General features: G+C 45.6%; 1 long non-coding RNA gene and 1 pseudogene across 1 annotated transcript; both read left to right on the top strand.

Annotated features, from left to right (window-relative positions):
- The first annotated feature begins 20,870 nt into the window (after nt 1–20,870).
- Nucleotides 20,871–37,678, top strand: LOC100723722 (indolethylamine N-methyltransferase-like; annotated as a pseudogene).
- A 3,893-nt stretch (nt 37,679–41,571) lies between these two features.
- Nucleotides 41,572–49,109, top strand: LOC134474028 (uncharacterized). The gene is made up of 2 exons (XR_010044578.1): nt 41,572–41,840; nt 42,339–49,109. It is a non-coding gene; the product is annotated as an uncharacterized LOC134474028 (long non-coding RNA).
- The last annotated feature ends 11,147 nt before the right edge of the window (nt 49,110–60,256 follow it).

The following is a 60,256-nucleotide window of genomic DNA, read 5'->3' as shown; positions in this document are numbered from 1 at the left end:
CACTCAGTATCAGCAGCCATTTTCATCCACTATAATTGATGTTTATTGAACCCCAACATGAAATTCATTTTTAATAAATTGAGCAGAGGTCAACCAGATAGGCAGCTATGCTGTCACCACTTAACCGAGAATTGACACTTTCTTCATGGAATAGAAATACTCCTGGTCCAAGTTGTGTGAATTTCAGAAATGGGAGAAACATGGATTTAACACAATAAAAGAATAATTATGGTAAATTTGGTTAGAGTGTATATTCTGTGGTAATGTTTCCCCAGACGTGAAACCCTGAACCCAAGTGCTGGGTATCTGTTTCTGGGTATCGGGGAGCAGGTCTTCCTGCTTAAAGTGGCCTTTTGGTATCCCAGAGGCAGAACCAGAGGCCATCGATGCCATCACCAAGTTCTTGGGGATGCCTGAACCCATAGACATTTAAGCAGCACCCCTGGGGACACAAAGAGAGCCAGGTGGGAGGTCATTGGGTTTAGTTGGGCAGAGGCTGAGACTTGGGCTTATCTGTATACCTGCTTCAGGCAGACTCTTGCATTTGACTCTGGATCCCCCTGGAGAATTCATAGGGCCCTCTGTGGAAGTCACATCCCTTTTCACTATTAGGGGCTTGTGTCAGTATCTGCTTTGCAGATCCTTGAAGATGGCAGAAGGTTCACTATACACTGGATTTCCTTTCTTTCAGCTTTCCTGACCAAATCCTCTATAATGCCAGTGTCATTAAGGACAATATCTGATCATTCCCAGTTTAGTCTTATCTTAGGAGTGATTGCTTCATAGGTCACCTGATCCCTCCCAGTGGGCAAAGTGCTGAGATTCTGGGACAGAACCAAAACCAACTTCCCTACAGTCTTTTTCCTTTCTTTTTTCTCAAGCCTGATTATACTGGTTAATAATGGGTTGGGTCTGGGTGTCCCCACAAGTCTTAATGTGGTCATGGGTTGCAGGCCTTTCAGAAGAGGCTAAATCTACAGCTTGTTTTTGGTTCATTGTCTCATGCTGGCATTGGGGATGTGAGTGCTGCACTTGCTGTGAGTGGGTAACCAGCATACAATCTAAGGGAAAGGGAGATTGACACTTCACCTTTTTGCCCTTTTGCTCTGTGGCTTTTGATATCTGCTGCAGCTCCCAAGGCTTTTGGTATCAGCCACACCACCTTTTTTTGGAGCCAGCTGAGTATGGACTGAAACCTCCACAAAAGGTAAGCTAAATAAACATTTCCTTCCATAATATTGGAGGTCAGGTATTTTGTCTCAGGCCAAGGCCAAAACCCATTCAGTTCAGAGTGACAGAAATCCCCAAACAAGAATGACATGGTAAGGAAGCGCTCAGAAATAATGGGAAAAGCAACACACTATGAGGTTAAAATGGTTCCTACTGGTCAAATTCATGCATCAAAGTAAATAAGAACAAAATAGAACAGAATAGAATAATAGAATAGAGTTCACTGCTGAATAAAATAGTTTATATAATTAAATAAATAAAGAAGAATAAAAAGCACCATTTGAGTGTCACTAATAAATGGGGAATGATGGAATTAGTAAATTACCAAATCACCACCAGAGTAATAATAACGATTCATTCAAGCAAGCATCATCAGTGAACATTAAAATTAATAGATACACTGTTTATAGACAGACTCAAAGGAGCTCTGTGTAAGTTACTTATAAAGGACAAAGGAGGAAATGTTAAATTCACAGTGAAGAAGGTCAGCCAACACTTCATTAACTAAACGGTCAAACTGACCTTGACCAAGCAAAAAGGGATCATCCACTGTGGACCTCTGATGAGCTGAAAGAGTCACAACATCCCTCTGTGGTACTCCGGTGAAAAACAACAGTAATAACAAAGACAACACCACCATCAGTGACTGTCACAAGACAGAAGTATATTTGCCTCCTGTGGTCCCTATTCTACATGCTTAGGGGTCCAGTTTCTATCTCACTTCTCCTCCACAGGTGAACTTGCTTTCCTAGCCCAAGATGGTAGGGGTGGCAGCATGGACAAAGGGTAAAGAATAAATACTAGAGTCCCTGTGCTCACCATCCTAGGGAGGGTTTCCAGAAGCTATCATAGGATGTCCACATCCCTGCAGTCAGAACTCACTCACTTGGCTGGCACTTAGCTGCAAAGGAGCCTGGGAACTGTAGTCTTTGTTTAGGACACCTATGTGCCAGTTAAAAATCCTATTGCTTTGAAAGACTTGTGGATTTTAAGAGGCAAGGCACTCTCTCTTTTTTTTTTTTTTCCTTGTCTTTTTCCTTTTTATTGGTACCGGGGGATTGAACTCACAACTGCCTGCTTGCAAGGCAGGCACTTATGCCGCTGAGCTAAATCCCCAGCCCCAAGGCAAGACACTCTTACCACTAGGTAACTAACACGCGAACAATCTCTGGGGTGCTGGTGTTGTTTTATTTCAATTCCACATGTCTCCCCATCACCAGTTCTGTTCATTAGGATTACAAGTCACGTCACCCAGTTCCTTACCATGCAGCACTCCCACAAGCACCAGAGCTCAGAGCCCACAGCTTCAGACTTTGATCCCTGAGGGGGCCCAGGCCTGACTCTTTTTGTGCTCGTGCACAACTATAAGTCTTAATACCAGTTCCTGTGAGGAGCCAGTTGCCATTGAAAGATCTCCACAGCCTACTTTAACCTGAACTGATTGAATCTGACTTAGCAGAAGGATCACCTCTTGTGCCTTTCCTTTCTGATAATCAAGTTAAAATGCCTCCAGTGATCTACCACAGTGCATGACCATTTTCAGAGCTTAAGAGAAGGGATAAATGCAGATGGGGGAGCTGAGTGGAGATGCAGGATGGACTATCTTCCCAGGAAGGAGTCTGAGGAGCATTTGCCAAGAATGTGCCTGAACAAAAGGCTGCCAGCACAAGCAAAGGCCAACAGCCAAGCATCCCCAGACCTTCTGCTCTCCTCTGTTCTGCTGCCATCCCAGATTCTATTTTCAGGGCTGTGGAATGTTACAATTTATGCTGAGAGAAGGTCAGGAATTTCATTTGTTTTTGGAATTTTAATTTGATTTTTATTTTTAAGTACGTCTTTGCAGTATATAAAATTACATTCAAATAAAGAACAAAATAAAAATTAGATAAGAAGAATTCCATGACAATTTAGGCCCACAGAACATCATGAAAGTTGGCTCTCTGAGTCTTAGCCCACCCACTTGTGACTTGATACCCTCCATGTGACACAGTGGAGGAACAAGGGGATCACCTAGAAAATACATCATTCCAGGACTCTGTAATCAACAGCCTATGTGTTTGTTTTAAGTCTTTTTCTACAGGTCACTTTAGGTGCCCAATGTAAACAATGCTGTTCACATAAAGGTGCTATGAAATTAAATGAATTCTACATGTGTCTAAACATGGCTGAACATTTGGAAATGGGCAATGGTGGAAACAACCAAACGTGCTGCCAAGTGAATGGGTAAACAAAACGTTGAACAGTGTATCCATGCAAAGCAATATTATGCAGCCTTTCAAAAGATGCCATCCTGACACACAGTGGAACATAGGCATAGCCTGAGGCAACAATGCTAAGTAAAATAAGCCAGGCACAGTGGGACAAGTTACAATTCCACTTATGTGAAGTATCTATAAAAGTCTAATTCACAAAGGGAAAAAAAGAGAATGCAGGCTTCCAGGGGCCAGGGAGAATGGCCAAACTGGAGTTAGTGTGTAAGGATGCGGAGGGTCAGTCTGTGAGAGGAAAGTGATTTTGTGGCTGTTGGGGTGATGGATGAATAGCAGTATGAGTGCACTTAACATCACTGAGCTATACACTCAAAAGTGACGAAGATGAAAAATTTTGTGTTATGAGTATCCGGTCAAAACTTGAAGCATAAATATTTTATAAGTGACTGGCATTTAATAATGCCATGAGTGCACAGCTATGAATAGCAGCACAAGGTATATGACCGAGTCATGCATCTTCCATCTCTGACAGACAGGCTGGGAAATGAGCCCCCAAAAAGGGCAAAAGGAGAGTGACCCTGAAGGTACAGGTAGAGGTAAAAAGGGTGGGAGGAGCAAGCAGTGAGAAGTGCCCACAAGGAAAGGTAGAGGGAGGTTAACCTGCCCCATGAGCCAGGAGACAGTTCCTTCATGGGACAGATAGAGAGCAGGCAGCACAGGAAGGCTGGCCAGTGTCTCCCTCCTCAGGCCATAGTGTGAGCCCTGATCAACCACTGCAGCCTCCACACATCTTCCCACCCTAGTGTCCTGGAGGCTGCTGTCCACAGGGATGGTGCATACTGGAGCTTCAGGTGAGGAAACCAAGCTGCAAGCTCGGAGAACAGGGTCTCATCCAGCTCTGCAGGTTCCAAAAATCACTTAGAGGAGTCCTGAAGCATGCAAGTGAATACAGAATGGTCCCTGATGTCCAACTTCGTCCCATTCAGACCATCTAGGCCATCCGCCATCAGGGACAGTTCCGTCTGTCCATCTGCAGAGGAAGACACCGCCTCTATTCTTGGGCACTCAGGCCGGGGGAAAGAACACCCACCAGGAAGCTGATGACCATGATGCAGACAGTCATGATTTCTTTTCTTGTTCCTGTCACAACTATGGTTTGCTGAGTAGTATGGGAATGGCATGGACGAGGCAATGGGCTCTAGACAAGCAGACCTGGAGAGAAGGAACAAAGCCAGGGCTGCTCACACATAACGCAAAAAGAACATGACTGAGGCTAGCAGCTAACTTACTTTATGGTTTATACCTAGACATCACCCATGAGCTTCATGCACTCAGAGACAGTGCTTCTGGAATTAGGCTATAGTGTGGGCTGACGTAGGTGACTTCTTGTTAGGAGATGAGGTCCAGTCACAAGGGTCCAGCCACTGGGAAGTGATGCTGAAGGGTGGATCTTGCTTGCAACTCCTCCCTTCTCTGTCTACATCCTGACTGCCTTGGATTTCCTCTACCAGGGCCCTGGGCCAGGCTGCATCTCTCCCTGGAGCCATCAAACTATGGACTAAACATGTGTGCCAAAGTGAGTATCTCCTCTTTTAAGGTCTGGGTATCAAGTATTGTGTCCCAGTAGTGGGAAAATGACTAAGACAGATTTTGGTTCCTGAGAAGTAGAATTATTGCTTTGACTTGATCTGGCATGTGGTTCAGAAGCCTTTGTAAGTGGTTCACTGGAGGAGTTTGGAAAAGTTTGGAGATGCTGGGAAAAGAAGTATTCCTAAGGCCATGGGTATGAAATTCAGTGTTAGAGGTCTTGTATAGCTCTTGTTGAGATTCTGTGTTCAATTCCTAGCTCCAAAAGAGAAGCAGAAGGAGAAAGAGGAGAAGAAAAAGGAGTAATATATGGAGAAGGACAAGCATAAGGAGAAGGAAAAGGAAAAAAATGGGAAACAACCCTAAACTGATATGTAGCAAACCTCACAGCCTTTAGCAAGGTTTATACTGAGAGATGAAAAATTACTCATTATAAAACTTTTTGGCTGCATCACAAAAGAAACAGTGTATAAATCTAGAGCAAAGGAGTGCTTGACTAGATTAGCATTTAAAGACTTCCAGTCCTTCTCCTCAGTACAGTAGGGCTTGAGAGCATGTGAAGAATCAGTAAGACCCCACACTTGAAGGCTAATAACTGCAAAAGTAAAAGACTTTGTTTAAGAACACTGTTCCAGGACACCCTACCCAAGAAAACCTAAGGAAGTCACTTAGGCAATTGGTTCTCCAGGATTCAGTTTACAATTCTCAGTCATCCATGCACTAAGAGCTCAATGGGGCCATGAGGGCCTGGCAACTACTAGAGTTGACATCAGATTTTGGTGTCTTCCACATCATGCTGCTTTTACAACATGCAAAATGCAAGAGTCATGGGTGATGTATAGGGTCATGAAGTCTTCCACCCAAATTTCAGAAGAAGGCCTAGGAAGTAAGACAGTGTGCCCTGAAAGGGCAGTGTGTGAAGTTGTGAGACTGAAGCCAAACATGTTGGTAGACACCAGGAAGTTGGAGTTGCCAGGAACATGAGATATCAGCTGAGGAAAGCAGCAGGCAGTGAACAAAGCCACTGTGAGAGAGAGTCCTTGAGGTTTCCAAAGGAGGTGCCATAGGACTTCAGTGGATGATGTGATGGGAGCAGGGCCACACAAGACTTTTGGAGTTCCAGTGTCACAATACTCACACCAGGTCCTGGATAGTACATCGGACGTACTTCCTTTCCAATATCAAAATGCACCCTGGGGAGGGCAGGGGACATGGCACATGACAAAACTGATGTCTGCTAGGTTTCTGGAGTAGCTACTGCTTTCCTCGTAAGGACAAAAATCAAGAATTAAGTCTGTTTCCTCCATTTCACTACCATAAAAGTGTACATACCACCTGGAGTTAGAATAGCCATTTTGTGACTGAGAGGAAAGCCTACATTAATCACCAAGATGCAAGCTCTGCTGTCACTGAGTCACTAAACTGATACTTGATTATTATAAAAGAAGTTAATAGGGGAAAACCAGTGAGGTAATTAGGACATAAACTATTTACTACACTCCTGTAGCAGAAAACCTACTCAATATCTTAGGCAGGATAAAAACTCAGTGAATTAATAGACACAAGGAACCATGACAAACAAATGTGCCTTGCCTCACTCCAAACAGAAATCACAATGGGTCTCTCTCTTCTAAAGATTCCTGCCCCCTCACTCCTACCCCTATCCCATAATATCAGTTGCATATTATAGGAGCTGCTAGTACAAAAGGTGAATCAACATACTTTATTAATGCATGTAGAGAGTACAGTTTATATTCATATGGACACAGGCAGATTCACTGCTCATTCCTCATCCAGCCTGTCCCAAATGAGCACGCTAGAAACTTCCAGCAGCCCTGGCAAATTTCCTCACAGCCTTATACCCAAAGTAGCCAACCTCTGCACATTCAGCTGCCATTCTTTTGGGCTGTTTCTTGCCTAAGTGTAGATCTGCTTTCCCTTCTCAGGAGGCCTCCACCTGGAAGAAGGGACACACTTGCCACTTCTTTTCCTTGACAGACCCTCCCCTGGGTAGTACGTGTATGCAACCTTGTGGAATCCAGGCATGTTTGCTCACATCTGCAACAACATCATTGTAGGAAACCACCTGGTTGACTTCTTGAACAAAGAGCAAGTACTTCCACTTTAGCTAAACCTGGCCCTAGCTCCATGTACAGATATGTACAGAGCTGGCTAAGCCATTTCCTTCTCCCTGCAATTGATTCTAAGCAATATAAAGAGGGTAACTGAGGTGCTGATGCATGATCTTTGAGTCTAGGTGATAGTCACTGTTTCCCAACCCCAGGACTCAAATCCAAATGTTTGAACAGAACAGGATGTAGAACCGCTGCTCAAGGATTATCAACTGGGTCCAAGCCTCAAGAGGAGAGGACATGACTTCTCAGGTTGGAAAAGTTTGCATAACAGAGCTGAAGCAACCACCCGCTAAACATTAAATGATACCTTAATTGTGTTATATAGATTTGTCTTTTGGCATATCCTTCTCTTTGCATATTGTGGAGGTGCTTTCAGGCTTTCCACATAGCTCAACTCACAATATTCACAGAGCTCCTGCCATTCTCACAATCCCTCATCCTCAAACCACTCTCTTCATCATGAATTAATAAATTCCAGGCTATACCTTGGGTCAAGGCCTTTGTTCCAATGAACTTTCATCCTATTTGGACATAGGGCCCCTCAGTCCCCCCCATAATTATAAATAATTCTTAGTGTCTTTAATTCTCATTATGAGTTGCACTAGTTTGGAATTTATTCACTAGAATTCCAATAGCTTTCCATTGGAATACAAACATAAACATCTCAGACCATGATGCGGATAAAAAAGGGATCACTATACTTCTTGTGTCCTTAAAATTTGCTTCCATGCTTCATTTCTATCCCTTCCTCTTCCTGTTCCTGGGCATGGGTCACCCAGGGTCACCATGTCTGCTGCCCCTATTCTGTTAACTGTTTTCCATAGGCTTTCTGGAACCACCATGCCCTATGCCTCTCCAGACAAGTTCAGAGGGGTCTTCTGGGACCAGTGCAGAGCTGAGGTCTTCATGGTGCCATGAGTGAAGTGGGAGGTTGGACCTCAACTTGAGAGGGTGGAAGGTGAGTGTTAAAAGCAGGGGCCATGAGACATTACCCATTTTCCATCCCTCTCATCATGGCTCAGGACATTTAGCTGATCCTCTGGCTCATGGTCCAGGTCACTTTCAGGCCACAATGAAGCACATTCCCTGGTTCAGAGCACTAGTGGCAGAGTAGCCCCAGGTACTGTGCAGGAACTGCTCCATGTCAAAGCCAGCATTCAGGATAGCCTGCTCCACCTCCTCCTTTGCCATGGCCAGACAAGAGAACAATGTAGGAGGAGATGTGCAATATGACAGTGGTCACCAGATGGCCACCAGGCTTAAGTAGAGCAGCAAGGTAGCACAGCACAGCTAGGTAGGTAGCCAGATTACAGCTTGGTGAGCACACAGTCAGCGGGCGGCATCTCCACCAGGGTCAGTGGGTGGTTGCTCATGTGCTCATCACACTTGAGTACCCTCTTCACTGTGGCCTGGAGCTTGTTAGCCTTCTGCCAGTGGCTGTTTGGGGAGACAAAAGAGTTCAGAGGCTCCATATGGAAGATGCCAGGAAGCCTCACCTGAGTGACTAGCAGATGAGAAACCTCTGCATTCCACAGGGTTACTGTCACTGGGTACCTCTGTGACCTGAGAGGAGGCTCTTCATCAGCCTCTATTTCCCCAGCAGGAAAAGGTCAGGGAGAGCAGACCACAACAAGGAACCTCCTCCTTTCTAATTCTATTTGAGCCCCTTTCTCTTGTTCTCCTTGAAGAACAAACAGCACCAAGTGTGCTCAGAACATCACCATCATTGGATTGAAAGACAAGTGAAAGAATTTGCTACTGATAATACATACAAATGGCTATATTAAAAATATAATACTATGTGGTGAAGAGCAAGACCTAGAAAATAACAAAGCAAATTACTCTTGGGAAGTTCAAACGTGTTGCTTAGACACACACAGACACCTAATAAAAATTATTTTAAGAAAGGAAAGGAATGAAAAATATACAATTCATGTTAGTGATTTTATCAGATAAGGGAGGCAGGGAGCAGAAACACAAAAGAAGCATACGTAAGTCTTGGATCTGAGTGTCACTTTGAGTGATAGGCACATGTGTCATTCTCTCAATAGGCAGAGATGATAAGAAAGAAGGAAAAGAAGAAGGGATGGAAGGAAGGAAGGAGGAAATACAGGGAGGGAGGGAAGAAAGGAGGGAGGAAAGAAGTAAGGGCAGCAGGGAAAGGAGGGGAGGGGAAGAAAATGAAGGAGTCACTTGCCTGACTTCAAGCAGGCAGGAATCCACAGTGTTCACTAACAAAATTCAAGTAGTTTCCCGTCTCCCTTCCTCCTACCTTCCTTCCTTTTTTGTGCTTTCCTTCCTTCCTTCCTCCCTCCCTCCTCTTCCTCCCTTCTCTTTCTGTCTCTGTCTGTTTCTCTCTCTCTCTCTCTCTCTCTCTCTCTCTCTCTCTCTCTCTCTCTCTTTCTCTCTCCCTCTTTCTTCTCTCCATCTCTCCCTCTCTCCCTCTCTCCCTCTTTCTCTCTCTCCTTTTTTGGAAGTGTCCTCCAACATAGCACAAGATGGCCTCAAAACCAACTTTCTCCTTAGCCCTCCTCTCTGCCTTAGCCCTCCTGAGTACTGGAACTACAGGTAGGCACCCGCCCAGTACAAGGAGTATTTAATAAAGAAGTGGTATAACAAAGGTGCTGGTGAACAACCAAAGAAGTCACAAAGTACCTGCATCAGTCAGATTTTTCCTGGGAAACAAAACCATAAAAGGAGGTTTCTTTTAAGAAGTCAGCACACATGATTATGAAGGCTGTCAAACATACATGATGGCTTTCACACTAGAGGCCCAGAGCAGAGCCAATGGTAAGGTTCGGGCCAATGACCGTCTGTGCAGAATTCCCTTCTGTGTGGGAAGACTCGCTTTAGGCAGGCTATCCTAGGACTGTGAGGAGCATTCTTTAGCTCTGCTCAGAACTTCACCTAATAGTATGAAGTCCACATACATTAGGGAAGGCATCTGCTTTGTTCGAAGTCTACTCATTCAAATGAAATCTCTTCACAAGCAGCTGGAGGAAGATAGAGAGAGGTGAAGCATCCGATTTGCATATAGAATTTAACTGTGCACGTGACTGCACCACACCAGGGACACCCAGAGCCCATACAAACCCCACCCTAAGGGTCTGTGTAGGTGTGGAGGAGATCAGGACAATGCACTCTGCTGAGGCAACACCCTTGGAAAACAGGGGACATTTGCCCCAACTCAAAGCCTGCAGCAGCTCTGGCTTCCCAGAGTAATAAACCCATGTTTCTCCTCTGAACTCCAGCCTCCAGCTGTACCCAGCTTTCTTCACCCACCTTCATCTCCCTTCCCCATCCAAGTCCACGCCTGAGTCTGCAGGCCCCTCACAGTATAGGATAATCTGCCCAAAGCAAGTATCTTGAAGATAAATTCTAAGAAAAATGAAAAAAAGTAAAAGCTTCAGGATCACTGATGCACTGAACCACATCATTCTTTGTTGGGATGTGAATACTGAAGGCTTCATTGTAGGATTTTTAGCAACCCTGGCATCTATCCATTAACTGCCATTGGATCCCAGTTCACACTTGGGACAACCCAAAATATCCCTGGGCATTGCCAGATGTCTCTGGGTGGCAAAGTTTTTTTTATTTAAAGAGAAAGAAACAAAAAAACCAAGGAGAAAAAATAAAGGTAGAAATAATACAGAATTACAGAAAAATAACAGTAAGAATTCACCAGTTGATAAGTTACATATTGTCATCTTAGAAATATTTGTTCAGGTTACAAAATTAAAGTATGTAAAGTGGCATTCAAATAGTGACACTGCCAACAGTTCTGCTCAATGATCTAACAAAAACTTAGTAATATGGTTATCAGTCCTACATGCTTGTTTTTTATCTTAAAGAGGGTAAGATTAAACATATCAAAATAGAACAAAACAGTTCAAAAAGAAACAATTTAAAGAAATACAGATTTCAAAGCAAGTCCACTGGAGATCTTCACTGTCTATCCTATTGTCTCTAGTTTTCTTCCAAATAGTTGTCCCCATCTTCACACACATTGAATACATACTGCATATTATAGAAATAATCAAATCATTACAGGATGGTGAAGGCTTTTTAGGTCTTCAAGATCTGACATTGGGGAAGACAATAATGACTATCATAGTGTCTCTCATTCTCTTCATAGTAGCTGTCCTTATCTTTACATATGCTGAAATTGAACTTAAGAGACTAGGCTAATATCACTCTGATCAGTGAATAATAATATTGCTAGATTTTATATCATAATGCTACAGAATTGGCACTGGGTTTCTTAGTGTCTCTTTTTTTCATAGTATCTGTTCATTACATCTTGCATTAATAATCTGTTCCCATAAATAGTTTAAAAAATTCTTCCCATGTGTCAATTTCTACATGTATATCTATCCTCTCTGTATTATAGGGAAAAACAAATCATAACAAGACAGCAAAACAAATTCCTAGAAAAACATGCAATGAAAAAGACACATAAGACCACAATATTAGGTGATCTACCATAGTTACTATGCTTTCTCTTGTTATTTTCAGTAGACTTGTCCACATCATCAGGCTTAATACAGTTAAGCATAGTATTACGTAGCTATTTTTATAAAAACACAACTTGAAAACAATGTAGGACTGAGAACTGTTAATAATCAAAACCAGTATGGATATCTTTTACATCTTGTCATCTTCAGAGTAGCTGCCTCTACTTTTAGACTCAATACTATCAAGCATACCAAAATCAAATAAAATCATCCAGCAAAACCGCAGTCTAACAAACCAGACTCAAATAAGATCAGTCATAGTAAGACAATGTAAGTAATACAGGGTTTCAGTTTAAGTTAATAGGAAATAAAGGATAGTTACCATGGTATAACCTGATATTTTTGGTTACGTATCTGTGCCCACAAATCTGATATGAGTGCACAGACCAGAACAAAATAAATTCAAACTAAACAGAGCGATAAGACTACTGTGACTTTTAAACCCTGATACACTATTAACCATGACCTCTGCCTTCCCTTTTTAGGTTATTTTTCACCTTTCCCCTTCTCAAGATGCTTTGTATGTTTTGGGTCTCACTAGCCCCTTTAGTTTTTAGATTAGGGCGCCAGCCCAATGTCTATCTGAGTGCTGCTGAACTTTTCTATCCCTGAGCTTGATCTTGAGCTGTACTCCTTTACTCACTAAAGTCATTGGGTTTTCCTTCCTTCCAGCTGTGTAGTTCTGTACTGCCCAAAAGTGTCATAGCTTTCCAATCTATCTGTGGTTGCTGAATGAGTTATCCCTATTTCTCTCTGATTTCCTGTCGCATATAGCTTTGCTTTCTCATCTTTGACTTTCAGTTTATTAACCCTCCTTCAGACTGAGTGATTTCCCATTCAGAGCATCTCGATGGAGCCTGTCTCCTAATCTACTCTGCCTGTTTTTTTTATTTTAGTGTATCAAGGCTATCTATATTAAAGATTATAGCTTATTGTCTCTGCCTCATGTCTGCTACTCCATTTTACTGCTATAAGTTGTCCACCTTACTCCCTCCTTCCACTGTCTGCCCCATTCATTGAGGCCTCTCTGCCACTGTTGCTGGAATCCTGATGTCCCTTCCTCTCTCTCTTTCTGGAATGTCCTTCAGCACTCTCTGTAGGGTTGGGTTGGTGGCCATGAACTCTTACAGTTCTTGCTTGTCTTGGAAACATCTTATTTCTCCATTAATTTTGAGAGAGAGTTTTTCTGGGTATATCAATCTTGGTTGCAAATTATTTTCTTTCAGGGCTTGGATAATTTCTCCCCAGGCTCTTCTCAATTTGAGAGTTTGTGTTAATAAGTCTGCTGTTATTTTGATAATTTTCCCATTGTAGGTAATCTGCTTCTTTTCCTTGGCTGCTTTTAGTATTCTGTTCTTTTGGTGGATTTCTGGAATCTTGATTATTATATGTCTGGGTGTAGATCTGTTTTGATTGTAGGTGATAGAGTTCTGTACACCTCATTTATCTGGATATCATTTCTTTTTCCTATGCTTGGGAAGTTTTCCTTTAATATATCTGTGAATATTCTTTGTAGTTCATTTTTGATTACTCCTTCCTCGCTCATGTGCTTTATTCTTAATTTGTGCATCCTTTTGTCGTCTTCTAGCCTTTGAATTGTTTCTTTCTGATTCCTCATTATTTTTAAGAGGTCTTTTCTTTCATGATCATATATCATAAATCTCTCTTCAAGTTTCAAAAGGCTAACTTCAGTTTCCGTCAAGGCATTTTGCCAGTGTTCAATGGAGTTTTTAGTTTCCTGGTAATCTCTTTAGATCTGTTTCATGTATTCTAGGTTATGTTTAAATTCTTAATCAGAGGTTTCTCTTTTTTTTCTGATTTCCTCCATTCTTCCATCTGTGTTCTCTTGGGTGGAGCTTGTCATTTCTTTAATTAATCTCTTTATATCTTGCCTCACTTGGATTAGAAGTACAGTTTTAAATTCGTCTATGAGGTCATGAAGGTATTTCTTAATATCCACTGATGCTGTGTCTAGTATTGGATGGTTACTGTGCTGGTTCTCTTCTGTATTTAATTCTCTTGGACTTATTTTCCCAGGTTCAGCAGCTGGAGATTTTTTTTTAATTTCTATCTCTTGTCATGTTTCTGGTTTCTTTCAGATTGGTGTGTCCTGGGGGTCTCTGGCCCTCTTTGTATTGCTTAGAGTCTTTCTGAAGCATGCTGACTGGAATTTTTGCTGCCTTCCCCAGTTTGCTGTTATCTGAGGTAGGCAAGGATGCAGGGATAGTACAGGCTAGCCTCCAGCTTAGTGCCAGTCAATCCGCAAATTAGGCTATACCTTGTGGACATCACAGAATTGTGAAAATTTTGTATCTGCTTCTTGGGTCCCAACCAGAGGCATAGTTCAGCACAGCCCCAGCAGATCCTGCCAGTTCTCTCTGTGCGAGGGGTGGCTGACTGATGTCACTGCAGTGCAAGGCTCTGCCCAAATCCAAGATGTCCTCCCCCAGACCTCTCTGTGCCAGGGGCGACTATCTGATGTCACTGTGGTGCCAGGTTCTGCCCAATTCCAAGATGTCCTTCACCAGTCGTCTCTGTGTCACTGATGCCACCGTGGTTCTGGGCTCTGCCCAATTTCAAGATGTCCTCCAGCTAGTGATAGCAGCCACGGGATCCAGTCCCTAGTACTCACTGGGACTCAGTACAGATCTTCCTCTTGGGTCCACTGCACACTGTGCCACATGTCTTCACTGCATTCCCTACACAGCGCAGATCAGTCATAAAACTGCACGGTGTCCAGCTTTCGAGCCCAGGAGCTTCTTGCAGTCTCCTCCAGTGCAGCCAGGTGGGTTTGGCTGCTTCACCAGGCCCCAGGTCTCAATTTCAGCAGTTTCTGAGAGCCAATATAGCTTTTCCCCTTGGATCCACTGCTCACTGTGCCGCATTCTCCCATTAAGGGTCCAGGATTTTCCCACTCCTGTTATCTGCAGCCACTTTCTCAGCACGACCTTGGATGTCCTTGTGTGCCTAGTACATACAGTGTGGAACAGGGCTCAATGAGCACGTCAGGCTTCAGCTCTCCACCTGAACTTTTCCTTCCTCTTCCTAGTTTTATTTTTCTCTTCAGTTACCACCTTGGTTAATAAGAATCGTTATCCATTCATCTGGCCCTCTCCATGTTGTCATCTCCATGAGATGCCTCTCATCAACATGAGATGCCTTTCCATGTTGGCATCTCATCTGATTTCTCCGTAGAGACTCTGCATCCAGCCACCTAGCAAGCCGCCATTTTTCCCTCCCTCCCTGGGTGGCAAAATTGCCAACAAGCTAGAAGCACTGTCCTATTGTTTGCCTTCATCAAATTGGCAACATTCTGTTCACACCAGGGTAGCATCTGTCCATTTGAAGAGTGTGTGCATCATTTGAGGCATCTTTCTATAATGGGATTGCTTAATATTTCAGAGAAATTTCTATATGAAGGGACTTCTTCCATAATTTTCAACAAATGAGCAAATATCAAGCTACCTATCAAGAAAAGGTGGCACTTGAAAAGTCTACCAGATATGAAAAAAAATTAGTATCCCATGCTAAGAAAACAACCATCTCAGCACACCACACTCTGTGTGACTGGTGTTATTTATCTTCTTATTGACTTGGTGGGATGATGAAACCAACCTGCAAGAGGGAATTTGGATATATAAACAACACAATATGAACCCTGGCAAGTTTTCCATCTCATCTCACAACATAACCTCCATGTCTTTTATAAGTCAACACAGATCAATTACCACTGCCAAATTTCCAAGGCTCTGGGAGGAATTTTCTAAACTTAGCAAAATGTGAAAGAAGAAAATAACAAATTTATCGTACCACATCATAATGTTACACAGACATGACTCCCAGTCTATCAGATGTCAGATGTCCTGAGTGTCTCTGGATAACTCAAGAATGAATACAAATGCAAACAAGACAAAGATTAGGAAAAGTTTGTTGAGAAAAAGCTCCAGAAAGGCAAAAGGAGTCCTAAAAGTGAACTGCTGCCCAGGCTCTTTTTGAGGACATTTTTATACACAGAAATGATCATATATCAGGCCCCTCAGCTAAGCAGAGACCAACCTAACAGGTTACAAGTATAGTAGCTTAGCTAATATTGATCCTATTAGATAAGTGAGGCATGTAGCAAGGGGTATGTTGGGCATCACTTACTCCAGCTAATCTATGTCTTCTAATGTAGAAATATCATTCTAATGTAGAAGGACATTTCTGGGAAGGAGTAAGAATCTAGGTCAGTGTGTTCTGGTCCCTCACCTATGCATTGGATGCCCTATCTGGGTTCACTGGACCAAGTGGTGCTGATTTCAATGCAATCTGAGAATCCTGTCTATATTTGGCAGATCTGCAAGCCTGGCTCTCTTCCAACTTATCTCCAACTTATCTCCAGCCACAGTGTGTCTTGTGTTTTTTACCAACTCCTTTGAAGACCTGTACTCTCTCTGGCTGCCTGTTAATTTCTGTCTAACTTAGCTTTCTATTATAATCATATATAGCACTTCATTAGCAAAAAGTTAAGCAAATATTTGTACTAAAAAGTTAAATGGTTAAAAAAAAAGTTTTCTTTTGGAAAAATAATTCAGCAATTATTTCTCTAAATGACTGGCACAAATTAGTTAAGGAGAAAGTATTCATACTTAGGCCCAGTAATCCCATGTACTAGATGAGTATCCAATCTAAGTCAAATTCCAAAATACAGCACAAATTTCATGCACTACAACACTGATTACATTATCTGCAGAAATGGAAACCTGTGAGCCTTTTACTGCTAATACTAGGGGGGAAATTAAGTCAACCTTGCTCCAACAGCCATACAGAATTGCCATTTGCAGAGCCTGTACACACTATGGAGAGGTGATGCTGACTCAGCAGGCAGATGTGGACATGCATGGTGAGATGCAATGTGCAAATACAGTTCCCAGGTGCAAGTGCCCAGCAGTGGATGCAACGTAAGAAACCCCCAAAAAGTGCCACACAATCAATGTCAACCGCCATTTTCATCCACTATAATTGATGTTTATTGAATCCCAACATGAAATTCATTTTTAATAAATTGCACAGAGGTCTACCAGATAGGCAGCTATGCTATCACCACTTAGCAGAGAATTGACACTTTCTTCATGAAATAGAAATACTCCTGGTCCAAGATGTATGAATTTCAGAAATGGGAGAAATATATATTTAACCCAATAAAAGAAGAATTATGGTAAAGGTGAATTAAAGTGTGTGTTCTGTGGTAATGTTTTCACACAGACTTGAAAACCTGAACCCAAATGCTGAGTGTCTTTGTTTCTGGATATTGGGGACCAAGTCCTCCTGCTTAAAGTGGCCTTTTGGTATCCCAGAAGGCAGAACTGGAGGCCATCTGTGCCATCACCAAGTCCTTGGGGATCCCTGAACCCATAGACATTTAAGCAGAACCACAGGGGCACAAAGACAGCCAGGTGGGAGGTTCTCAGTGGGTTTAGATGGACAGAGTATGAGGCTTGGATTCATCTGCATTCTAGGTTTGGACATGGGTTTTGTTTGAATCTGGTCCCCATTATTGCTACCAGAGCCACCTGAACAAGGCACAGCTCTTTCTCATTGCTAAAGGGCCTTGTCAGTACCTACTTTGCAAATTGTCATGAAGATGGTAGGAAGTCCCTGGTACACAGAGGTCCTCAGTAAATTTAAGGATTCTGATCCAAGGTATCTTCATTGACACTACTTTTGCATGTGAGGGGAGCTTTTCACCAGCTCAGGCCCAGATCTGCCCATGAAAAACACTAATTAGCAAGCTGGTATCTCTTTAAGGTGACTTTTAGAAGGAGAATTTGGCAACACATTTTGGGGGGACATTTTATTTAGAGACTATTATAGATTCCCATGCAGTTGTAAGAGGTGTTATGGTTTGTATCTAGATGTTCTCCAAAAGCCTTATGCAGCTATGGGGGCATTCTTCTAGAGTTTGTGATTGATTCATGGTCCAATGCTGGGATTATGGGTATGAATGCAACACCTACCCTAGGGTGTGCAGCCTACATAAAATGTAAGAGACACAAAGAATGTTCTCTTACATTCCTTCCTTTTTGCTCTTGATTTTGCTGCCATGAACACTTGTCTCTCAGTCACACCACTCTGCCTCAAACCAGCTGAGTATGGACTGAAACTTCCACAAACTGTGAGCTAAATAAACCTTTCCTTCTTTAATTTTGGGCATCAGGTATTTTGGCCCAGCAATAAGAGAAAAGTAACACAACACAGAATTTGGTACCAGAGAAATGAGGTTATTACTGTGACTATACTTGACCATGTGGTTCAAGAGCCTTTGGGAATGGCTTGTGGGAAAAGTTTGGAAAGGTTCAGAGATATTACCTGAAAGAGTAATGCTAAAACACCTTAGGCTGGGCTCAGAAGCTTAGAAGGCTGATAGAAATTAGTAAAGACCACGGTTGGGAAATTTCTGTGGGGAAGAAGGTTAGTTGTTAGATTTCAGATGATGTATATTATAGCTCAGCAGAAAGTTTGTCTGCATTTAGCTCATGTCCAGAGACTTTGCCTAAGTCTGAGATTAAGGGTGGTGAACTTGGGGCCAGGGGTTTAGCTCAGCAGTATTAAGTGCCTGCTTGGCAAAAGTGAGGTTACATGTTCAATCCTCGGTACAAAATAAAATAAAAGATGGTGAACTAATTAACATGGCAAAAGAAATTTCAAAGCAGTCTAATGTTGAGGCAGTGGCATGGCTACTGTTGGGGGCTTTTAGCCAGATTTGTCTTGAGAATCAAGAGCAAAGAAACAAGCAGAATGATTTAAAATGTTGTGAGTTTGGCCAGAAAGGAAACTCCAGTACAGCTATGGACTGCAAAGATAGAACACAAGAGATTGCAATTGCTGAGAAAGAATAGAATAATACAAAAGATAGCCTAAGGATATCACAAGAAGCAACAAGTCTCCACCCTTTGCAGCTCCTAAACTGCAAAAGTGAAAGACTATGCTTTGAGGCTTTCTCCTCAAAGCATCATTCTACCGAATGATGGTGGCCACATCATGTTCCAGAATGGTGGCAACACAGAAAATTTGTTCCTTGGAGTTGGATTCAGAACACCCAGGGATCTAGGCTCTCAACACCAATATCCAAGAGAGAAAAAAGACTACCTACCACTTCAGGTGGAAGTGGACCTTGGAATCAGCCATGTGGCACTGATTTTAGGCACATGCAGAATACAAGAGTTCTGAGGTTAAAAAAGCTTCCACCCAGGTTTTAGAAGGAGATCTGAGAGGTCAGGCAGTATGCTTCTAAGAGGGAAATATGTGAGGATGACACCTAAAGGTGCAGTAAAGACCCCAGAAGTTTGGAGAAGCCAGGAATGTGGATCATATGAGGAAACCTGCAAGGAGGAAGAAAAGTGGGCCCAAGGGAGATGCCATTGGAGCCACAACCACCAGCAGTGCCTTAGGGATGGAACTATCTAAGCCCTTTGGAGATCACAAGCTACTGCAGATTGCCTCAAATGACACACATGGAACTACAGGACCTAATGCTTGCCCTCCTGGATTTTGGACTTGCTTTGATCTCATTTCTTTGTATTTCCCTGTTTATATCTTTTGGAATAGTAATGTTTATCTTGTGTCATTGAATGAGGGAAATGTTTAACTTTTTTTTCATTTGTACAGGGGCTCAGAGATAAGAGTTTTCCTTTGACCTCAGAGGAGATGGGACTTGGACTTTTCAGTAATGCTGAAACTGTTACAACTTTGGCGACTGTTAGAGAGGGACTAAAATGTCTTTTGCTTAAAGGGATGTCCAGGGGTGGAATGTTATGGTTTGTGTTTGGATGTCCCCCCAAACTCTTATGCAGTCATGGGGGCAGGCTTCTAGAGTTTGTGATTTATTCATGGTCCAATGCTGCGATTACGGATGTGAGTGCTCTACCCTCCCTAGATTGAGTATCCTATATGCTATACCCTAAAGGACAGAAAGAGACTTCTTTCATTTTCCTCCCTTTTTGCTCTTGTTGCTTTTGCTGTCTTCTGCTACCATGAATTGTTCCTTTCAGCCAAGCCACTCTGCCTTGGAGCCAGATGATTATGGATTGAAACTTCCACAAACTCTGAGGTAAACAAACCTTTCCTCCCTTAATTTTGAGTGTTGTGTATTTTGTCTTGGCAGTGAGAGAAGAGTAACCAATACAAGAGGTATAATCAAAATACATGGTGAATGCATGTACTTTAAAAATGCATCACAGTACAAGACACATTGTCACTGATCCTCTTCAGAATACTCCTCCTCACTTTGAATGCAGTTATTCCATTTTTGACACTTAGCTTCTGAAGTAGTTGTGGAAATCTTCACTGAGTGCTTTTATGAGATGTGACAAAAAGAAAGAAAGAAATTCACAGTGAAGGATACCACCAAGTGTAATCTAAGAGAAAGACAGGCTTGTAAAAATATTATGATGTTTCCTCAACCACTTTACTTACTTATCTAACACTACACAACTTCTGGCTCCTCCTTACAGCCAAAATGTTCATGAGAGATAAACATTTTAAATTAATTTATGACATCAAGGCACCATGGCAGTGCAACTGAAGACACAAAAAGAGAAGTTCCAGAACTGCTCCAGAAAGTTGCAAGAACTATGGGATAAATGTGTTTGAAGAAAAGGGGAGTATTTTGAGGATGATCAATGACAGTGTGTCTTTTATTGTAATAAATTTTTAAAATTTAAACAGTATATTTTTCTACCACAACACATACTCTGTTAGGAAGTTAAAAGGTCCCTTGTAAGTTGTGAGAAGATGCTTCCTTCATTGGAGACATCTTCTAAAGCAATAGGGAATGATAAAAACCAAATATTAATGTTGGTACCAGTTACTGACCTTATTTCAATTTACTCCAGTTGTACATGTACATGTGTGTATGTTAACTTCAGTGTGGCGTCCTTGTCATGTATATGTACAGCCACACTTTTTAAATAGCTTGTCCAAACATGACATTTCCCATGATTTTTAGGGGCCTTCCCTACATTTACTCCTGCACTAATCAAAAAGAAAATGTTGATAAATACACCAAGTTTAAATATTGTATTGTTTCTCTTGTGTGAGAAACCCAAAGGGTAGATAAGGATAGATAATCATAGATAATCATAATGGAGGATAGATGTTGGGAAGTAGGAAAAATGTGTTCACATGGGAAGGGGAACAATGAAGGGGAAGGGAGTGAAAGTAAGAGAAAAGAATCAAGATATATTATGTACAAGTACAAAATCCTTATGATGAATTTGATCAATATGTATGATGAATATGTACAAATAAGAAATAAAGTTAAAAGTAAATTATCTAAGCAAAACAACAAAGAACAAAAAAAGTTGTTTAATCGAGTGGATAAAGTGAACAACATTAAACTCAGTGATAGACAATCTGTTTTTAAGGACAAACTCACTGACCCCTGGTTAGTAAAATCTCAACCATGTCTGGATCCTGTTTCCTCCCCCCTAGGGGCCTTTCTGCGCTGATTCTTGTTTTCCTGACCAAACTCCAAGAGGGAAGCATCTTTGAACTATTGGAGTTGTCTGTCTCTATCATTTTGCTCCTCTGTCCCCTTATGTGTCTGTCTTTCTATTTCTGTACCCTCTCTATCCTGAGCAGCAGCTACACTCAAAATTCCACTTTCCGGGAACCAGGAACACCAAAGGGTTCCTGCACTGAAGACCTGCTGCATTCCCATGTTCTTGACAATTTATCAAGTAGATAAATTTCACCCAGAAAATTCAGCCCCGCAGCACTGGCTTCCTGTGTTCAGATCTAAGGACACCCCAGAGAGGAGGTGGGACAAGAAAGTTACAAAACTCCCATTGGGAAGAGGCTAGGAGGAAGGTGCAGGCAGACACACCAGGATGGAGGGTAGACTGTACGCAGAAGGAGAGAACTACAAGAAAGAGTTCAATCCCAAAGACTACCAGGTCACTTACTATGCTTTTGACTCAGGCGCCACAGCAGAAAATGAAATCCTGAAATTTAACTTGGAAAATCTCTTCCAGATGTTCACTGCAGGTGAGTGGCTAGGATGTCTGTGAAGTTCACAGTGCAGGCAGGGAGGGTCCAATGCACAGGAACACCTGCAAGTCTGTGCACCAAGAATACTGTGGAGGCAGCTCAGCCCATCCTGGCCACCAGCCTGCCAACCACAGGGCCTCCGCCCCATGGCAGCAGGAGAGTCCAGAGCCCTAGTCTTGGAGATCAAATTGCCGGCTTGGGTCTGAGCCCATAGTTTCTTCACCTGTGAGATGGAGAAACTGACCCCAGAACTGGCACATGCTAGGATAAGATGAAAGAACAGGCCTGCCTGCATCTTCTGCTAAGAGGCATGAAAGGGAGATTTTGCGACCTCTTGAATCCCTCTGGAAATCTGATGAAAATTCTTATACTCACACAGAGAAACAGACATACACACTCACACATACTTTTTTTTTCAGCAGAAAATAGACTCACCCAAGCATGTTGAGGCCAAGTTTGAGTCTCAGCATTACCCATGCAGAGGGGCAGGAGGAGAAAGTCCATAGGTACCTGAAGCCAAACCACAGTGTTCAGTTTACAAATCCTTCCGCTGGGGCATTAGAACTGGGTGAACCAGGAGAGTTTAATTCTCAAATTGCTCAGTGCACTCAGAGGAGACTGAGACTCAGCATGGGAGGGAGGAAGAAGAGTGTCCAGCCCAGATCAGAGGCAGTAACAACAGCATGAGGGAGCTGTGGAGCACAGCTCAGGGGGGTATGCACTGCATAACTCTAGGGGGGTTTTGGTACTCCAAAATCCTCATCTAATGATGTAACTAGTACCAAGAAAGGTGCATCCAGGAGCACTCACAGGAACACAGAGGACAGGAAGTTTAGTGCTCCCTGAGAAATCTAAGACATCTAGAGTGGGGAGGCTGGCACTGAGCCTTGGCAGATGGACAGGTGGGTATTAAGAGAAAAGGCAAGAGGCAGGATGCAAGGATTAGAGAGCATTAACTTAGTGTTGCCTTTTCTTTAACCCATCCTTCACCTTCTAGATGGGCTGAACTGGGCACGAGCCCCCTGGCTCAGTTCTCAGCTTTCATCCAGCTCCATCCCCAGGGTGCTTCCCCACAATGTAGACCCAGAGTCAAAATCCCACAGGAAATAAACCATCTTCATCTAAAAAGCTGTCCTAGCCTGTCCAGAAGGCCAGGACTCATACTATCAGGTCCCCATTAGTACTCTGGGTGTGCCAGGGGGGATCGGGTATGTATACCAGGCTACACCCATCCCCAGCCTCACTGTCCCAGCCCTAGGTGTGAATCTGCCCTCCCTACCCCCCAGAGGTGAGGCCAATGCAGGCACAGTCCTCCTCTGCACACCCTCCTAAACCTGTAAGTCCTGGGGGAGGCAAGGTTGGAGTCTCCTTTGTCCACTTCCTCAGGCCTCCCAGCGCTATCCCCAACAGGAGGAGTGGGCAGCAATGTGTTGACTGACATCAGCATTGGCCCCACCATCTACCAGCTGCTCTCAGCCTGTGAGGTCTTCATGAGATCATCACCTCGGACCACGGTGAGCAGAACCTGCGGGAGTTGGGAAAGTGGCTGAGAAAGGAGCCGGCAGTTATGACTGGTGTCCCACCATGCAATATGTATGTGAGCTGGAGGGAAATAGGTACCACAGGTCCCACCCCACCACCATGGCCAGTCAGCATCCTTCTCAGCCTCCCCAAGCCTACCTCCTGCCTCGCTGGTGTCTCTCACCACCCTCCTTCTAGCTTCCCCCTCTCAGCTCCACCTCTGGCTGCACAGTTGACTGTGGCTACCATTGCCCCATCCCTGGCCTGCCAGCTCCCCTCCTCCTGGGAGAATCCAAGATTGCTCCAGCCCACATTCTCCTCACTTTCCTTTGAAAACTCATGGTTCAGCTTCTCCTTTAATCTAATGTTGGGATGGGGGACAGACTTGTCACAGAATGACACCAGCTGCTGGGAATCCCCTACTCCCTGCCAAATTCTTGCAGACCAACAGCATCGGCTGCCCACAGCACTGTCCCCATTCCAGCTCACAGAGAGCAACTGCAGAGGGATGAGGAGGAAATGAGTCTGCCCCATTCTACAGTGGAGGTAATTGAGGCTCAGGGATGGAGGGAGGTCTCTGGTCTATATAGAGCAGGACCAAGATGGAAATTGAAGATTTCTGTCTGGACCTTGGGCAATAGGGCCTGACAGCTTCACGGCAGGGCACTGTGGAACAGGCCAGGTCTGAGCATTGCTCAGCACCCTTTCTGCATTTACTCCTGCATCATTCACTGAGCACCTACTGGGCATCAGCCCCTCCTCTGGGCTCCGGAGGGCTCACACTGAAGGAGTCTTATCCCCTGGAGCTCACACTTCAATAGAGAAGTCAACCACACCCAACTAGATAGAAGATTCAGGTAAACATAAGGTGACAGGGAAGACTTCAACTGGCTGGGAACCAGAGACACAGTGAGTGCTGGGATGGGTAAGACGCTATGTTTAGTCTCCTTTCCTTGCTGTGACAGAATACCTGACACGTACAATTTAAAGGAGGAAACATTTGATTTGGCTCATGATTTCAGAAGTCTTAGTCCACGGCTAGCTGGCTCTTGGGGATAAGCAGCACGGGAGAAGGGTGTGGTGGAGGGTAACTACTCACCTCATGGAGACCAAGAAATGAAGAGCATATAAAGAGTTTGAGAGGACGGGGCCAGGGACCAGACATATCTGATGTTTAATATATATATATATATATATATATATATATATATATATGTAATATATATATATATATATGTAATATATATATATATATGTAATATATATATATATATATGTAATATATATAATGAATGTTTAAATTTTTAAAGTTATTACAGTGAAATCACACTGTCATTAACCTCCCTAAAACTACTCCCCCACCACTCCACACATCCATCCCATCATTCTTGCCGCTTTCCGAAGCAGTTCTGGAGCTCCTCTTTCATGTCTTTCGCTGTGAGATCCTGGCCAGCTCAATGTCCTGAGCTGAAGGAAGATGCTAACTTTCATAGTCATTTTGACTTTGGGAAAGAGCCAGAATTTACGCACCGGTGAATTAGGTGTCTAGGGACACTGTAATTTTTTTTTCATTTTTTTTATTTAAAGAGAAAGAAACAAAAAAAAATACATGGATATTAAAAAGGGTAGAAAAAATACAGAATTACAGAAAAACAAATGGTAAGAAATCACCAGTTGATAAGTTACATATTGTCATCTTAGAAATATTTGTTCAGGTTACAAAATTAAAGTATGTAAACTGACATTCAAATAGTGACACTGCCAACAGTTCTGCTCAATAATCTAACAAAAACTTAGTAATATGGTTATCAGTCCTACACGCTTGTTTTTTATCTTAAAGAGGGTAAGATTAAACACATCAAAACAGAACAAAACAGTTCAAAAAAAAACAATTTAAAGAAATACAGATTTCAAAGCAAGTCCACTGGAGATCTTCACTGTTTATCTAATTGTCTCTAGTTTCTTCCAAATAGTTGTCCTCATCTTCATGCACATTAAATACATATTGCATATTACAGAACTAATCAACTCATTACAGGATGATGAAGGCTTTTTAGGTCTTCAGATCTGACATTGGGGAAGACAATAATAACTACTATAGTCTCTCTCATTCTCTTCGTAGTAGCTGTCCTCATCTTTACATATGCTGAAATTGAACTTAAGAGACTAGACTAATATCACTTTGGTCAGTGAATAATAGTATTGCTAGATTGTTATCATAATGCTACAGAATTAGCATTGGGTTTCTTAGTGTCTCTTCTTCTTCAGAGTATCTATTCATTACATCTTGCATTATATAAATCTGTTCCCGTAAATAGTTTTTAAAAAATCTTCTCATGTGTGAATTTCTACATGTATATTTATCCTCTCTGTATTATAGAGAAAAACAAATCATAACAAGACAGCAAAACAAATTCCTAGAAAAACATGCAATGAAAAAGACACATAAGACCACAATATTAGGTGATCTACCATCATTACTATGCTTTCTCTTGTTATTTTCAGTAGACTTGTCCACATCATCAGGCTTAATATAGTTAAGCATAATATTACGTATTTATTTTTATAAAAACACAACTTTGAAAACATTGTAGGACTTGAGAGCTGTTAATAATCAATACCAGTATGGCTATCTTTTACATCTTGTCATCTTCAGAGCAGTTGCCTCTACTTTTAGGGTTGATACTATCAAGCATACCAAATTCAAATAAAATCAGCCAAGGCAAAACCACAGTCTAATGAATCGGATTCAAATAAGATCAGTCATAGTAAGACAATGTAAGTAATACAGGGTTTCAGTTTAAGTTAATAGGAAATTAAGGATAGTTACCATGGTATAATGTGCTATTTTGGGGTCAGATGTCTGTGCCCTCAAATCTGATATGAGTGGACAGATTAGAACAAATTAAATTCAAACTAGACAGAACGATAAGACTACTGTGACTTTTAAATCCTGATACACTATTAACAATGACCTCTCCCTTTTTTTATAGTGTATCAAAGCTATCTATACTAAAGATTATAGCTTATTGTCTCTGCCTCATGTCTGCTACTCCACTTTACTGCCATAATTTGTCCACCTTACTCCCTCATTCCACTGGCTTCCCTGTTCATTGAGGCCTCTCTGTCACTGTTGCTGGAATCCTGGTATCCCTTCATCTCTTTCTCTGTAATGTCCTTCAGCACTCTCTGTAGGATTGGGTTGGTGGCCATGAACTCCCACAGTTCCTCCTTGTCTTGGAATCATCTTATTTCTCCATTAATTTTGAGAGAGAGTTTTGACGGGTATATGAGTCTTGATTGCAAATTATTTTCTTTCAGTACTTGGAATATTTCTGCCCCTTCCCTTCTTGATTTAGGAGTTTGTGTTGATAAGTCTGTTGTTATTTTGATAATTTTCCCATTGTAGATAATCTGCTTCTTTTCCCTGACTGCTTTTATATTCTGTTCTTTTGGTGGATTTCTGGAATCGTGATTATTATATGCCTGGATGTAGATCTGTTTTGGTTGTAGGTGGCTGGAGTTCTGTATACCTCGTTTATCTGGATATCATTTCTTTTTGCTATACATGGGAAATTTTCCTTTAATGTATCTATGAATATTCTTTATAGTTCATTTTTGTTTGCTCCTGCTTCCTCACTCACATGCTTTATTCTTAAGTTATGTATCCTTTTGTCATCTTCTAGCCTTTGAATTGTTTCTTTCTGGTTCCTCATTATTTTTAAGAGGTCTTTTCTTTCATGATCATATATCATAAATCTCTCTTCAAGTTTCAAAAGGCTAACTTTAGTTTCTGTCAAGGCATTTTGCCAGTGTTCAATGGAGTTTTTAGTTTCCTGGTAATCTCTTTGGATCTGTTTCATGTATTCTAAGTTATGTTTAAATTCTTCTTCAGAATTTTCTCTTTCTTTTCTGATTTCCTCAGTTCTTCTATCTGTGTTCTCTTGGGTGGGGCTTGTCATTTCTTTAATTAATCTCTTCATATCTTGCCTCACTTGGATCAGGAGTACAGCTTTAAATTCATCCATGAGGTTATGGAGGTATTTTTTTTTTATTTTGGCTGATGTTGTGTCCACTATTGGATGGTTACTGCGCTTGTTCTCTTCTGTGTTTACTTCTCCTGGGCTTATTTTCTCATGTTGGGCAGCTGGAGATTTTTTTTATTTCTATCTCTTGTCATGTTTCTGGTTTCTTTCAGACTGGAATGTCCTGGGGGTCTCTGGCCCTCTCTGTATTGCTTAGGGCCTTTCAGAAGCATGCTAACTTGAGTTTTTGCTGCCCTCCCCAATTTGCTATTATCTGAGGTAGGCAGGGATGCAGGGACGGTGCAGGCTAGCCTCTGTGCCAGTCAGTCCACAAGTTAGGCTGTACTTTGTGGATGTCACAGAGTCACGACTATTTTGTATCTGCTTATTGGGTCCCAATCAGTGGCTTGGTTCAGCCCCAGCAGATCCTGCCAGTTCTCTGTGCCAGAAGCAGCTGACTTATGTTACTGTGGCACAGGCCTCTTCCCAAATCCCATCTGTCCTCTACCAGACCTCTCTGTGTCAGGAGCAACTATCTAATGTCACCCACCACAGCACTGGGTCTGCCCAATTCCAAGATGTCCTCCACTAGTTCTCTCTGTATCACTGACGCTGTCACGGCACCCGGGTCTGCCCAATTCCAAGATGTCCTCCACTAGTTCTCTCTGTATCACTGACGCTGTCACGGCACCCGGCTCTGCCCAATTTCAAGATGTCCTCCACCAGGTCTCTCTATGCCAGGGGCAACTGTCTGATGTCACCGAGCTGTGGGCTCTGCCCAACTCCAAGATGTCCTCCACCAGACTCTCTGTGTTACTGATGCCACCGTGGTGGCTGGCTCTGCCCAATTCCAAGATGTCCTCCAGCCAGCCACAACAGCCTCAGGACCCAGTCCCTAGTACTCACCAAGACTCAATGCAGGTCTTCCTCTTGGGTCTCCTGCACACTGCGCCGCTTGCCTTCACTGCATTCCTGACACAGCACAGAATGATCAGAAAACTACATGTGTTGGGAGCCGCGTCTGTGATAGCTCGCCTTGCGCGGCGGACGTGCGGCCTGTGGTAAAGAGCAAAGCCTGAGGTAGATTACCCCTCCCATCGAATATGTTAGTTTCCTGCTTACCGCGTAAACAACCCGCTCAACAATATAGTCTGCCTGGCAACTGATGATGTTAGCCAATCAGCTTGCCTTGCTTACTTTAACATGATTGGACACTGTACCCGTATATATACCGGTGCCACCCCTGGGCGGAAGAAGAAGCCAGGTAGAAGCCCAGAAGTAAAAGCCCAAAAGGAGCCGCGGAGAGCGGACCGGTAGAGGCTTTGGGGCAGACTGAAGCACAAAAGGAGCCGCGGGGAGCGGACCAGAGGAGGCTTCAGCTGGGAGAACCCAGGGCAGGCTGTACGGAGAAGGAAAATAAAAAGAAAAGGTTGTCCACTACCAGACTTTGTCGTGTGTCCTTCCTGCCGGCCGGGAGCGGACATCGACATTTGGAGGCCCGCACGGGGACTGATCACCCCCGAGACGTGGAAGTGGACAATGCTCCAGTACAGAGCTGCGAGACAGGTGAGTTGGGGATAAGCCTGGGCTCTGGGTGGCGCGCACCTACAGGGCTTTTAGACTCCCCTCAGGCTCACACGTAAGTGGCGGATTCCTTGGGCCTCACGCGGTGAGTAACATATTAAAAGATGGGAAACATGTTAGGTAGCAACACTAAGAGCGAGGGTGGTTGTGGAGAAAGCTCTCAAGAGCTTACAAAAGTACGCAGGGTATCTGAGCAGGCCCAGTCAGGGAGCTCCCGAGAGGGGTCCGTCAAGGGGAACAAGGATGCTAAGGAGGAGGACGGGGCTCTAGCCTCGGAGTCGTCTGACTCCGAGGATGAGGGAAAGTTGAATGGCAAGGAGGCCAAAGAGACCAGCTGTCAGGAGCCTAAGTCGCTCAATAAGGAGTCGCAGGGTTCTTTTCCAGCGTTGCCCCGCGAATTGCGCTCTGCTCAACCTGGTCTGCGGAGGAGTAGAGAGCTCCTGAGCGCTCCCCGGCGCGAGAGGGAGGCGAAGCCTTCCGCCCCACCTTGGGGGCCGTTTCCGGAGGCGATTCCTCGCCACGAGGCGGCCGCCTGGGAGCTCTCTCCCCTTTCGCCAGAACAGGAAGTGATGCACGGGCCCCCATTTTCCGCCCAATCACGGCCGCTGTCTTATGCTCCGCCGCCGGCGGGTCGGTATTTTTACAGGCGGCTTTGGCAGGGGGGACGCTTGTCTCATGAGGTACATCCACCTGGGATAGATAGTGGCCCCTACGGGATATTTCCTGTACAAGTAGCTATGGGCCAGGGACGCAATGTATGGGAGCCTTTTGAGATAAAGCAGATTAGAGAACTTAAAAATGCAGTTACAACCTTTGGGCCGACTGCGCCTTACACCATTGCCATGCTGGAGAATCTGTCTTCTGGGCCCCTCACCCCCGCGGACTGGATTCAGCTGGCAAAGGTGTGTCTGCCCTCGGGCAGTTACCTGGATTGGTGAGCCTGGTACGCAGAGTTCTCTGCAGAGCAGGCTGAGAGAAACGCCAATCGGGGAAACCGGGGGTGGAACAAGGAAATGCTTATGGGAGAAGGTCGGCACGCTGATGACCAGACCCAGTTCCCCGGCGCTGTCTATGAACAAATCAATGCCATAGGGCTCCGCGCCTGGAAACAGGTAAGTGGTGCCGGAACAGCCTCCTTGTGTCTTTCAAAAATAATTCAGGGTACCACAGAGCCATTTGTTGACTTTGTGGCCCGAATGCAAGATGCTGCCGATAAGATATTTTCTGATCCGGGAGTGGCTCAACCGCTGGTAAGACAGCTGATTTTTGAGCAATGTACAAAGGAGTGCAAGGCAGCGATAGCTCCTCATAAGAACAAGGACCTCAACGCCTGGATTAGGATATGCAGAGAGATAGGGGGGCCGCTCTCCAACTCGGGAGTGGCTGCTCTCCTGGCCGCGGCTGTACAGCAGAGGGGACCTCGCGGGTTAGAAGGGGAATGTAAGGCTAAAGGGTGTTTTGCCTGCGGGGAGCCAGGACACATTAAACGTCATTGCCCAAACAATGCAGATGCTAGGCCTCGCCCTAGGAATGAAGAACCATATGTTTGTGGGCGATGCAAAAAGGGATCACACAAAGCTGAGGAGTGTAGGTCAGTCTTTGATGCTCAGGGCAACCGTATTTGTGGACAAGATGCTAGAGGGCCAAAAAACGGCCAGAGGGGGCCCCCTTCACAGGCGGGCCCCCGCCCCAGAGACAGGACAGCTCAGGGTGGCAGCCTTCAACAAGGGCCACCCCTGGGTCAGCAGGTGTGGACCTCAGTGTCGCCTCAGGACTTATATTAGTGCCTGATATGGGTGTTCAAGTGGTTGAAACCACCTTTAAGGGACCGTTACCCGAAAATTCCGTGGGTCTGGTGATCGGGAGATCCTCCACGGCCCTTCGGGGTCTCACAGTAGTCCCAGGGGTCATAGACTCAGACTACACAGGACATATTAAAATTATGGTTCAATCTCTTGTGGGTACTATGGTAATCAATAAAGGAGACAAGATAGCGCAGCTCTTGCTGCTCCCCAGTCTCCACAAGAGATTTCCCTCAAAGCAGAAAATTAGAGAAAGTCAAGGTTTCGGTTCCTCAGGGGAAGTCTTTGAGGGACTCCATATGACACTTGGTAAAAGGCCCATGCTCTCACTTAAGGTCAATGGCAAGAATATAACAGGGCTCCTAGACACAGGAGCTGACCGTTCCATTATCTCCAGAAAGGATTGGCCTTCCAACTGGCCCACCAACACTGCAGATAACACGCTGCAGGGCCTGGGGATGGTGTCAGCTCCTCAGGTTAGTGCTTCAACCCTGCTCTGGTGCGATGAGGAGGGTCATCAGGGCCATTTCCAACCGTTTGTGTTGCAGTTGCCAGTGTCTCTATGGGGAAGGGACATCCTCACTCAGATGGATGTCACGCTTACGTCAAACTGCTCCCCCCAGGCTAAGGATATACTCAGGAACCAGGGATATACCCCCGGCAAAGGCTTGGGCAATGCCCTGCAGGGTCGGACATCCCCAATACCAGTAGAAAACAAAAAAGGTAGGCAAGGATTGGGTTTTTCTTAGGGGCCGCTGAAGAAGCTCTCCTACCCACTTCGATCAAAATCACCTGGAAATCAAATGATCCGGTTTGGGTACCTCAGTGGCCCCTGCCTAAGGAGAAGCTATTAGCCTTGTCAGAAATAGTCAGTACACAACTTAGATTAGGACATATTAAGCCGTCAACCTCCCCATGGAACACCCCCATTTTTATAATTAAGAAAAAGTCTGGCAAGTGGAGGCTGCTCCATGATCTAAGGGCAGTCAACGCGCAGATGCAGCCCCTGGGGGCGGTCCAGAGGGGGCTGCCAGCTCTCTCAGCCATCCCTCAGTCCTGGCCAGTTTATGTTATAGACCTTAGAGACTGTTTCTTCTCAATTCCCCTGCACCCAGAGGACACTCATAGGTTCGCCTTTACTTTGCCCACCATTAACCAAGAAAGCCCTGATCTCAGATACGAGTGGGTAACGTTGCCCCAAGGTATGGCCAACAGTCCCACTATGTGTCAGATTTACCTTGATTCCCTACTGGCCCCCCTACGAAAATCCTTTCCCAAGATAAGATGTATGCATTACATGGACGACCTTTTGCTCAGCGGCAGGGACCCAGACATGCTAAATAATATGCTCAGCCAGTTGGTCGAGGCCCTGAGACAAGCTAATCTGCATGTTGCCCCCGACAAGATTCAGGGAGGAGAAATGGTGACCTACTTAGGCGCGAGAATCTCCCCTATGCTAGTCTCTCCGCAGAAGGTCACCATTAGGATGGATGGCGTTAGGACCCTAAATGACATGCAAAAGCTATTGGGAGACATTAATTGGATTAGGCCATATTTACATATACCAAATTCAGATCTCAAACCCCTGTTCGACCTTCTGAAGGGAGACCCAGATATAGCCTCCCACAGGAGGCTCACTCCTGAGGCAAGAGCTGCCTTACAGAGAGTGGAAAAAGCCTTAGGTGGGGCTACCTTACACAGAATTGAACCAGGGCGACCCTTTGATGTCTGTTTGCTACAGACTAGTCTACAGCCTACAGCGGTGATTTGGCAGAAAGGACCACTACTGTGGATACACCCTAAGGTCTCACCTGCAAAAGTCATAGAGCATTACCCGGAGGCAGTCGCTTCATTGGCCCTTGAAGCGCATGATAGAGCTGTCCAACATTTTGGCTCAGGACCACAAGCCATCCGAGTACCCTATACCGCCAGCCAGATCAAGACCCTGGCTGCCTGCATAGATACCTGGGCCATTCTGAGATGTGTTTTCCATGGGGATATAAACAATCAATACCCTAAAGACCCTATCTTGTCATTTGTCACTCAGCACCCTATAATTTTTCCAAAGGTTACTGCCTCTGAGCCATTAGTCCTAGCAACTACAATATACACAGATGGCTCCAAGACGGGGATAGGCGCCTATGTGATCCTAGGCAAGCCCCCGGTTACCATACAATTTAAACCAGATCAGCCTCAGGTGGTAGAACTGCAGATCGTTAAAATGATTCTTGAACGGTTCTCAGAAGCCATTAACATTGTCTCCGATTCTAGGTATGTGGTCAATGCTATGCAAGTGCTTGAGACTGCCAGTTTAATTAGATCCACTTCCACAGTGGCTGGACTGTTCCTGTCTATCCAGACATTGCTTCAGAACAGACACCATAAGGTCTTCACCACCCACATAAGAGCACATACATCCCTGCCGGGGCCCATGGCACAGGGGAATGCGGCTGCTGACACTGCCACTCGCCCGTTATGGATTTTTACCTTACTAACACCAATCGAGCGAGCCCGTGCCTTCCATGATAAGTTTCATGTTAATGCCAGGACACTAGCAAACCATTTCCATGTTTCTAGAGCAGATGCACGAGATATCGTGCGACTATGTGACTCCTGTGCCACATACAAACCTGCCATACCGATGGGAGTAAACCCTCGAGGTTTGATCCCTGGTGATGTTTGGCAGATGGACATCACACATATACAGGAGTTTGGGACTCTTAAATATGTTCATGTTTCCACAGACACCTGTTCTCACGTCATATTCGCAACAGCAGAAACAGGTGAAAAAGTGTCTAATGTGATCAATCATTGCCTGGCAGCTTGGGCCGCATGGGGCAAACCAAAAATATTAAAAACTGATAATGGACCAGCCTATATAGGCAAAGCCTTCAATGAGTTCTGCAAAATGATGGAGGTTCAATTAAAACATGGTATCCCATACAATCCCCAAGGTCAAGGAATCATTGAGAGGGCTCATAGAAGCCTCAAAGAAATTTTACAAAAACAAAAAGGGGGAGTAGGCCAAGGCCTGGCCCCAAAGGCACGATTATCCATGGCACTATTCACACACAATTTTTTAAATTTAAATAATGATAATCGCTCCCCAGCTGTGGAGCACTGCAACCCTTCCCCCAACCATAAAGGGTGGGTGAAGTGGAAAGATGTCCTGACAGGACAATGGATGGGCCCGGATCCAGTGGTCAGCTGGAACCGAGGCGCGGTTTGTGTTTTCCCACAGGAACCGGGACGAGAACCACTGTGGATACCGGAGAGACTGACACGGGCAACAAAGCCCTCGACTGAAGATCAGACCTGCCCTACTGGAGATCCATCACAGACCAACCAATAAGATGAATAGAAATAGCGGTAGCCCGAAATGGACAAGAAGATCCTCAGGCATATGCATGGCTTGCTCAATTGGCCCACGACCGAGTCTAGATATGGCGGGCATCCCTCATTCTCCTCCATAAGGTGACAATACACAGCAGGGTAGGTGAGTCAATGACGGGTAAGAGCGTGCCTCCCCAGCACGACTCGACCTAAGCCAGGCCCTACCCCATCCTGCACGTAAGCCGCTGGACTGTTAGATGCTGCCCAGGTCTAAATTTCTCTCCGAGGGGATTTCTTTACGGAGAGGAAATGAGTGCAAGCTTGTGTGCATCCAGGTTCCGTCCAGTTTGTGCCTGGCCCTAGAAAAAGGACGAGGGCCTCAGGGCCTTGGCAGACCATGGCATGGCCAACCAGGGTCTAAGCCAAGGACCTACGGTGGGCCTACACATAGGGCATAAGCCTCTGCACCCAGTCCAGGAAGGGCTACGATGCGCACATTCATAAAAAATAAAATAGGGGGAGATGTTGGGAGCCGCGTCTGTGATAGCTCGCCTTGCGCGGCGGACGTGCGGCCTGTGGTAAAGAGCAAAGCCTGAGGTAGATTACCCCTCCCATCGAATATGTTAGTTTCCTGCTTACCGCGTAAACAACCCGCTCAACAATATAGTCTGCCTGGCAACTGATGATGTTAGCCAATCAGCTTGCCTTGCTTACTTTAACATGATTGGACACTGTACCCGTATATATACCGGTGCCACCCCTGGGCGGAAGAAGAAGCCAGGTAGAAGCCCAGAAGTAAAAGCCCAAAAGGAGCCGCGGAGAGCGGACCGGTAGAGGCTTTGGGGCAGACTGAAGCACAAAAGGAGCCGCGGGGAGCGGACCAGAGGAGGCTTCAGCTGGGAGAACCCAGGGCAGGCTGTACGGAGAAGGAAAATAAAAAGAAAAGGTTGTCCACTACCAGACTTTGTCGTGTGTCCTTCCTGCCGGCCGGGAGCGGACATCGACATACATGGTGTCTGGCTTCTGAGCTCCAGAGCTTCTCACTATCTCCTCCGGCACAGCCGGGTGGCCTGGCTGCTTCGCGGGGTCCCAGGTCTCAATTTCCAGCAGTCACCAAGAGTCAATACAGCTTTTCCTCTTGGATCCACTGGTCAGCGTGCCACGTTAAAGGTGCGGGATTTGCAGACTCCCGTTATCAGCAACTGCAGTCTCGGCACGACTTTAAATCCTCTCGCCGCTCTGTCTTGGTTAATAAGAATCGTTATCCATTTGTCTGGCCCTCTCCATGTTGTCATATTTTAGCATCTAATATGATTTCTCTGCAGAGACTCTCCGCCCAATCCCCTAGCAAGCCGCCATTTTTGAAACTCCACCACCCTTCTACACTGTAATGTTTTGACAAGGCTGCTTCTCCCTCGGATGGCACTTGGCAGCACTATTCACCGAATGTGCTACCACACCTTGTAGAGGTACCCAAAGATTTCCAGAACTGCTTCAGAAAGTGGCAGAGCCACGAGATAAGACTGTTTAAAGAGGGGATCCGAGTCTTTCGAGAGAGATTAATGGAAATGTGTCTTTTAGTGTAACACTTTTTAAAAATTATTCACTGTGTATTTTGATTCCACCTGGTAGTCCCCAAAGTCATAACCCTTGACCTTGCCAGACACACCCTGAAGTATGCTGTACTAATACAGGCATCTCGCCTGCCAACCAAGTTGACATTTAAGATTGACTGGTGCCTTTTAGGAGCAGCCAGAGTGAGCGACTTCTGAGGTACCAAAGGATCTGCAGGAGTCAAATCAAGCTGTAGAAACAGCAAAAGGAGAGGCTGGCATTGAGTATGAGCTGTTTGGGGACCAGAAAGAAAGTGACTGTCAAGTAAAAAGAATACAACCAGGTGTCAAAAAAGGCAGTGGAGACCAAGCCCTGTGGAGGGGATAGCTTCAACCTCAAGTACATGAGGGGAATGGAGTGGTGGGATCTATGTGTTATAGGGAGCTGCTCATCACGCAGACAGCTGAGCACGACTCAGGAGACAGGCTGGGCAAACTAGCACAGCAGGGTGTGCTGGGGTATCCAGGCAGCTAGCATGGTGCTCACCAGGTGGGAGCCTTGGAGGCCTCGGAGGTGGCTACATGGGGTCACCTGCGGATATGGGGGCAGTGAGGAGTCAAGGGCAACTTCCAGGCTGTCTGTGCATGTCGGGACTCAGAGGAGCCTTTGGAGGAAACGGACTCTAGGAGCTGGCAATGGGTGGCTGAGAACACCACAGGGCCAAGTATAATGCTAACATCAGACCAGGAGGAGGCTGTGGTGGGAGACTGGGAGAAAGCAAGGGCCATGAGTGTGCAGCTCCAGGAAGCTGAAGAAAGAGGAGATAACAAGAGCATGGAGACCATTATGATACAAATAAGCCCCGCCCAGAAGGGACACACCTCCCAGTTCCACAGATGTGAAATCTCTACGATAGGCAAATTCACAGCAACAGAAAGCAGATAAGTGGCTCTCCTCTCAGGGGTTGCAGGGAAGTGACTTAGGGACAGGGGCGTCATTGCTTACTGGGAACAAGAGAGCAAGGAAAAAGTATTGGGAAACAATATGATGGTTCCATAACATTGCAAGCACAATAAATACCACTAAATAGTACGATTTAAACTTATCAAAGTGGCAAATTTTATTATATATAATTTCCATAGAGAGCAAGGAAAAAGTATTGGGAAACAATATGATGGTTCCATAACATTGCAAGCACAATAAATACCACTAAATAGTACGATTTAAACTTATCAAAGTGGAAAATTTTATTATATATAATTTACAGCTTAAAAATCAATAATGAAATATTCCAAACAATTATTTGTTAAGAAGGAGGTAGAAATGAAGGAGAGGATAGTAAAATACATAATCTACCATCACGAGAGCTGGATAAACTTGAGTAGTTCTGTTCCTTCATTTCCTCATCTTCATAATACAAGAAACAACATCTCTCTCAAACATTTATTTTCTGAACAAGTTAAGTTATGGGCTTTGCCCAAGGATGACTGGCTAGGGCCAGGGATGATCATAATGAAGATATTTATTATAATTATCACTTTCATTACTTGCTATACTGTTACATGTCATAATATTGTCAATTGGTCATTATACCTAACACCTCACCTCTGTGATTGTCGCCTGCAGGAACAGATGGCAGGAGAAGGAGGCCTGGCTCCAAAAATCAGTCAAGAGATTGCTGAAGTGTGATGTGACCCAGCCGCACCCACTACGGTCAACCAGGTGCCACCAGCCAACTGCGTGCTGACGCTGCTGACCCTGGAGGGTGCCTGTCCCAGTATAGATGCCTACCGGGTGGCCATGCGGGGCCTAGTCAGCCTGCTGAAGCCAGGCAGACACCTGGCCACCATGGCAGCCCTGCATGTGAAGCACTACTTGGTGGGCCTGCAGTTTTTTGGGATCTACCTAAAGAAGAAGATGGTGGAGGCAGCCTTGCAGGAGGCTGGCTGCCAGATGCTGGGTGTAACCACCACCCCTTTAGCTGCTCTGAAACTTGCTGCCCTGATGAGGGCATCTGCCTTATAGTTAGTTGCCTGCAAGGGCTCCAGTGTCTAAGGTCAGCGTGGCCCAGAGGACCCGCCTGGCAGGGAAGTCATGGCTACTCTGACCACCATCTCATTCACTGCCCCTCTGAAGCAAGTAGGATCTGCTCCCAACACCTGGTCCAGAAGTCAGAGGGGAAAATCTGAGCATCTGCCCTCCATAACACTTTCTCATTACCCTGCACCAAAGACAATGAAAATAAAGTGATTTAGCTGGATACTCTTCATTTGGCTTCTCCTAAAAGCAGACCTTCAGACAAGAATTTGAGTCCAACTCACTAATTTGAGAACAAATTGTTTATTTGAGAAAGGACCCCGGAAATACTAATAAGGCTGTGGACAGGCAAGCAGAGAAGAAAGGAGTCCACAAGTGAAGTGTGTGTCCCTGCACCTGACCAAGCCCCAGAGAGAACTCAAAGGCTAAGATTCACAGATGCTGGTTCTCCACAGGAAAAAGAGGAACAGGAACTAAAGTTCTCAAAGCCAGAAACCATCCCAACCCCCCCCCCAAGTGGGCGACTTCTAGGCCCAGCTCCTGTCACTCAGTGCAGGGACACTGGGGTTGAAAGAGGAGGAGATTGGCCCCATGGGAGGGTTCAGGGTGTCACAGGAGTCCCCCAGATCTACATAATGAGGAAGCTGATGGCAATGGAGCTTCAGAGAGTGGCCGGCTGAAGCTGAGCAGTGGGGCAGAGTAGGAAGCCAGAATACAGCCTCTGACCTTAGGAAGGCCTGAGGTCATGTCTCTAGAAGGACATTAGTGACAAATTGGATTTAGGGCCCTGTTGCTGTGATGTGCAATGTGAGGCAGCAGTGACCTCCTACGGCCACCAGAGGGCAGTGCAGGACAGGCAGCACAGGCAGGAAGGCGGCTCAGGATAAAGATGTTGGCTCCAGCACCTTTTGACCTTCCACTGTTCTTTCAATCCCTACCAGATGAAAAAGTCATAAACTAGACCACCCAAAGGATCCTGGAAACCCCTAGACAGGCAGGACCTCTCTGTGGTCACATCCCAGGAGATAAGGGCTTTCCAGACCAATGTGCCCTGGGATCCCCCAGGATCTTAAACCCAGGACCTTGAGCCTGTGGGTCTGATTCAGCAAGGCTGAGATTCTGCATTCCCAGCCAGTTCCCAAGGTTGCTGGTGCTGCTAGTCATGAACCACATGCTGAGCGGCCAGGCAGTAAGCAGTGCATCCTGAATCCTATTTTCTGTCTCTGGCCCCAAACCCTCACTGGAACAGAAACTGAGCTGAACTATCTCTCGGAGCCACACCTGCAACTGTAGCATCTAGTACATAACAGCACTCAATAAATGTTTGTGGGATAAATAATATGTGAAACATACCTTTACAGGCTTCCTGCAGCAATAAGCTGCACATATTTTATTTATTTCTTGGCCATTTGGCTAAGAAGTTTCTGAAGTCACCTAATCCTGTGGCCTTTTTCATTCTTTACAATCAAATGACTTGATACTTTCTGCCAAACATCAAGAATTCACAAAACATGCACCAAAGTGAAGCCCACTGCAAATGTGATCATCAACTCTACTCTTCCCAGTGGACCTTTGCAGTGTGACCTTGCTGATCATCTCATCCAGAGGTAAAACTTCTTCTCTTCCCCACATCTGCCCTCAGGACTTGTTTGGGCCATGGTAACATCAGCAAAAGTGATGCATGCAGAAGCTCGAAAAGTTCTCAGACACTGAGCTGACTTGACTTGATGTTTACCCAAAGGAGCTGAAAATTAGTGCTACACAAAAGCCTGCACATGGATGTCTACAACAACTTTATTTACAGTTTTCCAAAATCCAGAAGTACCCAAGATGTCTTTTGGCAATGTGGTGGACAGACAACTGTTGGTTAACTCATAACACCCAGCTGAACTGAATCAGCACAGTGCTGGGTGTGGACGGCCCACTTGAAGATTGTTGCCAACAGCATAAAAGGAAAATCAGAGAGGAAGAAGTGGTGGTGCTGGTTCTCCTGTTGCCATTGGTTCTGTTGGAGGAGCTTGTTGAGTTTCTTTCTTGGTATGAACTTGACTGTTCTCTCCATCAGAGGAGGTCAAGACCTCACTGTTGCTGAAGATGATTGTGGTACTTTGCGGGGGGAGCTCTGGTCCTTACATTGAACATTGCTGCCTGGCTCCAGTGCAGAACCCTCAACCTACTGACACAGATCCTTCATTCCACTGGCACGGACTCTCTAGCTTCTACTGCTGACCTTTGGGCCTTCCCAGCCCAGAAACAGACTTGTATGAGACTTGTATGTTGTGGGTTCTATGGCTCCAGCTGGACTCATGGGAGGTACTATCATGGGTTCTAGATCTTCAGCTGGACTCATGCAGGACATTGCCATGGGATTCAGGCCCTCAGCTGGATTATTTGAGTCTTTAGTATGTGGACAGATTTCTTGCACTTTTTGTGTTTGACTCCTTGGCTGACTATTATAAGATAATTCTATAAATTATGTGTCCTGCATCAAATTATTTTTCTTGTAAACCCTGACTGCAACAGCAGGTGTCTGGATAATCAAACTGCAACACACCTAGACAATGGATTATTATATTTAGTGCACAAAAGAAATGAGCTCTCAAGCCAGGAAAACATGAGATGAAACTTACATGAAAGAAACCAACCTGAGAACAATGAAAAACTATATCATTCCAACAATTTGACATTATGGAAAAGCAAAAGTATGGAAACAGTGAGAGATTAATAGTGGTCAGGAGTTGACAAATGGAGGGAAAAATAGCAGAGCACAGAGTATTTAGGGTAATGAAACTATTTGTATGACTGCAGTGGTAAGTATACAACATTACGCATCTATCCAGGCCCACAGAATATACCAAGCCAAGAGCAAACCCGAATGTAGATGGTGGGTATTAGGTGACGATGATGTGTCAGTGTAGCTCACTCACTGTGGCAACTATGCCACTCAAGCAGGGTATTGATGGGGAGACCATGCATGTGTGAGGAGGGGGACACATGAGAAGCATCTGTACTTTCTTTTCACCATCAGGTGAATTTAAAACTGTGCTAAGAAACAGAATCTTTTTTCTTTGTTTAAAGTGCTGCTGAGCTGTGATTTATTCACTGTCTTGCTGCCCAGGGCCTTGGGCCCCAGCATGTGAGGAAACCCAGGCTGGCCATCCAGTCCCCTTCCAGACCTCAAATGAGGGCATCCCAGCACTCGGCTCTGGCCAAGATGCTGGATGCAGAGAGAAGCCAGCCCACAGCGTCCTGAGGAAAGAAATAAGGACTGTGTTCTGCCTTATTTGGGGACTTGGGGATGAATCATTACCACCTGAAAATTAACTGAAACATATTTTCCCTTAAAGATGACCCTCCACGTAAAAGTTAATAGCTCAAAAATCAGGAACCCAGAAGGACAAATGAGTGAGGGGACAGCAGCCGCACAATTTTGAAAGTGAGTTCATCGTGCTGACATAGCAGATCCCAGAAGTCTGTGCAGTAAGCTCAAAGAGGCAGGGGCTGTGAGCAGTGTGGCTCTGAGATGGGACAAGTTACTTCTGGGCAGGGTGAGAGCTGGCTGAAGGAAGGTACCCAACGGGAGGGTTGTTTGATGCTGTGTAGAAAAAAGCCAGCAGCTCAGACCAGGCTACCAAGCCATGTGGCTTGTGCTCCTTGTCCAACTCCACCCAGGACACAAGGTGTCTTTCTTAGAGAAGCCAAACGAGAGCACAGGACCAAAGACCACCAGGCACTGGCCTTAAAATGAAGGGTGACCTAGCCCACGGGTCAATCCGGATCCGCGGGGCAGTTTCCTGGTGAAGGAACGGGGATTGACAGATTCAGGGTAGGAGACAGAGAGATGGAGACAAGTCGAGAAATTCTGATCAAGCCTCATTTATTGATAAAGTGGTGGCTGCTTTTATAGGGCAGGGGTGGGCCGGTGGGACAGGAAGAGGCTATGGGGTAATCTCTGATGGGTCATCGTCACGTCCGTGTACGTGACGTAAGTAGGAGAGGATTATGGTTAATGTAGGCGTATTATGTGCGCATATGAGGGAGAGGCGGGAGACAGCAGCGGGGCGGTCGCACCGCTCCCTACAGAAGGGGTCTGTTTTACATGCTGAGTCTGAGCCAGACCCCAGCCCTAGACTTGCTCCCTGCTGCTCAGCTGCAGGTGTTCTGTCCTCTGGCCAGAGACTGGAAGTGTTCTCTATGAAATCTGACCAACCCAAGAGAAGCAACCTACAACATGGACACCAGGTGGCACCCAACGAACAGGATAACCAGAGTGGGCCCTGTGAGTAGGAGGCTTCTAATCTGAGCAGCGGCTGGCTCTAAGCAAGACAGGTGGTAGAGGCCCACCATGCATGTGAGGGGAATCTGGTGGCAGAGAGCACGGCAACCAAAAGGGACAGAGTGCACAGGCAGAAAGGGTGCCACCATGCCCTGAGTGATAGGAGAAGGTGGAGCATGCGTGGCACCAGAGCAGGACCACAGCCCTGCTGTTGGGTCAGAGGTCTCCAGCACACCCTCAGCCACCTCTGTGCTGCAGTTCCATAATCCCAACTGTCCCGCTGTGCCCCACCTCCCACCAGAGCCTGGCCCAGCTCTCATTTCTGACTCAAGCCTCGACCCCAAACTGTAGTTACGTATCTCCTGCCTCTGCCCTCTGCGGGCTCTGCCCAAGGATGAGCTGGCTGGCCATCTCCGTGGCACCGGCTCCTCCTCCCTCATTCCTGCTGCTCTGCTTCCTAGGGCCACCTACCAAGCCACTCATTTCAGGCTCTGCTTTCAGGGGAGCTACACTTGGAGTCTGAGGGACGAGACCGCAACCTCGGAAGCCTGGGAGCTGGGCAGCAGAGCAGCAGGAGAGCCAGGCGCCAGCTCCCCGGACTACAGGAACAGCAGACAATTGTCTTTCCCCAGCTGGGAAGAGCACCGACCTCATACTCCTGGCCTGTAGGTGCAGATCCATAGCTGGTGCAGACCCCTATTGCTGCCTCTCACAGACAGCCCTCTCGCCCCATCAGAAGGGTCTCTAGTGCCCTCTGCAGGTGGCTGCCCTTTCCTGGGCTGTGCCATGCTGGAGCTAAATACAGACTTTCAGTAGCAGAAAATCTGGAAACCCAGGAAGGGGGATGCAAACTCCAATGAAGAAGCTGGAGTTCAGGAAGGGAAGGGGACTCTCTTTTGCATAAACAGATAAGTAACAGGGAATCCCAGACTTCCTCGGGGGGGCAGGCTGTGTGTGTACCCCAAACATTCCAACCATGCTGTCTTTACTGAGCCTCAGCTCTCCCTGCCTCCAGTTCTTTGCACATGCTGTTTCTCTGCCATGCGTGTCCCTTGGCCTTGGCTGCAGCCACACTTGGCAAGACCCTTATCTTCCCTCTAAACCCAAGGAGGACAACAGCACCCCCTCATCGGCCCCTACACACACCACCTGGGAACTACGTAGCTCTGCAAGGCTCCGTGGACACCTTGTCTCATTTTCCCACAGGTCTGTGAGCTCTGCTGGGTCTGGGACAGGCCATGCTAATTTCTGTACATGATCCCTTTGCAACCCCAACCTTAGCACTAGGATCTGTGTCCTGAGCAAGTCATCAGCCTCTTTTCTTCTGTCTTGTCTTACGCAGTGTGAGAGTAGTAGTGAAGGTTGGCATTAACAGGAAACCACTGAGGCATAAGGACAACAAGAAGGGTCGGGGGGTCGAAGAGCCCTAAGAAAGAGAGTGGGGACTGCAGAACTTCCCCTCAAGAGGGAAGTAGGATCTGAGAGGGTCCTAAGGACATCTGCATGGACTAGCTGAGCCCCAAGAGGGTAAGAGAGGGCTGGTGAACCCCAAGGGGGTCAGAGCATGTTGGGAAGTTCTCTGGAGGTGGGGAAAGCACTGAGCCAGGCCCTAAAGAAGGAAGACAACCTTTCAAGATGATCCACAGGGAAGGAGGAATGTGTCTGGAGGAGAGTGAGGAGAACAGCTGCACACAGTGTTCAGGGAAGAGGACAGGAAGGAAGCTGAAGCATGAGTCAGAGATGAACCCAGCAGGGACAGGTGGATGGGTGGCCCGGAGGTAGGTGGCCCATAATGGTCAGCACTGAGCAGGCAGTTGTGAGCTCCTGGCTCAATCACAGGCAGCTTCTCTGAGACCATCGAGTTTCTGAGGACACATGCAGTTTTCAGGAAGTGGACCAAGCACCTGTCCCCACCCCACCTGGCAGAAGCCAAAGGAGAAGAGTGCATACTTTGAATGGCTGGACCAGAACCCAAAGGGGAAAGTGAGCATCCAGCTCCCAAGATCCTTGAAGCTGAGCATCCTGGAAACTTCTAGAAGATATCCAAGGCTCACCCAGTTCTCCAAATTTGGCTTGTGTAGAAGACACCAGAAAGCAACCTGAGTTCCTGAGACTTCTGATCACAGCAGGAACCTAGGCAAAGATGGGAGGGCTTCCTCCTGAGGCAGCTGGAAAATGCCAGGCCAACTCCACAGTGTACGGAAGCCTCCATCTGCTGTGTGTTTTGAATGCCAACTCAAGGGTCAGTACAGATCACCATGGCTCAGACTGTATGCACTAGAGGAAGGGTTGAGCAAGGGACATGGAGGGAAAGATGTCCCCAGAACCCTTGGCTTGTGTGGCTTTGAAATCCAGGACACTGCGGCCAGCTTGCTCTCTCAGGAGACAGTAGCCAGTTCCCAGCCACGACTCATGTTGGGATGGGTGAGAGACAGAAGCAGACTGAGGCTCCCAGGGTGCTCACTGAATAAGGGAATGAGGGCTGGGCGCAAGGAAAGACAGTACCCAGTTGTTCCCCAGTGGCAGGACCAGGAGCTGGGAGAGAGAAAGTACATGTGTATGTGCAAGGCAGAGAGGGGAAGGAGAGCGCTCTGTCTCTGTGGGGTGTGGAAGCGCAGGCAGGGTGGGGGAAGAGGTCCTCCTGCAGTCTAGCACACAGTGGGAAACTGGTCTAGAGGAGATTACTTCCTGACTTCGTTTCAAGCTTGGGTACCGGAACCCTGTGCCAGAATTAGGGGTGGGATGTGGAGTCTGGGTACTTCTGGAAGGGGCATATCCAGATCAATACCAAGAGAGAAGACAGGCACCCAGCTCGCCAGAAGAGCCAGCCTGGTCTGCAGAAGCTGATAGGGGCTGGGGTGGGCATGGCTGTCCCGGGCCATGCAGAATGTAGAGGGTTGGGACTGAGGGGTCAAAAGCCCCCCAAAATGGTACAGAAGTCTGTGCACCAGTGTGGTGGGCAGAAGCAGTGGACCAGGGCTGCAGGGATGATGGATCAGAATAAACTAGGCCACCTCTAGTGCCTCCTGGGACGGGGTAGAGCAGAGCCAGGAGTGAAAGAGGGCAAGATTCCTCTCTGAGGCTTTGGTGGGGTGGAGCACATTCATGGGAAGGGAGATTTTCTGGGTGGGAGCAGGGAATCAGAGCCTGGTGGGTAGGTAAGAAGGCTGCTAGACGTTCCCAGCAGAAAATCACTCAGGGAATCATTAATGGTGGCTGAAGCTGCCCTTCCTTCTGCAGAGCTCAGCCTGGTTAGGACTCGATGGGTGCAGAGCTGTAGGCAAAGAAGTTCCTGGAATTGAATGAGAAATCTGTTTTCCCCTATCATTAGACTGGGAGTTGACCACCGATGCATTGGAAAGCCAGAAGTGTGTTTTTCCTTTGTAATGGTAACTTCTGGATCTGAGAAAGATGTTGGCTGTCAGGTCTGCAGACCAGAAAATAACTGCTCTGCCTCTCCCCTGGAGTTACAGTGCTCATTTCAAACCTTGAAAGACATAACTGCTTGTTTTCTTTCAGAACCATACAGCAGGAAAGCTTTTCTATTTGGCAGGAAGGGCAGCTTGCTTCTGGAAATCCATCAGACAGCCGTTAGGCCGTTAGGCACTCAGCCATGTAACACCCTCATTCCTGCACCACGCGGTGGGCATGGAAATGGAATGGAAAGGCAATGGGAATGGGAAGGAGCTGGGTGCCCCAGTATCCTCTGGAAGAAGGCACCATGGGTAGAACCTGCCCTGCCCTGTGCTTCCCAGGGCCAGCAAGAGAAAGGAGTACAAACTCAGACAGGTCCTTGAAGATCCAATCATCCAGTTCATAGATTGGAAGACTGAAGCTCAGAGAGAGAAGGAGCAGCTGAGGGTCAAAGTAAGGTAGTGACCATGCACAGTGGAGCCTTGGCCAACAGTTAGGAAACCTGGCTTCTGACCCAAGGAAGCTTGTGTGAGCTGAGCAGCTGAGACCGTTCACCTGCCCTCCTTGGGTACATGGTCCAAGGAAGGTGCCTTTCCTTTAGCCCCATCTCCTGAGGAGGACATCTTAGTCCTCATTTCCATTTTTGGTCAGGAAAGTACTGTGGGTTATCCAAGTTGTGCCACCATGGCCATGCAAAGTGGTAAATAGTCGGTGTTGAAGGCTTCAGTGCTGTGGTCAGAAGTGCTGGGTACTTTCCTATCTCAGTTTCCCAGCCTATGGCAAGGAAAGAAAGTAGGCAGGAAGCTAAAACTAAGGATTCTGGGCTTCATCAGAAGTCAAGTGTCCAATTAGAGGCAAATGTGCAGCTGTCTACCTGGGCTGGCTCCTACAAATGCTTCTGGCCTTAACATTTGCTGCTTCTCACTACTGTCCTGAGACTGCATCTCTGCTCCTTGCTTTACTTGCTTCTCAGCTCCCCTCTCTTCAGGGAGGAGGGGCCAGGGTTCCTCTGCAGAGATGGGCTCACCTCTCCCCTCAGCCATGTGGTTCACAAATAGAAGCACACAACATTGCGTTTTGTACTCTGCTAATGATTGAGTTACTTGGAAATCTTGTCCACATCTTCCATGGGGACAGAGACAGTCTATGTGTGATGCTCAATCCCTAGTTCTAGCACAGCACCCAGCACATACTAGGTATTTAACAAAAGTTGCAAAATAATTAAATTTATTAGCATATTGCAGATGCATGAGCTGAGGCTCAGAGAATTTAAGAATTTTCCCTATGATCACATAGTAAGCAAGGGATAGCCTCATTTTCCCTCTGAGTTGTGCATGTTTGCCAAGTATAGGAGACTGAGTGAGGACATGTGGCCCATGTGATTTGTATATACAGCAGTCTGTGCACCAAAGAGAAAGGACCAGCAAAGCATCTCCTGAAGTGTACATTCTCCATGGACAGACAGACAGGCAGGCAGGCGGCATGCATCTGTAAGCTTTGATCAGAGGCATGTCCAGTGTTGAGTGAGAATTATACTGAGATTCGGGCAGGTGATATATGGCCTCACCCTGGTACACAGGGGACTCTCAGTGACAGGCAATTTCCATTCCTAAACTGCTCTAGATCTGCAGAAGGAAGATCTTTCTTCCATTCCACTTCCAAGACCTCTCGCTGCCACTGCCGTGGTGAGAAGAGGGACCTTTCAGGAACCAGTCCTGTGTGGTGTCAGCACAGATCCTTGCAGCGGGGCTATTTGAAGACCCAGGCTGCCCGCAGCACCTCCCCACCTGCCCGCTGTGAGACAACCTGGCTCCCAGAATGCTCTGTTGCTTTCCTAGATGCCCCTCCCCCACTTACCCCTCTCTCCCATTTACTTTCCTCCAGCTGGTCTCAACAGTCCCTCAACGCTAGACTCTCTCCTAGGCACTGTGGAGCCTGGGTCCAGCCCAAGACTGTCCAGCAGTACTCCATTCCGTGCAGTCATTCACGAAACCGCTATTTCATGTGCACCTACTGCTTACAGACCACGAGAAGGGAGAAACAAACAGATAACTCCCTGTGCTCTGTATGAGACTTCATTTTTTACATTGAGAAAAAGACACCCATAAAAGAAAATCAAAGGAAAAAGTGAGGATGTCTATCAGAAGGCAGAAAGTTAGGGAATATAAAGCAGGACACAGGGTGGCTGTGAGTGAAAGTTGAGTTTCTCCATGTTTAACAGCGTGAGTCTCTACCCAGTACCCAGTAGCAGGGCCCGACATGAGGACTCAGGCATGCAATAGATTGAAAGAAGCCTTGGGAGAGAGAAAAGGGAGGGAGAGAGGGAGAGAGAGCTAAGCTGGACTGGAGTCCAGCTTTGCCCACCCCTCCTCACAGGAGCTCTGGGGCATGGAATATACATACTTAGTATGTATATTCCCCAGAAGGCTTTTGTCACACCGGATCAACCAGGGTCATCTGACTCCCCAGCCTCTGGTTACAATTGTACCTCAAAGATTATTTCTTTAATGAGGGACAGACCCTTCTAACCCATAGCAAATGACAAGCTACATAAGATCCTGAATGAATAGAGCACTGCAATGTATAAAAATACAATAAGCAAGATAAGCAAAAGGAAGACATGACAATATGGGCAAAACAGGTGACAGAAAATCACCGGAGCACAGAGTGCTTGCAAGGAACCAAACACAGAACATCTATGCAAGAAGCCACCCTAACACTTCAGGAGCCCCCGCCCATCCAGAGGACACTCATACGGGCCTAGATTGTCATCAAGCTGCCAGGAGGTACCAAAAGGTTGTTCATGGGGTGGGGTCTTTTCAGAGAGAATAAGAAAACCTAAATTACAAACACAGCTTCAGGTGGGAGACGCATCCTGGGCTAAAGTTGGTTTTGTCTCCATCCCCAGAAAGGCAGCCCTTTGCCAAGCAATTAGGGATCCCAGGATGGAGGTCAAATTCTCACAGGAGCTGTGTCTAATGCAGCCCCAGATGGTGGGTTGTCTCAACTGCCACATGTCGGCATTGGAGGGAAAGTTCCTGGACACCAACTATCATTTGCATATGGATGTGTAACTGCCAGTGTGACTGCAGCCAACACAATGGCTATTGGCCACTTGGTTCAGTTCTGGTTGTGTCACTGCTCAATAGGGAGTTAGTGGTGTCAAAGCACCACCACGTTAGTCATAATTAAAATACCAATTTACTTAGATTCACAAGAATCATAACAACAAAACACACATCACGACACTGCACTCTGTCAGTCAGCACTTGCCTGTGGCCCACCCACCTGTGGAAGAAAGAAAGGCAGCCATCCCTCCACCAAGGTCAGGTCCAGGGGCAGAGGTGAGCTGGATGGGGCCATGAGCATCCACTGCACTGTAACAGGGAGGGAGGGCTTCCGAAATCCAGCCATGGAGGGACTCAGGCCTCTTATTCACCTGCCCTCTTGGTAAGCACCTGCAGCATGGGCCTAGAGGAGAACCATTATCTGTGAGCCTACTGCCACACGGGCTGAAAATCAAGCACCCTTCCCCCATCTGCCCTGCCTCCATGGCTACTGGGGATAGATATCTCAGCATCTCTTGGGAGGATGACCATATGCAGTATAGCAAATATGGGGGATTTCCATCTATCTTCTGTTTGAAGGAATAGGTTGTTTTTACTGTTTTGTTATGTTTCTTTTGCTCTATTAAGTATTCTCAATTGGTTTTATAATGTTCTATTTTTGGTTTGATTTTGATATACCTAATTGACTGGACAACTATTGTGAAGTTAAAGAGATACACTACAGTACCTATTACTACTATCCCAGTATCCTACTGTGAAATCCTGTACCAATTTCACTGCATTGTCTCGACTGGCTTTGTTCTGTCTTGTGATGTTGCGTTTTTACTACCTTCAAAATAAAAAAAATAAAAATAAAAAAAAACAGGGAGGGCTTCAATGAGGGGACATTTAAGAAAGGAAGCTAAGCTGGTACCTGCTGAGGTGCTTTCTGGGCAGCAGTCAGTGAGTGTGAAGGCCCTGAGACCAGAGAGCAGGAGAGCAGAAAGCAGAGCCAGGGAGCAGACGGGAGGGTAAGAGGACTGGAAAATGCGTGTTCCCTCACACTGATGGGGAGCCCCAAGACCACTGTATAGCCCACAGTGAGCGGGGAGCCATTGAAGGCACTTGAGCAGGGGAGGAAATGATCCGATTTACACCAAGGCCAGCTGGCCTGAGTGAGTAAGGAGCAGCTACCCCACAGGACCACGCTCCCCTGCAAGCATCTGGCTGCTGGTTTCTGATCCCATACCCTACCTTGCCTGGTTACCAAGGCTCAGTTGACTGAGTACAGAGGTATCAGATCGTAAAAAGTAAAGAGGAGGCATCAGGCAGTCATGCACAGCAAAAAGTTGTGGGGCTCAACCTGGGCCCTGGACAGTTGATTGGGTATGTGGTGGTTGAGGAAAAGCTATCTGGAAGGGACTCACTGGAGAATCAGAATCCCCTCCAATCCTCATTCTCCAACCTCAGCTCAAAGGGCTTTGGAAATAATGCTCCAAATAATTAAAAAGAGATGGTATGCCCCACCTCCTTCCTTCTCCAGGGAGGGTTATTCATCTGCAAATAAATTAAAACCAAAGCTAGCAATTTGCATAACTCAGGCTCTCTTGGGGTGTAAGCTGCTAGGTCTTTGCCAGCAGCCTATGGCCCACCATGTAGAGGCCATGGGAGGAATGGCTGCCTTTCACACTAAAGCTCTGCCCCAAGATGCAGCCCCTCTCATGTCTTCTGGCTGCCCACATTCTGCCCTGTGCCTCCACTCTTTGACCGTGGTCATGGTCCATGCAGAGGAAGCAAAAGGGCCTATACAAATAATTAGGCCCCTATGTATCCCTAGGAGACAAGGTTCTGTAGGGCACTACAGGGTGGTTCTCAAGCTTCTCTGATTTGCTGAGTAGCCTTGCACCAGTCCTTTTCCTAGGGGAGCCTCATTTTACCATGTGAGAATCAGGAAGAAGCCTTTGGCTGATCTACACTGTGAAAGAGTTGCAGACATTGGATGGATGGCATGACGGGACCTCAAAAAGGAAAACATGGCTGTGGGAATTCAAGGCGAAATTGCATTATGTAGCCTAAAAACATCCATAGATGCCAGGCTGAGCCCTGTTTCTGGGGAGCTGGGAAAACACCTGAAAGGCTACTCCGTTACTCCTTGGAGTCACTAATGTGACTTGGGAACAAGGGGTCCTTTTGATAAGCAACAATAGGAGTCTTGCTTCCAGTAAACTCTGTGATAGGCGGTGGACACAGGTCCCCACTTTGGAGCAGGGCTTTGTGGCCTCTGGTCCAGGCCTATCCAATAATAGTGGCTTGGACCCAATTGCTGCCCACCCCAGGGCACCTCAAATAGAAGGGGAAAAGCTAAGGGGACCTTCTTGGGCATACAAAGCCAAGAACTGGATGTCCTGGCCCCATCTGCAGACTGTAGGCTCTCCATGTAGCGGGGACAATTACTCACTCTAAAGACCTTGCTGACAGCCAGGAGGCCTGGTGGTGTCCTAGAAAGGCAAGTCAGAGCCTCTCTCTGTCTCTATTGCTCTCTGTATTTCTCTGTCTCTCTCTTTCCTACACACACACACACACACACACACACACACACACACACACTTTGTGTCTTCCTGGGGCAGGGTAATAGTCAGTGCAAAGGCCCTGAGATGGAGAGAGTCTGGCAGGCCCCAGGAAGAGCAAGGAGAACTGCACACTCCATCCCCAGAGCTGTGACTCTCAATCCAGCAGCCAAAGTCACTTTCCGCCACAGTAATCAGCCCTGCAGGACACAGTAGATTGAAGCAGGGCCAGAAGGAACCTCAGGTCTGCCTTGCAGCATAGACTGGGGCTGCTTTAGGGCAGTGGAGGCAAACCTATGACATGCGTGCCACAGTGAGCTGTTTGTATCATCAAAAGCTCTAAAAGGTTGGCAATCACTGGTTTAAGGCTTCTGAGGTAGAAGGCCACAGAGGAGGGAAGAACCCTCTAGAATCATGTGCTCCTTCTCACTTCTACGAAGCTGGGACCTGCTCAAGTGGAGATGTTCCCACCACTATGTGCCCAGGGAGGATTATTGGACAAACTTTGCTCTCAAGTTCTTATTGACAGATAGAACCATAGTAATAAGAGCTATCAATTATGAAGTATCTACTATGTATATGTCAGACACTTAATCTCTGTGCTCTACTAGGCCCCCTGTGAGGTAGATGCCATTCTCTTGATGTCACAGAATATATCTATTATGGCTTAAATATGAATTGTTCCCCTAAAGTGTTCCTATGTTCAGAGGTGGGATCTAGAGAGGCTGATAGGATCATAAGGGTGCTGACCTCAGACTTGTAGCTGAATGGGCTATCAGGAGATTGAGCCAGTTAGAGGAAATAGATCAGTGGGGGCATGACTTCTGTCATGGCTTATGTCAATGGTCCCCAAACCTCATGAATTATGGACTGGACCAAATCTAGCATTTGTGATTGGTTCGTTGTTTAGCACTTAGATTGGTGGTGTGAATGTTTTACCCGCCCAGGGGTGGAGCCAGGATATGATGTATTGGCAGGAAGAGGGTGTGTGTGTGTGTGTGTGTGTGTGTGTGTGTGTGTGTGTGTGTCTTTTGCAGATTTGTGCCTTGCTGTCTGCAACCACCATGAAAGGCTGCCCCGCCATGCCACGCTGACTTGGAGCCAACTGAATATGGACTGAAATGTCCAAGAACTGTAAGAAATAAACTTTCCTTCCCTAACTTTGGCATCAGGTATTTTGTCTCAGTAATGAGTAAAAAGTAACTAAGACAACTTCAAAGGCTCTGTCTTTGCAAAACTCCTCCCCTTCCTCTCTGCTTCTGATCTCCATGAGGTGAGCAGCTTTCTTCCACCATTGCCTTCCATGATGTCTCACCCTTGGAGCCAGCCCATCACACCCTGAACGTGTGAGCCAAAAATAAATCCTTGTCCCTTTAGGTTGTGTATGTCAGATATTTCATCCAGCAATGGAAAGGTGACTAAGTACATCATCCAAACACAGGGCACAAGGTTCTGCCCCGACATTATCACAGCTAAGATGGAACCTTTGCATCTAGTGTCTTGCAGTTGCTGGAACAAATCATCACACACTGAAATTTATTCTATCACACCTATCAAGTCTTCAGAAGTCCAAAATCAAAGTGTTAGCAAATCTGTCACCTCCAAAGCCTGCTGAGGAGGATCCTCCCTACCACGTGAAGGTTCCAGTTGCTCCTGGTGTCCTAATGCAGGGAAGTAAAGATGTCTTCTCCCTCTCCTAACTCTTGTGTGGGTTCTTGGCTGGATCTAAGAACCCAACTAATATGAGCACTTGGCAAAGTGATAAAGATTTTAAATGTATATGTGTGAAGGGGTCTTCATAAGAAAATGCAATCTGAAAAGAAATGGTCAAAGCATGGTGCTTTTACACATTTAAAATGAAGAACAATAAATTTGAGAAGGAATAATAGGACAGATGGACATGTCCTCTAGGATAGTAAACCCCAGGGACATTGCATAGAGATAGAGGGTGGGAAGTAGGCGCAGAAATCAGTGGAAGGTGAAAGTTTCTTCTGAGTTTCTTATTCAGGATCAGTGTAGCTCTAATTACCAGTCTCTATTGACCAAGGCTATTTTCTGACATCGATATATAGAAACCTTCCCTCCCAAGGAATCTTACAGCTGGCTGCATGTAGGGAAAGACAAATGGCCCCTTCTGAAGGTGCAAGGCTCCAAGTGAAATCAACTTGGATACCAATCGAGCACAGTTGCACATGGCAAACCCTTAGCCCTTAAACCCTTCCCCTGTTTTCAGCAGAGCAATCCCAGACTGTGCCTCTGGCCTTTTCCCTGTGTGTTTGAGTCTTCTATTTTCTCTCTCATAAGATTGCCAGCCCATCCTGGCAATGCAGGGAGAGCTGCACTTCACATCTATAAAGACCATATTTGCAAATAAATCACCTTCTGAAATTCCAGGGGGCATCTGCGTTTAAGCCACTACACTCATCAAGAACAAAATTTTGTTGTTGCTAATATATTCCAGGGATCTACAGCTGGGTACAATTTATAATAGGTGTCTAACAAAAACTACTTGAATGGTTCAACACTTGGCCTGGAGCCTTTAGAATCTCTCCCATGAGGTCCCCTTGATTGCTTAAATTCACAGGCATCAACAATGCATCATCTCTCTTGTTGAAATTACTTCTTTTCTGAATCTAATCGCGAGGAAACACCAAACAGAGGGACATTCTCCAAAATAACCCACCTGGGGCCTACAAAAGTGTCAAGGTCAGGAAAGTCTAGAGAAAACCAAGAGAAGATTAAAAGAGAATAAAAATGTAAGCTTACAAACATGAATTGGATGCTGGACACGAAAAAGGCGGCTAAAAAGTGCATTATTGGGACATACAGCTTAGCTAGCAGTGAGAATGTACTAGGTTGATGTAAAAGAATATTCTTGTCTTTAGGAAACACTGTACACACTGAACATATGCACACTACCACACAGACAGATGAGTGATATCACAAATATGGTAAAATATTAACAATGGATCAATTTAAGTAAGCATTATATGTTAGCTTTTTTATGCAAGTTTTCTAAAATTTGACACTATTTTAAGCAATATTAAATTTAAATAGATCACATGTTAGCATGTAACAAATTCAAAAGGCAGAAAGGAGGCTAGCTCAGTGGTAGAGCACTCCCCTAGCCTGCAAAAGGTCTTGGATTCCATCCCCAGCACTGCAAAAAAAAAAAAAAAAAATAGTAGTAGTAGTAGTAATAATAATAGAGGCAGGGTAGCCCTGGCACACAGAGGCAGCCAGTGTTGCAGCCTCTTGGGTGTCCTCACATGTGCAGTGTGCTTTCCTCTCCTATGTGCCTGAAGTCACTCTCACCCTGTCTTCTAACCCTAAGAAATTCAGGGTGAGACCCATCATCCTCAGCAGAAGGAGAGTGGGGAGAGGAAGTGATCCGAGGCCTCTAAGTCCTACCAGGGGCTGTTACTCAGGATCAAGCCACCAGCCTACTCTTGGAGGGGAGGCGGGACTCAGATGCAGGAGCAGAGACAGCCATTTACTGCACCCAGTAAATGGTTCTGGTCCTGCCCACCTTAACCCGGCTTCTGTCACACTTTCACATATCCCAGTGGTCTTCATATCCCAGCCCTATCAATGGTCTTCACTTCACCCTCCAGAGCAGGGTGCATTCATTATGAAAATGCCCAGGGAGTGCCACTGGCATATGCTGGCCAAGACAAAAGATGGGCACAGTCTTGAGTCACATGGGAAGGGTGTTCCCTTGCCTTCACAACATTGGCAGTGCCCACAGTCAGTAGGTCCCACTGCATTTCCTTGCTATGCCTGGGCTGTGTCTTCTTCCAGAAGTGACTGCCCTAGAGTTTGTCCTGCTTGTCCTGGTCCCCTATCCTCACCTGCCCAGAGGTGAGGTCTGGAGCCACTGATAGTCCTGGGTCTGGAGCAGGGTGCCTCACAATGTCACCTTTCTCCTGAAAGCCAGCCTCAGAAGGAGGTGATTTCATGGAAAGCACAAAGCTTTTCCTAGTTGACCTTTTGTCTGTGCCATGGTGTGGGCTCCAAGTTATAAACGGTACTAGAAAAGATTTCAGAGGAAAAGTTCCATGAATCACAGAAGCTTGCCCAATGGGAAATAAGCAGAGGGAGCCTTTCTGGAGGATTTTTTGTTCATCCCTGTCCTGTGTATACCTCCTTCCCTGGTCACAGAGCTGTAAATAGGTCAGACGATACTCCCACTTCACAGAGAAGAACCTGATGTTGAGATGTTGAGTACTCTGGCTAAAGCCACACAGCCAGAAGGCATACAATGAGGATTCTACCTCTGTTCTCTGGCAACAAATCTCATGTTCTCAGGGATCTCGAAACAGGGCCTCCCATTGGTGAGCAGAAGGTGAGCTGCATGCTCCCAACCCAGCAGTGGGCTTAGTGCTAAGGCACCTGCTTTCAGCACGACTCTGGTTTGGAGCAGGCAATACAGACAGCGCTGAGGGTGCCCAGCTGAGGCTTGAAAGAGGTGGTGTAAAGCTTCATACCCAGGGTGAGCAGGCTCTAGCCACTGGCTCTAGGGATAGCAAGTGTCTGTCATTCCTAGGGCTCGGTGAAATTTGCATTTTCTTCCTCATGAGGGTCTCCAGTTGGCAGAGAGCCCACCACAGACCCTCAAGGATAGATCTGGCCTGAAGGGATGGAAGAGGAGTTGGGCTTCTCTCCTCCCGCTGTGTGACTCTCTCTGTGCCACCACTGCTCTTATGATCCCAACTTTCCTGGGCAGCAGCTCAAGCTCTGCAGCCTGCTGATCTCTGGACTCAGGGAGCTTGTGCTCCTCTCTGAGGCTTTGCCCATTCCGTTCCCGCAGCCTAGATTTCCAATGAATACAAGAGAGTCCTGGTGAGAAGAAAGGGGAGACAGAGCAGAGTGGAAAGATGGACCAGTTGAGGACAAGTCTCCAGTCAAACTTAAATGGTGTTCTGAGAGGAGAAAAAAGCATCAGAGCCACATTGGGTAGCCTTGGCTTCAAAGAGAGATGAGGGTCTCCTTGCTCGAAACCATGCTAGCCTTAACATTTCTTAGCATCGCCATCCTCCCTACCTGTCTGGTCCTAAGCCTGTCCAACTGTCCTTTCCATCAGCCACATACTCTGGCCGTTCTCTCCTCCTTCTTCTCATCCCATGAAACTGATTCAGTCAGAGGAGCTCACCTCAGAGGTGAAAGGTTGATTAGTCTGGGACGTGATGCTGACACAGCCCATACTCCCAGAGACAGCCCAGCTTTTTGCCCTGCAGAGACAGTAGGAAATGGGAAGCAGGTGGTTCGTTTAAATCAGGAAAGGAGCAGCCTGATAGCCTCTGACTCTGGAGTAATCATGTACCAAGATGGAGCCAGGCGAGGCAGATTGACCTGAGGCCACAGACTCGGGATCAGCCCCACCTGACCTGCTACCCTAGTAGCACCTGGGTCCTTTCCTCCAGCATACCAAGTGCTATGCTTCTAGAGAGTCCCAAGACCCAGGGATATTGGAGTCAATAGGCCCCCACAAGGCTGACCTCAGCAACAAAGGGATGGAGGGCAAGAAGGGAAAAGGAGCATTCCAGGGTCTCACAGCTGCTGTGTATGGGTATACAGGCTGCCCACAAACTGGACAATAGTGTTCCTGCAGCCAGGTATTGGGGACCCAAGTCACAGTATCTAGTGAGAGAGGTGTGTTAGACTCTGAATGCTGCTGTAACAAATTAATGAACTTAGTGATCCAAAACCACAGGTGGATGACCTTACTCTATGAGAGCAGACATCCCAAATTGGTGGCACTGGGCTTCAAATCAAGGTGCTGCATGTTATGCTCCTTCAGAATGCTTAGTCTGTTCCCTGCCTGCTCCCACATCCAGAGCCTGCCCACATTCCTTGGCTCATGGCCCCAGTCTCCACCTTCAAAGCCAGAACAGTGGTCTCTGTGTCATGCTGCCATCACTCTGCTCCATCTCCTGCTTTCTATCTACTTGCAAGGATTCTTGGGAGTACAGGGGTCCCTCTATACAATCCAGAATCTCCACTCTCGTGTCAAGTGTTCAGCACTATCATGGTTTGATTGTGTCTCTTTCAAAACCCATCTGTTGAAATTGTGGTGATGTTGGATAGTGTGATGCTTGATAAGTGATTTATGGATGGGTTAGTACCTTGGGAAAGAGCTAGAGGGAACCAGTGCAAGCCCTTTTGGCTTCTGCACCCTTCTCCCACATTAGTACTGCTAGGTTCCCGGGCTAGATCCCCGACCCCTAACAGAATAAAAAAATACTTCCAATACTTCACACCTTGTTCACAGGAAAGCACATTGTACCCCAGGTTCCTGGTACAGGAGCCCACAGAAGACATCCTTTAACCCTTGCTCAATGCCTACAAACCACAAATAACATCCTGTACTCACCCAGACCCCTCTCTCTCCTGGAAAGCCCCCAAATTTCCATCTCTTTCAACACAATCTCTCTCAACCAAACTTCCCCTTCTTCTACCTAAACTTTCCTATAAAATATGCCTCTCCACTCACTTGGGGCCAATGGTCTTTTCACCCTTGGCTCAACTGCACCAGGTCTGCAATAAAGTTACTGCTGCTTGCTTCACCGTCACCTGCCTTGGTGATCTGGGTTGTGCCTCAGTTTCCCTGACAAGGATACTCTTCCAGAGGATGCAGAACAAGGCACCATCTTGGAAGTGGACGCTGGCTTTTACCAGACACTGACCCTGCCGGTGTCTTGATATTGGATATTCAGGCTCCAGGACTGTGAGTAGTACACTTCTGTTCTCCATAAATTATCCAGCACTTTATTTTAGTCATAAAAATGAATCAAAATAGCAATCTAAACCCCATCTATGCAATAAATTCCCTTTGTCCTGTAACCTAATGTTTACTGATTGAGAGATTAGGAGATGCATATCTTAGGGTACACTTCTGCCACAGTGGATAACCAGAGGGCTAAGAGATTATTTCTTTTTTTTTTTTATTTTATTTAAGGAGAAAAAGAAAAAAAGCAGAGAAAGGGTACAAGCTATACAGATTTACAGAAAAAAATAAACAGTAGGAAATCACTAGTTAATGGATTACATATTGTCATCTTAGAAATAATTGTTCAAGTTACAAAATTAAAGCTTATAAAGTAGACATTCCAACAGTGAGACTGCAAACAGTTCTGTTCAGATCCAACAGTTCAGATCCAACAAAACTCAGTAATATCATTATCTATCTTATACACTTAAATATACATGCAGTTATATCATTTAGAGCACTTTCTTTTCCTCTCTTTTGTACAATGACAATTACACATTTTGGGTTTTGTTGCTCCCACAGTTCTTACTACTTTTTTGGAAGAGAGTAGAACCAAATGTGACATAACAGAACAGAGTCAGTCAAACCAAAAGGGTGGACATAATTGATAATGTAAAAGCATAATACAAGGTGATCAACAATGGTTACCATAATGCCTCCCGCTATCTCTAATAGAATTGCCTATATCATCAGTTATAATAAAATTTAACAAAACAGTAAAGAACAAAACCAACACATTGGAGACATTATAGGTCTTCAAAAGTAGATAGTAGTCAACCAGAATGGGCGTCATAATGAATCCCACTATCTTCACAGCTGTTGCCTAAACTTTCGAACCTGGTACTATCAAGAAAAACAGAATAGAGGAACATCAGTCAAAACAAGATGGTGAGAGCAATACAGGGCTTTAAATCAAGATAATGGAAAGTCAAAGTGGGTTACTATAATATATCCTGCTATTTTTTATTTATTTTTCCCTTAATTAAAAGGATAAAAATTAAAAAGTAAATAATAAAATGGAGATTGAAATAAAAGAGGGCATAACAGCAAAACAGCGCAGATCAAAACATAGCCATTTAAGCAAAATAGTGTTTCACCACAAGATTATCCTGACATAAACATAGTTACCATAATGTCTCTTTTCTTGAAATCTTTGAGTATTACTTCATATACTGTATCATCAAATATATCAAAACAATGTAAAACCATTTAAGAGAATGACAGTATTACAGGCTATTTAGAATCAACTAACAGAAAATGAACAATGGTTTCTGTATAATCTCCTTGTCTATAAAAGTTTTTGCTTGTACCCTCATATATAATAAAATCCAATAAGATACAACCTGTTTAGACCAATGGAGACAGAAGAACAAAAGCTTGATGAGACTTCAAGATGATACTAAATCAGTATTGCCTCTTAAGACATCATTTTCTCCAAAATAGCTGTTCCTATCATCCAATCTTCTCTGCCTCATTTCTGTTGAGCTCTTTTTCTGTCATCAGTTGTCAGTTTGTCTTCTTCATTTTGTTTTCTGCTCCATTCATTGTGGCCTCTCTGCCACTATTTCTGGATTCTTCGTATTTTTCTTTTTTAGAATATCCTGCAGTATTCTCTGTAGAGTTGAATTAGTGGTTGCATAGTCCCCTAGTTCCTCTTTATCCTGGAAGCACCTTGTTTTTCCATCAATTTCCAGGGATAGTTGTGCAGGATATATCAATCTTGGCTGGAGATTATTATCTTTCAAAGCTTCAATTATTTCCCCCCATGCTCTTCGTGATTTGATGGTTTGTGCCGAGAAGTCTGCTGTAATTCTGATGGGTGTTCCCTTCTAAGTGATCTGTTTCTTGTCTCTGACAGATTTTAGTATTCTGTTCTTGTATTGGATTTCTGGAATTTTAATTATTATATGCCTGGTTGTAGCTCTGTTTGGGTTGTAGGTGGCAGAGGTTCTGTATGCTTCATACAACTGAGTATCTTTACCTTTTGCTAAATTAAAAAAATTCTCCTGGATTATTTCTGTGAGTAGCTTTTGTAGTTCATTTGTTTGTGTCCCTACTTCTTCTTTTATGTTCTTAATTCTTAAGTTATAGATCCTCTTATCATCTTCTAGTCTTTGTATTATTGCTGTTTGTTTCTTTGTTATTTTTAAGAAGTTTTTCATTTCATGCTCCCATATTACAAATCTGCCCTCCAGTTCAGATAATCTGTCCTTAGTTTCTTTCAAGCTGTTATGCCAGTTTTTGATAGAGTTTTTAGTTTCCTGATAATCTCTTTGAACCTGCTTCACATATTCTATGCTTTCCTAAGAGATTATTTCTGAGCACAGACAAAATAGCAAAGCCCAAGTATATTAGTCAGATGTCCATCACTATGGCAAAATATCTCAGAAAATTAACATAAAGGAGGAAATTTTACTTATGTTCATAATTTCAGAGATTTCAGTCCATCTTTTTTAGTTTCTTCTCTCTTATTGCTGAGACAAAATATCCAATGACCAATGTTAAGGGAGGAAATGTTTATTTAGCCCACAGTTTATAGAGATTTCAGCCCATAATCAACTGACCCTAAGGCACGTAGTGGAGGGGAACCCTTTCATAGAGGCGGAAAACAGCAAAAGCAGT

Source organism: Cavia porcellus, unplaced genomic scaffold (genome assembly GCF_034190915.1).
Source record: "Cavia porcellus strain 051 isolate PalLab524CR breed Dunkin Hartley unplaced genomic scaffold, mCavPor4.1 scaffold_2, whole genome shotgun sequence".
In the NCBI taxonomy this organism is placed as follows: Eukaryota; Metazoa; Chordata; class Mammalia; order Rodentia; family Caviidae; genus Cavia; species Cavia porcellus.
This window is presented reverse-complemented; position numbering and strand designations above follow the sequence as displayed.